Source organism: Lissotriton vulgaris, chromosome 6 (assembly GCF_964263255.1).
Source record: "Lissotriton vulgaris chromosome 6, aLisVul1.2, whole genome shotgun sequence".
NCBI classification, from domain to species: domain Eukaryota; kingdom Metazoa; phylum Chordata; class Amphibia; order Caudata; family Salamandridae; genus Lissotriton; species Lissotriton vulgaris.
In genome coordinates, this window is record NC_141694.1 from 310,584,960 (window position 1) to 310,657,048 (window position 72,089).

A 72,089-nucleotide genomic window follows, 5' to 3' on the forward strand; every position below is an offset into this window, starting at 1 on the left:
GGCCAAGGTAGCAGCTATAGCTTTACAGTCCCACACTTCTCTGAAAGTAATCCCAAAGGCTTCAGCAAGGTCCATTCACAATGTGCAAGTGCTGCCAAGAGATTACTTTTAGGCGTCCCCAAAAATACTCCAGTACTTTTAGATGAAAGGTCATCTCATCAGTTAAAAGGTATGGCCGGCTGGACTAGGACTACAGGTCTAGCTGGGTTTTGTATTGTATACTTTAGGCCGTTAGGAACCACAGCATCATTGTATACCAATAATGGCAGCTCTAGAATAAACCATTATTGATCAAATAATACATTGGTATCCATTACATAAAATCAGAATTTGATATAAAATGTCAGACAGCATTTAGTCTATCCACTTTCGGACCTTCTCGGAACATCTCAGATGATGCTGCGTCTTTGCTCTACGCTCAAATTTGGTACAATTCTCACTGTTTGCAATTTCTTTATTCATTTATTTCAAACTGGACACGGGTCCAAATTTACTAAGAGCTCGCTTTGCCGTTGCAGCGCACAAGGTGACACAAGCCCTTAAATCAGAATTACTGTGCCACACAGAGCCACCTTGCACGGCTCTACATGGCATGGTTAAACTGGAGTAACACAAGGCAGCGACTTGCGCTAACTAGCATTACTCTGTGCTGGGAAGGCATTCTATGGGTGTTATCAGCGATCCACTCAAAGTTCTTAGCACATTCCCAGATTTACAAACACTAGTAATCCTGGGAATAAAATGCTACGCCTTCCCAGCTGAAGTGTAACAAGGAGAAATATGTTTCTTTTTCCTCTTTCTACGTGCGCTGCAATGTGCAGCACACATAGAAAGACAAAATAACCTCAGAGGATTGCTGTTGAACAGGAAGGTGCCCCTTCCTGAACAAAAACAATCCTGGCTGCAATGGCATCACCCTTGCATCACGACGCAAGGGTGCATGCGATGGTGTTACGCAGCACTCAGTGCGCCAGCACAGGGAGAGAGGAGGAATGCAACATACCGTAGTGGATATGGCACAATCCTGCTCTCTCCCTGTCACTCAACGCAGCAAGTCGTCTTGCTGCATTGCGTTGCGTGACTTGTTAGTAAATCTGCCCCTTAGTCACATGTACATGCAAACGGTCTACATGAAAAGATATTTTCTGTAGTTTCTCTTGCGGTCATGCCCTGTGTTGTCATGTGATGCAGTTCAAGCTGTTACCATCAGCTGATATATGATGGTTTAGTGCCGCACGTGACCTTCAGGAATGGCATTGTACTTCTTCACCCTCTGGTGCTCCACTGCTGTTAATACATTATTTATACACAATGGTTGAAAGGCTGGAAATGCTGGCTCATTGCACATGGACAAATGCCTATTTGGGATGACAGAATGCTCTCTTGCCATCAAGAACAGAACAAATACCATCACTTTTTGGTAAAAGTTGTGCTCGATTCATAGCACAACAAGATGATAAAATGCACCTGCTGCCCTGTCCTAATTACAACGCAGGGCCAATGGACAGACGTGGCATAATGACACAGATCAGGTGAGACAAAATGAATAATGTGATGAAGAATATCGGTTTGATAAGCATTTAATATTACCTTATATAACTCATCACCTAAAAGTACAGTCTGCACCTGCAGCACCTCAGTGTGTGCTGTGGTCATATGTCCCACCGGAAGTGAGCTGTCCTCGTGTACAAGGCAAAGAGGCGGGTTCATTTGACACGTGAATCAATGACAAAGTCTTGCATGTACCGGAAACATTGGAAGTCTAACCCCGCCTCTCTCATCAGCAGTTTATTCCTAGCAGGGCACGAGTTCGGTTCCCAGTTTCTTCTTTTGGTTTCCACTGAGGAGAATGTACTCCATGTTCATGAGCGCTTTACCAATGTCGGTATCCATTCTGCTGCCAATCATTTGGTTTGTCGTGTTGGGAACTTTGTCAGAAAACACTGGTATATACTCAGGTAGCTGCTCTTGTTCCTTTTCATTGCCCTGCAAGAAACACATGAAAAAATATCAAAGTTATTAGTTTTTCTAATAGATATAAGTTTAGTTCAAAAGAGAACATTTTGCATCTTTAATGCAATCTACAGAAAATATTCTTTAGTGGTGTTTTCCTTTAGGTGAAAGCAGTGGCAATGCCCCGGTTACTTACCGGTAATCTTCATTACTCCGAGTATAGTCTTCCTCGCCACATGATTTACATAGTGAGCATAAGCTCCACGACAGAACCCTCCAAAGCAAAAAAAGCCTCCCACCCCTCCCAACATGGCCGACCAGTCCCACCTGACCTCTATAAGAGGCGGGCCGGCCCAACCAACAGCCTGATCTACCAAGCAAACAATGAAGCCGATAGCCAGACAGGGAGGGGGGGAGGGAACTCATGTGGCGAGGAAGACTATACTCGGAGTAATGAAGATTACCGGTAAGTAACCGGGGCATTACCTCCTCGTTAGTCTTCCTCGCCACATGATTTACATAGTGAGCAAATACCCAAGCCAACAAGGCTTCATTGACCACCATAAGAACAACACCACACGGTGATGCAGAGAAACCAACCCAAGGTTGAAGTAGAATAAATGAAAAGAAAACAGGGATCACAGGAAACCTGAAATCAAGACACAAAGGAAAAGTAGGCCAACCAGGAGTCGCAGCTCCTGCACTTAGAACGGCCCCAGCGAAGACCCCCCCGGGACTGATAGTGACCCATGTACAAGGTGGGGGACGACCACGTCGATGCCTGACACAACTCCACAGAGGAGACACCCATGAATGGGGCCCAGGGCACAGAGCCACACCCCGTGGACCGACCCTGGACCCCCGCCGGATCCACCGAACCCAGCGGAGCGTAGGAAAGGATGATAGCCTGTGTAAGCCAGCGAACCAAGGCGGAAAGAGAGGGCCAGTGGCCCGAACGAACCGGACCCAAAAGACACAACAGGCCATCCCACCGGGAAAGGGAAGACGTGCGGTCAAGAGAAACCAAAACCGCACACCGGACAACCAGCACGGACCAGAGAGGAACCATGTCGGCCGGGAAAGGCGGTAAAGACGCCACCCGAGCCCGGGACACAAGGGAAGGAACCCCGGGAAGGAAACGGGGGACAAGCCGGAGGAACAACCTGTCCGGCAAAACCCGCAAGAAGGGAGGGGAGCGGAGGCACGACCCCCGCACGCCCATCCGCCCAGCAGACACCACCGCCACCAGGAATAAAACCACCTAAAAGGTGAGGAACCGCAAAGCCACCGAGGCCAGGGGCACCATGGGCGGACCCTGAAGAGCTCGTAGAACGAGAGAGAGAACCCACGGGGGAGACAGGCAGAGCGTCCGAGGGCGACGGAGAAAACAAACTCCGGAGCCAAGCGAGCCACCAGGGAAACCAGCCCGTCGAACACCGGACTGTGGAAGGCCCGCAAGGCAGCCCATCAGGCCCACCGGGAAGATGAGGCCACGCCCAAGGACAATCCCTCAGCCAGGAATCCAAGACCCGCAAGGGGAAATATGGAACGCCTCACGAATTTGCGTGTCATCCGTGCGCAGGGGCCATGCTAATCTTCTCTGTATCGTTCCAATTATAGGATATGTGCTGCCGAAGCTAGCACTCCACGGAGGCGCGGACAGCACCAAGCCAACCGCACCAAAGCCAGAGGGAAGCCCCTCGCCAGGCACCGTAAGAGAAAGTGGAAGACCAGTGGCAGCCCAGCAGCCAAACCACCGCCCCAGCAGATCAACCCCGAGCAAGCAGCGACAACCGCACAAGAATCAGGCCTGCAGATGGAGGCAGGCCAGCAGAAAAGGACGGCACAACCCCGACTCCGGGTGCGGGGGACCCAACCCTGGAACGAGAAGAACCCTGTTCGGCCAGTAGGCTCGAACCGCCAGCTCGCAAAGGGAGCGGGTACCAGGGGCGGCGGCCCCGCCGGGAACCACAAACTGGAACGCCCCCCGAAGTTGCGAGTCAATGCGCAGGGGCCAAGCCACTCAGCTCTGTATCGTTCCAACAGAAGTCCATGCGCTGCCGAAGCGAGCGCCCAGGAGCACCCCGGCCCTGCCCACGAGAATCCCGTAGAGGAACCGTGAGATCAGAGGGCACGGGTGAAACGTGAACAGCAGACCGAAAGGTCAAGCGACCGACCGGGAACCACAAGGACCCGGGAGGAGAGAGTGGAATCTGGGCAGGAGGGCCGAGTCCCCCACTGCGAACAGGGCCACCGGAGGCAGACCGAGTCGAGGCCCCAGGCGCCGCAACACCACCGGGGTCCGGGCGAGACCAGGCAACGAAGGCTAGATCCGACCCAGTCGAACCGCCCCCACCCAGTCGGACCCCGGGGGAAAGACAGCCCGAAGGGACATGACCGGTGACACCTACACCCTCAGGTCGACCGACCCGACCAAGACCTGGGGACCCTGAAGCACCGGTGCAAAAGATGGCAGGCCAGGAGGACCGCCAGCCACCTCCGAAGCACGAGGAGCCGTGCGACAGCAGGAGATCCCAACGACCCCCAAACGCCCCCTACCCCCCTGGACAAACCAGAGGGAAGTACCGGGACCAGGCATACGACCCCCGAAGGCGTACAAGCCCGAGACGGGATCCGAAGGGACCACCGCACCTAGAGCATGGGGCCGACGGAGGAGAGACACCGCCTGACGTGAAGCCCATGAAAAAAAAACGAGGCCGAGAGGAATCACCCGTCCCGACAGGGAGCAACAAGACCCACACCCGGCGAAGAACATCCACCAGGCGGGCCAGGAGCACAGCTCCCACCCCCGGGCCGGAAGGCAAGGCCAACGGAAGTACCCGCAACTGAGAGAGGGAACCCCCACTCGCCGGCCGGCCCCACAGGCCGACCCCAGGTGTCCGAAAAAACCAACAGGCGAGACCAAGGAAGGAGCCGGCCCCCCTCAACCCGTCGAGAAGGCAAACGCCCCGGGGACAGTTATATTCCAAATTTAGTATCTGTGCTGCCGAAGCGAGCACCCGCGTCCCAAGACGGGACGCAACGGAGGCCACAGCCCCCCCCCCCCCCAGGGAACCCCCAGTAGAGAGAGGGCCGAAAGCCAGGACCTAGGGGTGAAAAAAAGAAGGGAGCGGCAGTACCTGCACCAGACCGGGGAGAGCCGAAACTCGGGCCCGGATCCACAGGCGGACGGGGAGTCCGAAGGACGGCCGCGTCCGGGGGAGCGGGCTCCAAATGAAAAGACCGGAGACAGCCCGAGTAGGACATTTGCCGAAAACGCCGTCACCGCCGACAAGGACGCAGCCAGACCAGACGGCCGAGCCAGCCTTGCGGCCATCTGAGTGGCAAAGGTGACAAAGCCCACCTCCCCAACGCCCATCACAACGGACGCAGGCAGAGGCAGGGAGTCCGGAGACATGCGCAGAGAACGCACCCCGAGAAACCCCGGGAATCACCCCCGCCGCCGGCAGAGGGAATTTCACGCCATAACGCGGGACGAATCACGCACTTGCGTGACCCCCCTGTGTAGGAGCCATGCCGAACTGCACAGAAGCGCAACACGCCGCAAACCCAGCACACAACACCCCCGCAAGGGCCTAAGGCGCTCGCACGAAAGCTGTTGTGGACCCCCTCCTGGTTAACTACCTGAGGCGTCCATCCCCGGACACCCCCAAGGTGGAGGCCAGGCCCCTGAAGCATGGAGGGGGCCGATGAGGAGAAAAAGCAAGCTATTGCCCAGAGCCGCAGAACGTGACTCCAGGAGTGGAATAGGCACCGAGGCGAGAAATACCAGGACCGGGGACGCAACCGCCCCCCAAGACCCGCCGAGGCGGGGAACCGACTACTGGGCCCGGGGCCGCCCGGGTTTGCTGCACCAACCATCGGGCCACACTCCCACTGGTCGAGAGGCAGACGAGGCGAGGAGGGGCTCAAGGGCCCCCGCCGCGCAAGGCCAGAAGGGCTAGCGTCGCCAAACAGGGAGACCCCGTAGACGGAGACAGAAGGGATCCTTCTCCCCCCCAAGGAGACCAGAAGGCACAGCCACCCAGCCACTCAAACTCACTCGAGTCCGGAGCAACCTGACGGCCCAGGGCGAGCCAGGGCGTCAGAATGGGAAAACAAACACAAGGGATCCGACCCCACGTCGTACCGCGCACCCAGAGGTCGCGCCAGTGTAGCACAGAGAATCTTGTCATGACACAATAGCATATGGCAAACATCCACCTCCAACAACACGAACACTACACTCTGTGTTGCTTGACACAGCCAGACAATACTGGGCCGGACACAAAAAACATTAGCGAAACTGCCATTACAACGCGCCAGTGTTGCACCCCAAGAAATGAAAAAATGCCCTCACCGAGGAATGAACCCCGGACCCTCCGAGAAGGAGACAGACGCGCCGTGCATGCTGCGTCCAAATCTGCCGGAGAATGCCGCGGAAGACCGATGAAAGACCTCATCGGACGCACCTGGTGGCAACTAAAACCCCGCCCCCGAGGGGCGGGGGGCGTCCTGAGCCAACACCAGCTCGGCAAACCGCCGCGGCCCGTAGGGCCAAATGTTACGAAGGGAGGCGGTGGCGCCCTGCGCCGCGACCACGAGAAGCATGAGGAGAGCATCCGGACCCGGACAGCGGAGCCCCCGAGGACCCGCCGACAGGCAAGGTAGGACCGTCCCTATGTTGTGAGACGGAAGGAACCTCTCAACAGTGCCGATACCCGGGATCGAAACCGGGACGTTTAGATTACATAGTCAAACGCCCTAACACATAGCCATGAACCCCTGTGAGGGTCACCGCCTCGAGGCCGGGTATCACACGCTGTGTGCCCTTCAAGCAAGATTCGAACCTACGCGGGCCAACTGATTTCACCCGCCTTGCCGAAGCGCTGCTGCCCCAGGCAAGGCCAGCACGTCGCGCTCTACAACAGAGCTATTACAACGAAAGCCCAGAGCCGGCAAAAGCAGCCAGCGCATGGAAAGAAGGCAGAGCGCATCTTCAGTTGCACAAAACACAGCAGGGAGGGGCGGAAACCGTCATGACTAGCCAGCCCTCCATTTGTAGACCTTCAAATGCAACTGCATTACCCTACAGAGTCTCACATCATCTACATACCGCAGTAAGAATACATGACGAGATTTACAAACTGCAGGCAGACAGGGGAGCAGCTCGAGCCCAGGGGTACAAGATACACATTCACACGATGGGCGTCTGCTGCGATGGACCCAAAAGCCCACATCGTGGCCAGGGCCCATCAGTAACGACCTGGGGATACAAGGGAATGACCAAACACCCCACATCCCCGGCCGCCCCCCCCCCCCCCCCCCCCCTGTACACCCCTGGCACGCTAGAGCAGCACCTAACCGGCCCCATAGGACCGGGGGAAGGAAGAGGGGGGGGATTTTTAGGCATAAGGCACCAGAGACCGCTAGAGCAGGTCCTCAACCCTAAAACCCAAGGGCCAGCTCACGCCAGCCCATCTTACCTGAACAGCGCCTCTGGAGAGAATCGCGCAGAACAAAAAAAACAGGCTGTTGGTTGGGCCGGCCCGCCTCTTATAGAGGTCAGGTGGGACTGGTCGGCCATGTTGGGAGGGGTGGGAGGCTTTTTTTGCTTTGGAGGGTTCTGTCGTGGAGCTTATGCTCACTATGTAAATCATGTGGCGAGGAAGACTAACGAGGAGGTAATGTTATTTCAATACTCTAGGCTCATGATAAGTCTTTCCTTTGTTTTTACTCCATATCAACAATGCAAATTCCAGCACTTCATGGTTACCAGTGAATTAATCAATCAACTAACAATAGTGGAACTATCTCCTTTATCCGCAAGCTCTGACTGATTATGTGATCGTTTCTATCGTTCAAGCAAAATTATAGGTAGTTATAATAATGCAAAATCCAAAATTCTAGGGGCCTCATTTATGAAAAGTGACGCATCGCTGCGTGAAAACAGCGATGCGTCACTTTTCACTGCGCACTCCTTGCGACACCAATGATGCGTCATATTTAATGTATGACGCATCATGTCGCAAGGACTTACAGATGCGTCAGTATTTCTGACGCATCTGTAAGCGCAAAAGTGACGCATTGCTGGAGTGTGTCACAAAAGTAACGCAACTCCAGCAATGCATCCTTTCACATGGGGAAAGCCCCATGTGAAAGGGCTTGCGTCAGTCTTACGCCTGCTGTGAGGCAGGCGCAAGATTTTGACGCAACAGCATCCTAAAAGTGACGCAGTGAAATCTCATAGATTTCACTGCGTCACTATTATGAGGCTTTTTGCGGGGGAACGCCCCCTCTGCATGCATTATACCTAACGCAGGTATAATGTGGCGCAGGGGTTTAAAAAGTGACGCATCTACCTAGATGCATCACTTTTTAAATATGGCGCAACAAGGCGCATTTTGTACGCCGCTGGTGCGTCACAAAAAGTGACGCACCGGTGACGCAAAACTGACGTAAGGCCTCATAAATAAGGGCCTTGCATTGCAGACTGATGCCCTCTTTAAATTCGATCCTGAAAAGAGGGTTGCACGCTACCTGTGATTACAAATAACGTGAAATTACCACTTGTTTCCTAACACAACTTTTATTAGGTCAAATGAGAAAACCCAGGGGCAGATTTACAAGAAACTGATGCATCTGTACAGATGTCATTTTCCCTGCACCTCCATTCGAAACCCTTGCACCACCATGGATGTGACGTATTTTCAATACAGCGCACCGTGCCGGAAGGATTGACAGATGCGTCAGAAATTCTGACGCATCTGTTGGTGCAAAAGTCACGCATTGCTGGAGTTGTGTCGCAAGCAGGACGCAACTCCAGCAATGCACGACTAGGCCTATTCCCAATACACTGCATCACTCCTTGCGCCTGCTCCAAGCAGGCATAGGGTATTGAGGTAGTGGCGTACTGGAAGTGGCAAAGTGAAATCTTGTAGATTTCACCGCATCACTTCTACGAGGCTTTCATGCGTGGGAACGTCCACCCTACATACATTAAAGTTGACACAGGAATAATGTGGCGGTGGGTTTTACAAGGTGACGCATCTCACTAGATGAGCTGCAGAGGCCTGAATGGGAAGATGATACTACCCCTGGTAAATACCACTTCCTCTAATATCAGTATTTACCAGGTGCAGTCTTATGACCCAAAGTACAGGGCACTAGTAATGAGTGCCTCGCTTTTTAAGGGGTTTCAGGGGGTTGGGGTAAGTATTGGGAAGGACACTCTACAATTTCCTGTAAATGGCCACACAATAATCTATGCTTATTTAGCATTTATAGAATGCAAGAAGTATTTCTGTACACATACTTTCTAGATAAGGAGAATGTAAAAAGATTTCTTTACACATTTTGTCTAGATAAGAATAATAGATTCTTTATTAATGCTAGTGTTATGGTTTAGAAGCACATTAATGCTACCTGATAGTTCTGAATCTGTGACTTGTTTTTGGTAATTTTTAAATTGGGGGCCATTGCACAGTGGGAATAATAAAGAAAATGATAAACAAAACAAGGTTGCCTTGACAACAATGCTGTCAGTGGCCACAGGGAACCATGGGGCATATTACCAAGGCGGCGATATGAAATTATCGCCGCTTTTGCGGCCGTTTTCGGGCTAAAAGTGGCGATAATTTCATTGCCTTATCAGTTAAGACATGCTATTGCGTGTTTTGCTGATTTAGCGCCCCTTTCAACAACGTCCAGTTTTGCATCTCTAATGAGATGCAAAGTGGGCGTTCTATGCCAAAATAACTGGAGAAATGTCGCTAACTGACATTTCTCCATTTATCAAGCTACACACTAACAAGCAGAGCGTTAAGAAAAGTAGCGCTAACCACAGTTAATGCTACTTTCCTAACGCCTGCTTGTGACCGGACTTAGCCATGTAATCCAAAGGGAGGTGGATTACATTGCTAAGATCACCCTGCCCTATCAGCAAGGTTTTGCTGGTAGCAGTGTGATTATCACTGGATTTCCAGCGATAATCACACTGTTTTCCAGCTAACGCATGGATTTCTATCGCTTGGGAGATAAGCATTGCTGATAGCACACTATCTCCGCTTTAGAATCCAGCGTTATCCTGCGATAATTATCCTTGCGCTAAAAGCGCTGAGCGATTATTATCGCAGGGCCTTGCTAATATTTCCCCATGTTTTGTGCAATACCATGAACACCTCCAGCAACGGGAGATTATTTTACGCAAAATAAATATCCACTGGCGCGTCAAACATGCATTCGATTACTACCTGAACTCAGACCAGTTTAAAACCCAGTTACAAAATGGCTGCTCTTTCCTGCCATGAATGGAATCTAATGAGTAAGAAATTGTGGGTTCAATCTGTCCTTCCCAAAGAGAACTAGAGGTTGTTATGAGACGCCAAGCTTATGATGGCCAGTAACTGGGATGAGAAGTTGATGATGGCAGTGTCAGGGCACATGGTCTGGCAGCTTCCTCGTTGTACACAGCATTATCCTCATTCTCTTCCAAGACATTGGTGTCCAACGGGTAGCTTTTAAGTGAACTGAACTGTTCTTATAGTCAAGAGCACAGTTCACTCATACTTTGAATATTGTCACACAGTATGTGCCTCTGCCCTTTAATCATTCACATTTACTTTGTTCCATTGACCAAGGTAATTCAGAGTGTCTGCAAACTATTTTATAATTATGACACCACCTTTATTACCAGTACAGACCTTCCAACAAACCTTCTAGATCATTATTCACTGAAAGCTTGCATCAGATTTATAACCGGATGAGAATGCACAATCTGAGGATAACCTAACCAAAGGCAGAGGATTGGCTAATTAGCACCTCTGCTAAGGCTTGGCTTGACACATCTGAAGGTGCTTTTTCAAGCTAAACATTGCATAGAAACTCTGCCTGCTGTAGTTAATATTTTTGCTTTAATTTATGGTAGCTGAAACAGGTCTTCCCAGTGCTGTCATTTCTCCACAATGACAATGAAATAATAGACTTAGGGGCATATTTACAAGGAGCTAGTGCCGCTGCAGTGTAATTGTTTTTTGACGCAGCAGCAGCAGCGCATCAGTGTTCCACACTGCTCAATATTTATAAGCTTATCCATAGTTAATTCTGTCTTTTCTTTTGTTGTGTTATGTCTCTGCAAATCTTCCAATAGCGCCATGAAGCCTACGGGCGTACGTGCGCTCAATACATTTTATTTAACATAACATTTACAAACTGATGCATTGGGCCCAATGCATCAGTTTGGATAGGCCTGCGCCACATAATACCTGTGCCAGGTATAATGTATGCAGGGTAGGCGCTCCCACTTTACAAACCACGTAGAACTGATGCAGTGAAATGCAAAACTTTTCACTGTGTCACTGCGTCAAAATCCCTACGCCTTCTCAAATCAGGAATAAGAATTGACGAGGGGCTTTTAACATGGGACGCACCTCTGTTATCTGACGCATTGCTGCAATTGCATCAGTCTTACAACAAATTTCAGCAATGCGCCACTTCGGTGCTAAAAAATTAGTCAGAATTTCTGACGGATCCATTAAATCCTTGCACCATGGAGCACTGTATCTTTAATACAGCACATTGGTGATGTTGTTAGGGCCTTTGCGGCAGTTGCAAGAAATCTGATGCATCGATGCCGCAGTGGCATTTCTTGTAAATATGCCCCTTGGTTTCACGCTTGAATTCTGTAAATGGGGCATATCCTGACCTTCCAAACGGCTGCATCATGACATTCACAAGCTTAAAATTGTGGGAAAACTCCTAGTTGGACTAGTGTGTTACAATATTGCAATCCCGACTCTTAGAACATTGCAAGGCTGCCTTTTGTGAATGAGGCAGAACTCCAGGTGCTCTATTTTAAATCAGGACAACTACTTGATGTGTCCAGATGATATACATGAGATGATTCAGCGCTACTCTGCTCTATGCTCATCAGAATTCTTCACAGCCTGTAACTTGTGTTCCTTAAAACCAAAAGGAGCATGATGTACAACTGTGCCTTTTCAGCCTATGCAGTTACATAACAACTGGGCCCTTATGCTGAAAGACATCGAGGACTGCCTGATGTTACAGAAAAGCTTAACTATCCTTATTCCATAGTCATCTGCAACTTGTTTATTGTATTGTCTTTACAGGAAGGTCATACCAAGGTACTACAGAAGTGATGAAAGTGCATATTTAAAAGAATGGAATAACATAATGTATAACGATGAAGTAAGATTAGAAATTGGAAAATAAGGATTCTCTAAAAAATACACTGGGGTTCAGCAGCACTATGTAATCTAAGGTAAAACTGGAGACCTACCATGGTTCTTTTCTCTATAGCTACTGGCTGCCTAGAGATGTACAGCCCCATATTTTTCAGACTCAAGTTTCTAGGGACACCCTCCGTCCTGATATTTCAGCCAAAAGTACTTTGCATACAATGATTTTTAGGCTCAAATTAACAATGCTAAAATTGAAGTAAGGAGATAAAGAATGTTACATGCTCTGAACTAAAAATCCAGGACAGTGACAATGTGTCTCAATTCACACGGGGGCTGAATGTGAGTATAGTAAATATTCACTCAGGAGAACAATGTCATAGATTGTGTAAATATTTGTACAATGTAGTTGGATTAAGTATCTTTGTCTTGTAAATTGAGATTACGCAGGGGCATATCAACAAGAGACATAACGCCGCTTTTCCAGCACATAGCGCTAGAAAAGCGGCAATTATTTTAACTCATTCTTACCAAAGCGCTGCTAACATGCATTAGCGCATGTTAGCAGTCGTTGCATTACCGCCTCAGCCCTCATCGCTAATGAGATGCGAAGTAGGCGTTGCTTCCCAGAAACAACAGGGGAAAACTTGCTAACCAGACATTGCAGTATTTGCAAGCTGGCCCCTGACAAGCGAAGCAATAATAAAAGCCATGTTAACCGTGGTTATCGCTGGTATCAAACGTCTGCTTTATTTCCGACTTAGCTATCTGTTTAATGGGAGTTGGATCGCAAGGTTAAGTCCACATCTCCCTATTATCTACATTTTCATTAGCGCAGTTCCCTTATCATAGGATTTTGCTCGCTAATGCTCATTCTCACGTCCATCACTGGATTTCACATCGCCTGTTAGCAAAGCGTTGCAAATACACCACTAATACGGCAATGTGATACGGCGATAGACGGCGATAATGACAAGCGCGCTAAACGCATTTAGCGATAATTATCGCGTGTTGTTGTTGATATGCCCCTAATATTGGTTTTTATTTGCTATAATACGGACTAAAAGGAGAGCACTGAAAAAAACACTCTTGGCCTGCCTTTCTAACCAACACTACTTTTCATTAAGGAACTCGCAATATTCAAGCTGTAATTAGAACATGGACATAAAGGTCCTAGCATACAAACTGTGGTTGACTAAAAGCTCAGACAAGCTGAAAGAGTTCCACAACATGGGGCTACTGTGAACTGAACTGCATTGACCATAATCGATTTTGCACCGGGTTTTGCAGCAGGCAGGCAGATGTGGCTGTTACACAGTGTAAAGAATAGTAGGAGTGTCTGATTTTTGGTCTTGACAGAGAGGCCCTATTGGTGGCCCACTGTGGAGCACCCACCAGACTGTGCAGATGCTACAGTACCGAAGTGTCTCGAAAAGTGGAGCATGATCTTGAGGAGACCGTAGACAAGACTTCCATGTTGAACTGAACCCCACTTACTTTGACCCTTCTACTCCTCACTTTGACCCTTCTACTCCCCCCTTACAATAGAGCACTTGTGGCTGTTCGCTTCTGAAGGCAGTCCGGAGCCGCAGTGGAGTACAAGCCAGTGTGCAAGCCTGGTGGGCTTTGGCTTTCTCCCTGATCTCTTGGTCTTGTGATGGAAGAGCTTGCTCAGACTTGAGTTTCCAGAAACACTGGACTCACAGAATCAGGGGTTATAAAATACAAACTGATCTAACAGTTTTTCAAACATGTACTTTCTAATGTGAGTGGGATGGTATTGGGTATTGGTGGTAGTGAGATCGAAAGGTGAGGTTGGATTGACTATAACAGGGCATAGGGAAAACGGCACGCTGGTCTAAGGGGACTACCTCTTGTTCTCCTCCTCCTAGCCATACCCTGCCTTGTTCAATACTTCTTTATGGCTCTACAGCTTCAAGCAGAGTCCTGGTATATAGAAGAGGGATCAAGAAGATCCTGTGGAGACCCAGTTGAAAAATCACAGAAAGACAAAAGGTGGAGGCTACACAATGTTCCCTGTTAATCTCTTATATAATCATTTATTTGGGACTCCACTGTAGTGTTTGTGTCTCCTGGTTATCAACCATTCACCGACTTAGCCCAAGTAGTGTCCACTTGCTTTTTTGTTCCCACGGTTGACTTACTAATGAGTTTTATATTCTATTACACAAACTGGCCCTCATTACGATGTTGGGTGGCACGTCCACCCGACACTGCATCAGTCATGGGACCGACTAACACTGGGTCTGCAGTCCCGACCGCCTCATTAGGATGCAACCAAACACTGTGCAGTCGAATCCTACATTTTACTATGGCAGCATGCATTCTGGTCGTAATGCATGCTCCCATAGTAAAATGGGAGGTGCAGTTCATCCCTGCACCCCGTGGCAGGCACCTTGCAGGGATCATGTTGCCCCCTTGGACTCCAACTGGAGAACATGCACCCTAGAGGTGAGACACTTTCCGACATGGTTTCCATGTCGGACAGACCGGCATGGAAGCCATGTCGGAAACCGCCATCGTAACCTCAAGGGCGGAAAGACCCGCCTTTGAGATTACTTGCCATATTCCTACTGGCGGACGGTCTCTACGTGCCCGTTGGAAGCCAGCCGGAATGACCAGTCAGATTCCTTTATGACCGCCTCCATCAAAATGAGGGGGGTGGAAAGTAATCCAACCAGCCCATTACGATACAGCTCGGAAGGCACCAGCCATCTGTCGGAGCCTTCCGAGCCGCATGGTAATTGGGCCCATTGTGCTTTATGATCACTTCTGGGTTTTTTATTTTACGAAATATTGTTGGCTATAAAGTTTGTGCACATCTATGATTACACCATTATGTTGACTTTATACTATTTCCATCTTGTGTATGCAGTGCAGAACAAAAATGGCTTGATACACTTTCTCTGTGAATATTGAAGAGAATGGAAGACAGTAAAGAACATTGACACAACACATTCAAAGAATATTCTTTCAGAGGGATAAAATCATCTATAAACCAACTTTACGCTTCATAATCTTTTCCCCCTAGGTTTGCCTCCCCAACGCATAGGGAGGCATATCATTATACAATGCCATTTTTATCATCCACCCTTTGAGCAGGGCCAATGACACCATACTTAATCCTATTTACATCTGGGTTTGTACCTATATGTAATCGTTCATTAATTTGACATCTTCCTGTAAAGGCACAAAGCTGTGCAATGCAAGTATCATCCTTGAGCTAATTTCTTTAAGGTTCATAGCCTTGTGCTCAAGGGGTTTACTCCAAATTGCCTCTGTTTTATAATACCACAAAGAAATTCTCTAGCATTGACCAAGAGTCCGTACATTACATGCTCTTCTTAGAAGCTTCCCTCACTTCCATAGTCTGGGGAGAGCTGCTGCATCATAATGCATGGATCAAAGTCCCAACTACTACTAGGTGGTGTTGCATCTGAGTCTCTGGAGAAGGGTAATGACTGCTTGGAAGTGGGGATGGGGGAGCGTTGACAATCTGCCACTTAGTGTGGAGTCAGAGAAGCCATAAGGTATTGAAATGGTACAATAATGTGTCTAAAATGAAAAGGAAGGCTGGCTGACTTCAGACTATATGAGATTCCATACAGCTTTTGAGTTCATATAGTAGAACAAAACAGAACATCTTGGGCCACTACTAATTTAAAATTTATTTATTTTGAAGTTGTATATTGTACTTTGTGTTACTTCAAAGATTCTTCTGTACATTTCGAATAAAAGTCCAGAAAGGTGGAACTGCTGGAGTTTATTCGTCTAAAGGACATGACCTATATCAAATATTTCTAACTGGCTAACCTCAGTTCTGTTGTCTACTCAAGTCAAACCCTATTCTGAATAGCTTAGGAGTTTCCTGAAAAATCGATTTTTGGGGCTACTCTGAGGAGAGGACCAGAGAGTTGGGCCTTGATCTCTGATGGATCGTTCTCCGTGTTTCTTTCTCTTTAATGTTTATTGATTGAGCTCTTACTTCATAGCGGACTGGAGATTCCTGGGGCCTTATTTATGAAGGCCTTGCGTCAGTTTTGCGCCGCCGCAATGCATCACTTTTGCACTTACAGATACGTCAGAAATACTGACGTATCTGTAACTCCTTGCAACATGATGCATCATACATTAAATATGACGCATCAGGAATGTCGCAAGGAGTGCGCAGTGAAAAGTGACGCATCGCTGTTTTCACGCAGCGATGCGTCACTTTTCATAAATGAGGCCCCTGGTTCAGATGGTGCCCAGGGGGAGGAGGGACTATATGTGCCATCAAGTGCACTTTAAAGTTAATTTTCTCCTCTCCTAGGAGCCAGTGAAGCATATTCCATGCTTAATGTGGTAATACAGAGGTTTATACAAAATCTTGTCTTGTTTTTTCAAAATTCCTCCTGAAAATCCCTCATATAACATATTGCAGTAGTCCATCTTGCCATTTATACAAGATGGAGTAAGGGTAGAATATTCTGGTGCATGCATAGCTACAGATGTACACCTTTATTCACAGATTTGATTTGGGTGGCTAAAAATATTTTGATTTAAAATACAATGACTAGGGGGCATATTACCAACAACTAGGGATAATTATCGCTATGTTGGCTTAGCGGCAATATTTTTATCGCCGAGCTGCGGCGATTTTTATCGCTTAGGAACCTTGCTATTATCAAGGTTTATCTCCTAAGTGATAAAAATCGGCCGAAATGCATGAATATCGCTGAAAAGTCAGTGATATTCATGCATTACCGAGCTAATGCTCTTAGCCATGTTATCCACCAACCATTGGATAACATGGCTAAGGACTGCTCAGGGGCAGGTGCTAGCTATGTTAGCGACTGTTTCCAGTCGCTAACATCTTGGCACGCCCACTTTGCATGTCATTAGTGATAAATTTCACTGACATGCAAAGCGGGGCCCAAGATGGTCACTATCTCCAACTAGCTGTCGCTAACTGGTGTTAGCGACAGCTAGGTAATAGGGAGATAATTTTATCTCCGCTTTCTTGGCTTTTAAAGCCATAAAAGCGGAGACAACCCCCCTTGATAATATGCCCCTAGGTTTTTTAACGTTCGTCATTGTACAGGGAGGACTTCCCAGGGTTAGAGGTCATTTGAAAGAGATGGAGATCTGGTCTTTTCTGCCAAACTCAATGATTTTAGTCTTTGCTCTATTCAAATATGGAAATTGTTTCTTGAAACCAGTCGTATATGTATATACAACAGGTTAAGACTTTATTCCAGCCTTTCTCCGTTGTGTATCTACGTGGGGTTGACATACATTTGAAAGTCTACAGCAAACCGTCTTAGGGTGTGTGCTCGGGACACAAGAATAATTTTAACAGTAATACTGAGTCTTGAGGGTCCTTATGTGACACTTTCTGAGCAAGTGGTGTTGCAGACTCGATGCATACTTTTTGGCAGCAATCACTGAGGAAAATATAGGACCTTTTTTAGGGCCCTCCTGATGATCCATACCCATTGCTTAGGCCCCCTTGTTACTGTTATATGGTATATTGCATCACATTCAGCAGAGACAAAGAATGATCCAACACAAATGCTATAAGAATTTCCTCTCTAAGGGTTAGAATCCGGACTGGTGATTCTGTTTGTGGTAGCTCAGGGGGACTAGCAGCCTGATTCATGAAAGACCCGTTTTGCGAGTCTTTAATAGCGATTCATAAGGAATCGCTATTACAGGCTCGCAAAACGGGATTCAGGTAGGAATCGCCAAAAAAAATGCGATTCCTACATATCCCTTATTTGCGATTAGCAAATTGCTAATCGCAAATAAGGAATAACTCCCCATTCATTCCTATGGGCCAAAAGGCCCATAGGAATGAATGGGGAGTATTCCTTATTTGCGATTAGCAATTAGCTAATCGCAAATAAGATCGCGATTTAAAGGGTGCCAGGGGTGTCCAAAGGACACCCTGTAGCACCCCTTAAATGAAAATTTGAACAGGTGTTGCGCACACACATGTCCAAAGGACATGTGTGTGTGCAACATGCAACTTAGAAAAATGCTTTTAAAAGCATTTTTCTAAGTTTTCGCTATTTACCACGAGGTTTGACCTCGCGGTAAATAGGTGGCCGAAATTGCGAATTCGCAATTTTAAAATGGATGATGAATTGCATTTAAGGAATCTCAAATAGAGATTCCTTAAATTTAATTCCTCGCAAAATTGCGAAATCGCTATTAGCGATTTTTGCATTTGGGATGATGAATCCCAAATGCAAAAATCGCACTCGCAAAGGGCCAGATTCTCAGATTCTGGCCCTTTGTGAGCGCAAATCAGCTTGATGAATCAGGCTGCTAATCCAGAAGTATGAATTGCATGATGACTAGAAGGAACAGGACCTGAAAGAGGACCAAAACTGGGAAGTACAGGGGCTTGCAGATCTAGAGGATCAGGAACGAGGGGAGTAGGGAACCGGACCAGGAGGGATAGTTCAGGGTTGTTGGACTTTGCCCTTCTGACAGGTTCACCCCTGAACTTTTTGCCTTTTAATGTTACCTAAGTATAGTGATTTCTGGTCTTTGCGCACTTTGAAACTGTGTCCTAGTGTAAAGCGTGTGCGCTCTCTGAGTGCGTGTGTGAGATTGGCCTGCCCTCCCATAGGAATGCATGGGGGATATGTGTGTGTAGATGGTAGTTCCTGATGTGTGGGGAGTGCAGGGTCGAGTTTGGTATGTGCGGACTCGTGAGATTGAATGCTGCGCGATGATGTGTGCAGATTTAATGTGTCCAGTGTGGAAGTGCCACTTCTAGAAGTTGGCATTTCTGTGCAGTTAATGTGAATTGACTGTCTGGCTTGTGATTGGCTGGAGCTGGCTGGTGTGCCTGGCTCCAGGAGTCAGGATGGGTCTGCCCCGGTGGTGAATGGAGAGATCTGCATGTTGATGGGAGGGAGGAGTGCACCTGGGACCTGAATAGGGCTGGGCCTTCCCTCCACAATGCTGGCTCCACCCCCTGTGGTGTGTCTGATGTCCCTGACCCATCCTGTGAATAGGGAGATGGGTTGAGCAAAACAAAGTGCTCAAGAACCAGTTGCATCTGTTTCGCCTCTTGCCTGCACCTTTGACAACAAAGGAAATATGTGTATAAAAAGAGGCTGTGACCTCAGGTAAAATGTTCTTGTTTCCTGACTTGAATCTACCAGGGGCGTGCTGCTGCTGGGGCCCAGGGGAAAGCTTGCCTCCCTGGGCCCTGCCCAGCCCCTGGATGCCCTGGAGACTGGAGGACTTCTTTTTTCTGGGACCCCCTTTGCTTTACTTGCCATTCCCAGGACCTTGGACAGACTTCATGCAGCCCTCCTGCGCCTGGGAGTGCTTTTCTTTTTATACCAGGTCCTCTGGTTACATCTAGAGCCTGGGGAGTGCTATGTTAGCTTGGCAGCGCTGAGCTGCTCTCTGTACTGAGGGAATCCCCGGTGTAGGGATTCCCCCAAATTTGCCCGCTGATTTGATTGTGCCATGTGCGCAGGTGCCCACCCTGCATCTTCGATTTATTTTTATATAATTATTTACGGGTGCCACCCCGTTTTATATGCACCTTAACGGGTGCCCACCCCGTTTCTACTTTTATTTTGTACTTCGAGGGTGCCTACCCCTCGTTATTGTCCCCGAAAAGAGATTGCAGCCGCGGCAAAGCCGGAAGTCAGGCACTGTAGTGCCTGATGGTGGGCGGGACTTCTGGTTTTGAGAGGAAGTCCCGCCCGCCGCCGCGAGAAGAAGCAAAGCCGGCCGAGCCATGGCCTCCCGCGGCCCAGGGCTCCCGTGAGTTAGGCAGAGCCCCGGGCCGCCGGCAGAACCCAGCACCAGTGTTGCGGGGCTCCAATGCGGTGGAGGGAGCCCCGGCGACAGAGAGCCCTGCAGGCCTGCACCGAGCACAAGGAGGAGCCCCGCCAGAGACGAGCGACCCGGTGAGTGTCCTGGGAGCTCCGGGCGTGTGTTGGTGCCTGTGTAAGGCACAGCGTCAGGGGTGCATTCAGGGCGGCCCCGGATGGCAGTGGGCCACCCCAACACTTTAATAATGATTTCCCCGAGCCTCAGATGGCTCCAACAATTGGGGAATTTCTTTTCCTGAGTGGGGCCAGGGGCAGTGTCAAGCCCCCAGTTATTCTCCGAGCCCGTGGGCTCCAACGATGGTCATACCTATTTGAGGGCCCCAGTGCTAGGGGGCACACTTAATTTCTAGAGCCTGTGACTCCAACATTTAGCCCCTTTTGGCCTGAGGGCCATGAAGGCACATGCCTGGTTGTTGAGGGGGCACAATTAGTTGTTTCATGAGCCAGATGGCTCCTGGGGACACCTTACTGTTAGAGCCAGATAGCTCAGTTTGGCGCAGTCTTTGTTCAGAGGGCCCATGTCGCAGTTTGCTTCACAGCTGCCCAGCAAGTAGTGGGCAGCTGCACAGTTTAGGTTTTCCTTCCTAGGGACATGAGTTTGGACTCATGAGTGGGACGCACTCCTTCGCCCCTACTTTGGCCTTCCACAGCTGCACAGCACTTAGTGCCAGCTGCAGCGTTTAGGCCCTGTTCTTGCCCTCAGCTGCCCAGCAAGTAGTGGGCAGCTGCAACGTTTAGGTTTTGGCGCAGTGGCGCAAACTGGACCTTAATGTGATTTATGTACTACTTTTTGGGTGTTAGGAAATGTACCGTGTGTAGTATGTTTTGCACACCCTGTCTTGATATCCCTAGATTTGATAGGAGGTTGTTTTTACTTTTTAGGTATGTTAGGGAGATTGTACTTCCCTGAGTGATTTCCGCCCCTAGTGTAAGGTTTTACTTAGGTGGTGAGGGTCTAATGTAGCTAGACTGATGGGATACTGTGTATGATGGATTTCATGGCACAGACTGTTGCAAGTGCAGTGATTACCAGTGTTTACTAACTGTACGTTCTATGACCTATTTTACTTGTGTGTTTTAGTTCCCCTTTACTAAGTTCACTTTGTGATGATCCTGACAGTGGTCCATGTGGCCCTGTCAGGTGTACATAATCCCTTGTAAATATTGTCCGTGCCAGTTGGCACAATGTATATGGTGTGATTACTATCTGATGTGTTTTGATGATACAATGGCTATTTTTGATAAAATCTTGTGTGGAGTTCCTTTTGTGGGGGGCCTGGGATGTTGTTGCTGGTGGGTGCGTGCGCAAATGCTTAACTTACAATGCCTCCGGGATCAGCCTTACTGCTCGTGTCACGTTGCCAAGGGGGTGAGCAGGGGTTATCTTTGGAGTGTAACTTCCTTGCCCTAACTAGAGTGGTGGTCTCTGCCTGGCTTTGGCGCATGCCTCAGCCAACCAGAAATCCCATTTCTAACACTGGAAGGCAGCGGAAGGATGAGGACTTGTGTTTGCGCAGTACCACTGTGACAACTGGCTCCACTACAAAACTCTGCATTTTAGATAGTCACATGGAAAGGGATTATTATTTTTAAGTTGGTTCTTAATGTCATTTCCTTGGAAATGTGTTTATTGTGCACTGTGAGTTAGGTGTCACTAGCTCGGGAGGATAGATTATCCCCTAAGTGCAGTGTGAGTTTTCTGGATTCACCAGTAAGGGTGGGATCCAGTGGAGGCAGCGAAAATGTGTCCAGTGCATGTGTTCCCCGTCCCATTCCCAGAGTGTGGTACCTGGTGCTCAGTAAGAGGGGTGCAGGTTGAGATTCAGGGACAGTAGATACTGTCTCACCGGTCTGGGGGGGTGTGTGTGGATGAGTCGATGGACCAGGATGATGATGATGATGAGTTGGAGAAGGAGGAAGGTCTGGAGGGGGGAGAATGACATGGAGGAGGATGGGGAGGAGAGGAGGAAACAGAGATGGATGAGGATACCAAACAGGACAACGAGGTAGTTGTGATTCAAGTCCGCTTTTTTATGGATAGGCACTTAATTACAGAGACTGTATGAAATGAAATGATTATTACTGTATAGAGAACATTATTTTTTCAGCATGTGTAAATCAGTGCGCAACCCCCCTAACTATCATAAAATGAAGTCAGTGTGTGACCAATTAAGTAAACCAGGACAGCCCAAACATCAAATTTGTTTGCAATCTAGTTTCTGGAGAGCAACTTGTCAAAAACCTGACATAGGCTGACTGTCAATAGCTCAATTGCTCATGACCCCACTTCTCATGACTCTGCCCCTCATCACTACATTCACTTCCTGCTACAACCAGTTTATTGGATTGCGGGGTAAACATTTTTTTTTCATTTTCAGCTCTGCTTTGAAGAGATATGTAGGTAAGCTGTATGGACAGCATAGCGGTCCACCTTTGGTGTAGGGGATAAAACATTAAATGGTAAAGAATCCCTACCTCCCTCATTTGGATATTTGCATGTTATGTTATGCGATTTTATATAGTGCACAGCTGCTCAGGCAAAGGGGCGTCCCAGTGCTGAAGCAGAAAACTGCAGAACAATAGACAACAGAAGCAGCCTACAGGGGAAGAAAGGGGTGAGTTTTGATAGCCTTATGGAAAGCCAGGTAGTGTTTCATACTGCGAATGGCGATGGAGAGCATATTCCAAAGTTTGGCTGCCAATACACAGAAGGAGTGTCCACCAGCACGAGCCCTCCTCGCAGGCGGAACAACCGCCAGATGCAAGCCCATAGACCGGAGTTGGCGAGAGGGCGTGTATAGTGTAAGCAGATTGGTCAAGATGTCTGGAGAGGAGAGATTTAACATTTTGAAATACATACAGAGGATCTTGAACTCTAAGCGTTTAGCCACAAGCAACCAATGTAGCCGATGGATAGCACTGGATTTGGGGCAGGTCCTGGGCAGACCCAACAGGGTTCTAGCCGCAGCATTCTGGACCCTTTGCAGTCTTGTAATTTCCGCCTTATTGGCTTCCAAGTAGAGTTATTGGCATTGACCTGTATGAGTCTAGGAACAAACATAATGCATCAGTACAAAACAAAATCCCTTGTCCGATCTCAACCAAACATGAATGTGATAATGTGAAAAGATCTCTGCAGTTCAGTTGTTCTAAACCATCACCACAATGCTCTGCACTACTTGAACTGCAAGTAGGCTCAAGCTTTGTCTTCATTTTATTAGAGTTTCTGCTGTTTGTCTTACCAATGCGTCATAGGCCTTCAGAAAACCCCAGTGCTCCTCCCTGTGAAAAGAGAATTCAATGAATAGTTAATCCTTTTTAGGTAATTTAGAAGAAAGGTGCTTTACAATCGACAAATGCATGTTATAACTTGAAAAATATTACATTTTGCAAATTTTGATCAGATATTATACTTCATCATAGGAATCCCATTTTAAGCAGGAACGATGATTTGAATCACAGACCAGGTTTAACGTGTCTTTTTAATGGTACATAAGAGAGGTGAGAAGGAAGAGGAGGAATTATTCAGGGGCCTTAATGGTATCTGTGTGGGGGGTGGGGTGGAAAACACTTTTGTTACAGGGGGCTGATATTGCAGCACTGTTGAGAAACCAGACCCCAGAAGCAAAAACAGCCCCAACCGGTACAAAACTGGCCCCACCCTTCCGGCCCACTGGGTTATTGGTGGGGGCAAATGTAGGTTTGCCACTGGCAATATGGCCACTAACACATGGTAGGACTCAGCATAGGTCTTAGAAAATTATTCCTATGCTCAACTCTTGTTAACGTGGCTGTGAGCAGACAGGCTTAACTTCAAAGACAGGTATGTAAAGCTTTAAAAAACACAATTTCAGTAAATAATCAAGACACAACACATAATAAAAATCCAACACCAATTTATAAAAATAGGAACTATTTTATCTTTAAAATGACACCAAAATGAAAAAAAATCCAAAGTAGGGAACCGGAGATCTGAATTTTATAGCACTTAGAAGATTATCGAGCCATATTGTGATACCTGCTCGCGATAGACCGGGCCAAAGTCAAAGTTTCAGGCTGGGCGCGATGGAGCCCTGAGCGGCTACAGCTCGCGGCAGGTCCCAGTCTCAATTTCTACCTTCACACTTAGAAACTTTTCTGGAGCTTTTCTTCTTGAGGTCCCTCGAAGCTCCCAGCCAGTCCGGATTCAGTAAGGGTTCTCCGGCTTGAATTGTGACGAGGTTCTGGTCAACTTCCCTGGAGCGGACTTAGAAAATTTCTCAAGATCGCTTCAGTGGGGCAACTCAGAAATCAAGGCCAGCACGCGATGGAAGGCCTGGCTCTTGCGGTTGCTCCCGGTCACCTTTTCTACAAGCGGACTTAGAAACTTTTCTGGAGCTTTTTCTCGTGGGGTCTCTCGATGTTCCTCATGTAGCCGGATCCGGTGAGGGTTCACCAGCTTCAGTTTTCTTCTAGTCCCGGTCAATCTCTGGAAGTTGGAGTGATGGAGCTTTTAGAGGGACATACCTGGTTGGCTTGGCCGCTCGCGGTTGAAGGCAGGCGGCCTTGCTGGCCAGGTTGAGTCGGTCCCTCTATAGAGCTTTTTTCACAGTTGGTACAAAGTTCTCCAAACTTCTTGAACTTCTTCCTGAAATTCCTCAAGGGGTCCCAAAGTGTCTCATACTCACTCCAAAGGTCTGGAAGCTCCAAGATGGTCCATGAAAGTTGAGGACTTCAGTTCCCACAATCCACTGGTACAAACCCTTACAAATCCACTGATGGTTCTCCTGTAGCTTTCAGGGAGTCCACTCTTTAGTTCTTTTCCAGCAAGATAATCAACAGGGCTGTAGTTTCAGATGGTGCAGTCTTCAGAGGTCAGGCCTTAGAAATCTTTGCACAGCAACACTTCTCAACAGGGCACTTCTTGCTTCAGTAAGTTTAAAGTAGCAGATCTGGAGGGCACTGCCCCTCTCAGACCCTTATTCCAAGTTCTCTGGGTCAGGCAGGAAGTCACTTCTGAACAATGTGAGCAGGGTAACTCCTCAAAAGTATGACCAAATCCTGTAGAGTGTGGCATTATTTTGTCCCAAATCCATAATGGCTGATTTTCCAGCAAGGAGGTAAGAGCTGGCTAAACACACCCCTAGGATGGCTAATTTACTTGGACTCTCCCCTGCATCTGCTCATACCTTCCCTAATCCTATCATCTGCTTAAGGTGGGAAGTTCAGAGCTGTAAATGCCAATGGTCTCTACTCTCCCCGTTGAAGAGCAAATGGCTTTCTTCAGGACCAGTGTATTATGAGGATCCCTAACTGTGTTACGTCTGGAACTGAACATTACTTGTGCAATCAAATCCTGTGTACGTGCATGTTAATCATGTTTTTTATTGTGCATGCCTTAAGATTTAATTCAATGATAAGGAACTTCCTCAATAGCGTATCTGCAAAATTAAGAGAGACTCAATTAATAATTGCTATTTAATACATTGTGTATTCGTGGTCACTCATGATAAGCACTAGAGTCATTTCTGTAAGTGAAAACCACATAGTTATCCATACAGTGGCTTGTTTGCTAGTACGATAAGCTTTAACCTGAAAAAAGGACCCCCAACGTGCTTTTGTATTCGGGTGAGAACAACAAACAGCAGTGAAGAAAAAGGGCCTCCAAAGGGCTTTTGTATTCGGGTGAGAACAACAAACAGCAGTGAACATAACGTGTTTGCATGCAACCGTCCAACTGTACTTTTATGTTGGGTCTCTAGTTCCTCATAGAGGATTAGAGGTGGGCGGACACTATTGTCACCATCTGAAAGAGAGAACGCATAAATAATAGAAGCTGTAGGGTTACCAAAATCAATTATGTAGCAGTAAGAGCCTCCTTCTCCCTCCAGACTTACTTCGTCAAGAAACCTTTGCCAGCTGAGAACCTTAATTGTGTACTTGCGGAAGAAACTACTTAACTGTCTTCCGGGTCTCATTGCATGACTGTCAGTCTTAGGAACTAATGTCCAGAGTCGTTCTTGCCGTTCTGTGTGACAATAGAGCTGAATGTTGGAAATTGTACATCAAGAGTCCTACCGCCCGATTCATCAATGTTAATAGCGCTCGCAAAGGGCCAGATTCTGAGAATCTGGCCCTTTGCGAGTGCGATTTTTGCATTTGGGATTCAACATCCCAAATGCAAAAATCACTATTTGCTAATTCGCATATTTGCGAGGATTTACATTTAAGGAATCTCTATTTGAGATTCCTTAAATGTAATTCATCATCCATTTTACAATTGCGAAATCGCAATTTCGGGCCGCAATTTACCGCGAGGTCAAACCTCGTGGTAAATTGCGAAAACTCAGAAAAATGCATTTAAATGCATTTTTCTGAGTTGCACGTTACACACAGACATGTCCTTTGGACATGTGTGTGTGCAACACCTGTGTTAATTTCCATTGCAGGGGTGCTACAGGGTGTCCTTTGGACGCCCCTGGCACCCTTGTACTCGCAATCTCATTTGCGATTAGCTAATTGCTAATCGCAAATGAGGAATGACTCCCCATGCATTCCTATGGGCCTTTTGGCCCATAGGAATGCATGGGGAGTTATTCCTTATTTGCGATTAGCAATTAGCTAATCGCAAATAAGGAATCAGTGAGAATCGCAATTAATATTGCGATTCCTACATGAATACCGTTTTGCGAGTCTCAAATAGCGATTCCTTATGATTCGCTATTTGAGCCTCGCAAAACGGCCCGTTCATGAATCAGGCTGCTAATCTCATAGTAATGTGAATGTTAGGAACCCATTTCCTTACTGCTTGTTAAGTGTCGGTTTTTAAACCATCCAAAACAGCATAATGTTCAATTATTTCTGGGCAAATAATCTTATTGAGGGGCGTTCGTCCCTGTTGCACTATGACGGGCCAAGATGATATAACATGTAGAAGCACTAGGGTATAACAAGGAGCCCACAGAGTTTACTGGTTGCTATAAATGTTGCTCCAGGGGTTATGATCATTCAAGCCTTCTTTATGAGTTGATAACATGTAAATCCATTGTTGTTCCTTTCCTGAATAGCACTCTGAAGGGATTTTTTATATTGATATCCAGTTTTTCATTAACTACCCATTTCAATGCATTTATGGAGAGCCTCTTTCCTATTAAATAATCTGGATTCTTTGGGGTTGTCCTTTTACACTTTATATTGCTACAATATTCATGTATCCAGGTCTTTACCATTCTTCCAGTCATTCCAATGTAATGAACGAAAGTTCACTGTATCCAGCATTCAGAAAGCCACTGGCATCTCCTTAGTAGACATACTAGTGTGGTGAGGCGTTGCACCTACCTAACCTAGTGGGAACTAAACTCTCTGAGGTTGGAGAAAGGGTGTGTTATACCCTTAACTACCCAACCCTAAATTCAGTAGAACTTACTTATTCTAAGATATATTATACATGCCTGGTGTCAGTGATACTTTTTCAATTATTCAACATAAGGATTTATCTGGTAAAACATTGTAGGCTTGAATCCCAACCACTGCACACCAAAGTGAGAAGCTGGGATGGTTTATGTAACTGGCCACCTTGCACCAGTCCAGACAACCCTCATGGTGATTTAAGAGGTCTTACACAACCTTAGAAAGCTCCCTAAGTGGTAGCTTTGGAGAGCAGCCTTCAGGCTTAGTCAAGAAGGTGTGTAAAGCAGCTTGTTTTACCAGAATGCAATCTTATAGTACAGATTAAGTGAAAAATAACCACACAAGGTATTTATATAAATATGTATTTATTATAAAATACTCTCTAAGACATACACATATCTCCTACCCGGAGATATGCACAATGCACACAATACTTTGCAAAGAAATACAATAAATAGTACGTACTACACAGTGGACCCCATGGGGGGACCAAATCTTATACCAAGAAAGTGGTATAAGAACCAAGACCCGAGTCAAGACAATGTCAAGAGGATGCAGAAGTGCAGGGGACCCAAGGAACCACCCAAAGTGAGTGACTAGGAACAGCACATAGAGCATGCATAGTGTGAGAACACAATCGCCTGCTTCGTACAACTCTACGTGTAAGTGTCGGTTGGATTTGTAAAGTTTAAGGACCCTTTGATTTTTAAAGATTAAGGACCCTTCCCAGGGGACCCTGAAGAAACCCAGTGGAAGACAGAAGGTTGGAGAGCCACCCCTTCCATGGAAAAACTAGCACCCACGTTACCTATACCAGGAAAGCCGGGTGCATAAGTGTGAAGTGGTGTCGGAAACCAAAGTCGAACGAAATGAAGGACTTCAGGTAAGTGCCGCTGCTGAAAAGGGAGAAAGTGTCCGGTGGAATCTGAAGGGGGATTCTAGATGAGAAGTACCTGCAAGCAGAGGGGACAGAGTCTATGTCACTCAGGAGTAACCAGGAGACTTGGAAGTCCAATGTCCTCCGTTGTGGGGTGTTGCAGGAGAGTTGACAAGGGCCTTGACTCTGCAGCTGTGAGGACCAGGCGATGCTGAGGAAGAGCAGGAGCTGTGCATGAGATGTCCCAAGAAGGATGTTGAGTGGTGAGGGGTTGGTGTCCGGCGGGCGCACCAAAAAGCCTTGGCAAATGCAAACAATGCAGGAGAAGAAGAAGCAATGTCCAGGGGTCTCACCACAAGCAGGGGAGTCAGGGCAGGCCCCGAGCAATCAGGGGAGCCCAAGGTAAGCAAAGGTGGCACTCAAATGGACACACAGGCCGGAGGCACTGGAGTCGCGAGAGGACCTCAAGCAGCTCACCAAAAGATGCAGGCCATGATGCACACGATGTGGTGTGGCAGAAGATTCTGGTCACAAGAGGTGCTCGAGGTTGGGGCTACGTGGAGCCCAAAGATCTCCTTGGAAGGAAGTCAACAAGCCTTTGCAACTGCAAGTTGACGTGGTGCACAGGGGTTTGGTTATTGCAACCCCCATGAGGGATACTGGCCTCAAACTACGTGAGAGGGCAGGGAAGGCCTCAGAAGCTGTGAAAAACCACCACCTGTGTTGCAAACCCTTTTGGAAACCGGAGGAGCTCAAGATCAGCAGACCAGTCAACTTAGTTGCAGTGCCTGCGAATGCAGGGGAGTGACTCCATCACTCCAAGGGAGATGCCTTCAGGTTTGTTTGATGCCCACAGGCCTTGGAAGGGTCCTGTATGGTGCACAGGCACAGACGATGCAGCAGACTGGAAGGGAGATGAAGTCGAGTCCAAACGAAGTCCAGCGAAGTCCAGAGTGCCCAGACGGTAGAGGAAGAAGTGGTGTCTGATCTGAATCTTATCCCACGACGAATCTAGGGACCTACCCGCAGGTAAGCCTTTAAATACCCTAGGGAAAGGGTTGGGATGATTTAGGGGACCATCCCAGGGAAGGGTCTGGACCGGGTGGAGGTTACTTCCGTGTCCTTTGTCCAATTTTGTGCCAGACCGGAAGCCAACGGCTCCCAGGACTGATTTGAACTGGACTAAGCTTGGGGACGCCACAAGTGTCCCACATGCAGACTGAGTGGCGCTGGCAAGCGTACCCACCCTGCCCCAATACCCTAAAATCATGTCTGGGAGGTGGTCACACCTCCCTGTGACAGGATGCCTATTGTTCTGCCTTCCCATGCTCGAGCTTGGCTCAGCAGCAGGAGAGCAGAATCGTGTCTCAGGTTGGCAGCAACCATTTTGTGCTGTCCTTGTCTGGAAGACTGGCACCAGGGACATGGAGAGCCTAACGGAGGGCTCTTCCACTGCTTGGAATCATACACCACACTGTTTACTGTGTGGGGGTATGATTCCAACATGTTTGATATCAAATATGATAGGATTAGTCGCATCCAGTTTCGGGATGGTCATCGCGTAATTACGCGGTGCCCATCTATATGATATATGGTTGCTTCGCTGACAATTCGGGAGAATTGACTCCGTAGGCTGCAGGGGTGTCCTGGTCATGCAGGGGCTCCCTCTCACTTAGAACCAAGAGCCCTGCCTTCAGGATTGTAAAGGCTTGCTATAGGGGTGATTTATAGGTTTAATTGCAGTGACCATGGCTAGAGGATTCCTATATCTTCAGTAAGTAGGGATAGAACCAGCTTACACAGACTACAATGGCAGGCCTGTAAATTAATTTTGAATGGTCTCCCATGGGTGGCATAATGCAGGCTTCAGCCCTTAGGGGACCTCTGGGGTACCTTTGCCCTGGGTACCTTAGTATCATATACTAGGGAATTATAAGGGTACCCCAGTATCCAATCCGGGATGTACCTAAGTACTGAACATTACAATTCAGGAAGAAAGTAGATAGACTGGGGCCCTGATTGACCAGTTAGACTAGTCAATAACAGCTTAGCACCAGGTCAAAAAGTGGGAGTAACCGTGCAGAAGGATCCTACCTTCCGACACTCAGGTCCTCAAGATGCCTTGGGGCATATTTACAAAACAATGTCGGAGTGCTGTGATATGCCAAATTTGGGCAAGCCGCGCTCCGACATTTTTAAAATGCAGGGGTGCGCCTTATTGAGAAAAATACGCCGCACCCCTGTGTTTCCCCTAGTACTGGCGCAAAAAAAATACATATTGCCAGCACAGGTACCCTGCTGCCATGTTGGAAGGGTGCCTTTGCTGCAGGGGTGATTCCTGCACATAAACATTCAATAATGGAGATTTGCTCTTACTATGTGTGCTGCAGAATGCAACACACATCAAAAGATCAAAAAACATGGAGAAATAATTATTTCTTCTTGTTACGCCACCCTAAGACCAGGTATTCGATGGCCTTAATTTTTGGCACTTCCCCAGCCTTGTAAATCTGGGGCAGCTTAAAAAAGCAGTGAGTGTTGCGGTGGAACGCCCACTGCAACACCCAATGCACAGTACTGTGCCGCAGACGACTTTGGCCGAAAGGGGCATTTTTACAAGGTTAAGTTTGCCACGTTGAGTGGCTTAGTGTCATCTTGTAAATATGGGAACTGCCGCTATGCCACTGAAACATCACAAAATGTGATGCTCTGATGGCGATAGGGGCTTGTAAATATGCCCCTCTGTGTATCTGAGTGGGATCTACGCCATAAAATAGCAGAGCTGTTTGTTCGTATTGTTGAGCGACCCGTCTAAAAGTGCCTGCAGGTATCCCTTGTTTTAAGAATTTGTACTGGGGGAACCTTTGGCAATACTAAAAACATAAACGTTGATGTAAATGGAGTTGCAATGGACTTAGACATCAGAAAAGTCTACGGGGCATATTAGCAAGGAACCTTGTTAAAATTATCGCCGTTTTATCAACAGGAAACTGCAGATAAAACGGCGATAATGGGCTTTCTAATATGCATTATAAAATTCCTATAGAATCCCAGGTTAGATGTGCAGGACATCTAACCTGGGATTCTATAGCAATTCTATAATGCATATTAGCATGCCCATTATAGCCATTTTATCGGCAGTTTCTTGCTGATAAAACGGCGATAATTTTAACGAGGTTCCTTGCTAATATGCCCTCACATGTTTCAGACATAAATGGTCTCCAGTAAGGTCAAATTACTTTCTTCAGGACCAGTGTATTATGAGGATCCCTAACTGTTACGTCTGGGACTGAACATTACTTGTGCAATCAAATCCTGTGTACGTGCATGTTAATCATGTTTTTTATTGTCCATGCCTTAAGATTAAAATCAATGATAAGGAACTTCCTCAATGGTGTATCTGCAAAAATAAGAGAGATTCAATAAATAAATTCTATGTAATAGATTGTGTATTTGTGGCCACTGGCGATAAGCACTACAGTCATTTTTTGTAAGTGAAAACCACAGTTATCCATGCAGTGGCTTGTTTGCTAGTACCTTTAGCTTTAACATGAAAAAAAGGACCCCCAAAGTGCTTTTGTATTCGGGTGAGAACAAAAAACAGCAGTGAACAAATAGGGCCTCCAAAGGGCTTTTGTATCCAGGTGAGAACTACAAACAGCATTGAACAAAATGTGTTTGCATGCAAGTGTCCAACTGTACTTTTATGTTGGGTCTCTAGTTCCTCATAGAGGATTAGAGGTGGGCGGACCCTATTGTCACCCTCTGAAAGAGAGAACGCATAAATAATAGAAGCTGTAGGGTTACCAAAATCAATTATGTACCAGTAAGAGCCTCCAGACTTACTTCTTCAAGAAACCTCGCCAGCTGAGACCTTAATTGTGTACTCTCTGAACTACTTAAGTGTCTTCCGGGTCTCATTGCATGACTGTTAGTCTTAGGAACTAATGTTCAGAGTTGTTATCGCAATTATGTGTGACAATAGAGCTGAATGTTGGAAATTGTACTTCAAGAGCCCTAATCTCATAGTAATGTGAATATCATGAACCCATATCCTTACTGCTTGTTAAGTGTAACTTTTTAAACCATTCAAAACAGCATAATGTTCAATTATTTCTGGGCGAAAATAATCTTATTGAGGGGGTGTTCGTCCCTGTTGCGCTACTCACTGATATGACGGGCCAATATGATATTACGTGTAGATGCACTAAGGTATAACAAGGAGCCCACATAGAGTTCACTGGTTGCTATAAATGTTGCTCCAAGGGATATGATCATTCAAGCCTTCTTTATGAGGTGATAACCTGTAAATCCATCGTTGTCCGTTTTCTGAATAGCACTCTGAAGAGATTTTTTATATTGCCGTCCAGTTTTTCATTAACTACCCATTTCAATGCATTTATGGTGAGCCTCTTTGCTATTAAATATTATCTGGAATGTTTGTGGTTGTCCTTTTACACTTTAAATTGCTACAATATTCATGTATCCAGGGCTTTACCATTCTTCCAGTCATTCCAATGTAATGAAGGCCACACGGGCAGGTGATCATGCATACAACCTGCATGAAACTACAATTATTATGTTTCCTGATAGTCCACGTAGTAGTGAGCTCTAAATCTAGGCCCATATTTATCAAGCTTTCATTCAATGCAACGCAATGCAACGCAGCAAGCCACCTTGCTGTGCTGCGCTGCGTGAAAGAGAAAGGCCAGGAATGCACCGTTTTTACTATTAAACTGTGCATTCCTGTCCTTTCCTAGCGATGGCGAAGTTTTGGCTGCCCAGCGGCTAAGGAGGCACCCTTGCAGCAAGTTTCAAGGGTCCTTGCAATGTAAGCAGGATTGTTTTTGTGCAGGAAGGGACACCTGCCTGCAGAAATACAATCCTGAGAGGCATCTTCCTCTTCCTATGTGTGCTGCAGAATGCAGCATACGTAGAAAGAGGAAAAACCAAGGAGAAATAAAGATATTCCAAAGCATTAAACCTCACCTGGGGAGGTTAGCTTTTTGACACATTCCCCAGTCTACCACTGAACTAAATCTGTGACTGAGCCAAAATACATGGATGGATGCGCGGGAATACCCACGCTCCACCACTAAGGTATTACTCAGATCAAATAACAAGAGTGATCCCATGACTACTGCACTTGGGGCTGAGAAACAATACTTCATACTCTCTAGTCTAGCACCAGTAGAAGGAGCAGGAGTTATGAGAATCCTTGAGTATCTAGGTGCTCTAGGGGGCTAGAGGTGGCAGTAAAATCATGTTATGATGGTGGTAAGGTACAGTATATCAAGGTACCGTCTCTACAGGGGACAGAAGGAGCACAAAACCATGTATTTGGTGTTTTCTAAGGAAGGGGATAATAAACTGAATCAAGTGGGAATACAGTGAGGTAAGCACTCAGATGCTGCTGCCTGTTTGATTTGTGGGGTAGAAGCAGATCTATGGCTTCATTAAGGATTCCTTTGCCCCCTACAAAAGTAAAAGCACATTCTTAAAAACAGTGCAAATATATGAATTCTTACTATGTGCTGCATCACTGAGAACGGATGCTGCAGAAAGTGCAAGTATCTGTTGTACTGTCCAAGTAGAGATTCTGAAATTACTGCACTGCACCCATTACACTTGGAAGTTATTTCTACCTACTGTAGAGCAGCTATTTTGTCTCCAGGGCTGCATCAGAACAAACTTCCTATTCTAGATTTGAAGTTCTTAGGGGGAAATTAAAGCAGGTACTCAGTTATAGGGTGGAGAAGAGTAAGAACAACCAGGTTACATTCGCCAATGGAAACAACAAACCAGGCTACTTCTGCCTGGTAGACAGAAGAAACCAATGGTTAAACTGCTTAGCACATCCTTTAATGATTACTTCACCGTCATAATTAGAGGTTCATATTATTGATTATGGAAACAGAAATAAGTTTGTATCTAGCTCTTTAAACATTAGAAGATTAAACATGGGCACGGATGTCACAGCACATGCAGCATTGATGACCCATATTTTTTTAAAAACAAAGTTCAGGAAATATTTTAAAGCAAATATGCCACTTAACTTTTTCATCAAGATCCCCAGTAACTGTTGGAAATTAACATCTTTTGTGTGGTGTACCCCCAGATTTTTGCCTTGACTGTTTTTCTGGCTGTAGAACCGTGTGCACTTTAGCCCTGCTAACCAGAGGTATAGTGCCTGTGCACCCACTTTCAACATGATGAAATTGGCATATCTGTAATTGGTATCCTATACAACCATCTTATGGGAAAGCTATTTATACCAAAGTGTACTCAGGGCCTGTAAGTTAAACATAACCTTCCAACATGTCAACAGATCAAGAGAGATTTGCTTTATTAATCTGAATTGTGTTTGATATAGGAAGCTTTGTGATGGGGTCTCTTGTCTTTTTCTACCCACAGTAACTCTCCTTCTACGGATTCTACGAACTATGTGAAATTAAGTCCATTGGAGGTTTTTTCTAAGTGACACTTTTGTTCTAATTTTCTTGTTACATAAAACAATAAAGATATTGAAATGAAATAAATGTCACCAGTAGACCTCAGCACCGTTTGTGCCATCCTCCACAGTGACAGTGTAAACATGACTGCAGGCCTGCCATGTGCAGTCTGGCTGTACAGGTTCAAACTGCAAATGTTACCTGATAACATAACCCCTTTTGACAGCCCTAAATCATCTTTTTAAATATTAATAAATCACCCCTAAGTGGGCCTTATTGCCCATAAGGCAGGGTGCATAGTATTTAATAGTAGAATAAGTAGATGTTTAATGTTAAACATATCTTTATGGTGAAAAGGCCCTAAAAGCTGTTTTCACTGTAAACGAGTTGGCTGTTCTATAGGAATTCATTGGGATGCAATAATACATTTATTATTGTTTCCTTTGGGTAGGCAACAGCTGCAATGTTCATTTTTGTACTTTTTGAAATATTTATTACAAACCCAATTCACTGTTAAAGTTTGAATAGTAAAAACTATTTTAGAAAGTGTACTTTTAGAAAGTTACTTTTTCTCAGCCTAAAGCCTCTAGAGGCTTATTTGCATAAACTTCAACTATCATCCAGAAAATTAATAGCTCCTTTGATGAGGTGTGAACTTGCTCCCAGAGCTGAGACAATGCCCTTTTGTGTGGGAAGGTGTTCTGTTCCACTGGCAGGATAACTATCTTTTCTGTGCACAGGAACTTAATAAACTTCAAAGAAGCTTACCCTGTCGCAGGCAGATATAGCTAACACCTGGAACTGCTCTCTGCGTTGTTCCTCTAATCAGCCAGGCACCAATTCCAGTGGGACAGAAGCTGCCCCCAGAACCATTTGCGAGTTACCATAGAGGAGGAGTTGTTCATTTCCCTGGTCACATCTCTAGGGTGGGCAGTGGAGCTCTGCACAAGGGAAGAAAGGTTCTGTCATTTTGGTTTTAGGTAGAGCAAGGTACTGTGGTATTGTTTACACTAGAGCGCCTAGGAAATCCTGAAAACATGGGTACAGTTACCCCTGTGAACTTCTTCCCTGTTGGTTAGGGAGTGGCTAGGAGTTTCCCCCACGCACAGGCTGGTGCCACGGATAAATGCGGCACCCACAGTACTCTCCTCATAGCACTTTCTGGACCTGTGAAAGAACAGAAGAAGTCTGGACCTGCTGTCTGTGACATGAGAAGAGCCCTCAAGACTGGATGTGGACACCAAGGGTCATAAGGCTGACCTCACGTTTAAGCTACAGGAATTTAAAAAGCTATAAAGCTATAAATGGACTTTTCTGCAACTGCCCAGCTGCCCAGTTTCTACTTGACCTGCCCTGAATGTTGCAGCTGGTCTCTGATGGAGTGAGCCTTGACTCTTGACTCTAAATGTTGTCCCCAAGGACCTGAACCCTTGACTGGTGTCAAAGTATACTCCTCCTAACTTTTGCTGAAACCTGGGACTTAGAAACGTTTTTGCTACAAAATAAGGTGCGTTGCGAATAGGCCAAAGATTCAGGTTGCTCCTGCTCTGAGCTTTTTTTTCACAGTAGCAAATCTAACTCAGCTAGATATGGCGAAGAAGGTATTTAGCTTCGTGGAGCCCTCTTCGGCTACAGCCGAGACCTGCAAGAAGAACCAGAGTTCCAAAAAAGAAAGTATGTCCACAGGTAGAAATCTTTACTGGGCAAAGGCCAAAACAGTATCCGGCAGTACCCAATCAAAGCTTTCCCGCGAAAAGTCACACCTTCGCCGAGACCTCGTCCAGTGGCTATCCAACAATGGTGAGCCCTCTTCAGCCTCAGATTGCTGACTTGCCCCTCTGAGTATTTATGACTTCCATTTCAGAGACTGTCTGGCACATGCATCAGGGTAGGCTTTTGCGATTCCTTAATTGCGATTTTTATGGAATCGCAATTAAGGAATTGCAAAAGCCTACGCATGTATAAAAATAGCGATTCCTAAATATTCCTTAATTGCGACTTTCAAATTGAGAGTCACAATTAAGGAATAACCTCCCATTCATTCCTATGGGCCTATAGTACCAGTAGGTACACGCAAATTGCTTATGCAATTTCAAAGGTGCACGGGTGTCAAAATGACACCCTGTTGCACCCCGGAAATTGTGATATGCCCCCATGTTGCGCACACACACATGCCCCAAGGGCATGTGTGTGTGTATCCTAAAACTTTGAAAAATGCATTTTAGTGTATTTTTAAAAAAGTTTTTGCAAATTCCAGACATTTGTCTGTAATTTGCGGTCCCAAATAGCGAAATCGCTATTTGAAAGTGCTTCTAGCATTGCATTTAGGGAATCGCAAATTGTGATTCCTTAAATGCAATCGCAATTTAGGAATTTGCAAATAATTGCGAATTCTTAAATTGCGCATAGGAAACACTTTAATGCATCTCTAAAGGCCAATTTGTGATCGCAAACGGACGATGTTTGCGAATCGCATCATTTGCGATCGCAAACACCTTTGATGCATGTGCCCCCAAGTCCAAACATAAAACTTCTGACCGGGTCAAACTGGTTTTCTAAACCCAACAAGTACTGCATTGTAGAAGACCTTAACTACATTTTCCAAGAGCAAAACAAAAATGTGCCTAGTAGGGAAAACAGAGGGGTAAATTCACAAAACCATTTAGGAGAATGCAAAGTAGTGCTACAGGAGTAACGTTACACACTGCTGCCTGCCTTTGTGAATCAGCCCTGAAACAGCCAACTTCCTATTGGTAGAATTGCAAAGAAGGGACATTCCTTTCTATTTGTGCAAGAATATGACCCTAATAATCCCATATTAAATATTTGGGCCCAAATAACAAAAGCAAGTTAGAGTACTTAAAAGAGTACTGCAGGAGAACTATTATGTACTCCTACATGAATATTTAAATTAGCCCCAAACGTGGGCATCTACTCTTGAAAGCTCTAATAGTTCTTGACTACCTTTCACATTTTCAACGGAAAGTCTTCCTTGCAAGTTAATACCATGCATGAAGATCTGTCAGAGTGTTGTGTCGTACTTTCAGCCCATAAAAAAGAGGGTGCTGAGCATGAACAAAATCCAAAAGTTGAGAGCAGCGTGTGCCGATTGGATTGTATGAATAATTGTGTTTTATATAACTACTTAGGGATCTATTACGATTCGTCTGGAATTCAGGGACAGATTCTGAAGGGGGAAGCAAAATGGTGAGCATGGGGAAGGAAGCAAAAGGAGAGAGAAAAGTGAAGCGGGGCAAAGCAAACAGATGTGTGAAAGCGAACGGGGATCTGGGGGAAAGGCACACAGGTGAGTAAGCAAGGAGGGGGGAGAAGCACACAAAGGGGAGTCCATCACAGAGGGAGGCAGAGACGCAACACAAGCACAGCGGGAGGGAGCAGTGCACAAGGGAGACAGCTGGAAAACACATGCACTCATGGAGTGCTTAAAAAGAAAGAAAAAAAGTGGTGTCTGTAACATGAGCAGTGGCAGGACGCAAATAATGTGTCAGTGGTCCAGGGGAGGGACAAATGCATAAAGTAGGACGTAAAGTCCACTCATGCCAATAAATAAGCAGGCAAATGAGAGTGAAAATGAAGCCAACCAATGGTGAGCAACCTGGGGGCTTTGAGCCCACTGTAAGGTGACAATACCTCTTGTAACAGACAGCACTGTCTAGTTAGTGAAACCTAAAAATGATAGACAAGGGGATGGATTGAGCAGATGTGCATTTCCCCTCACCTTATACCTGTCAATATGCATACTTAGGGTTGGTGATTTTAATGGTTCATTATGTCAGCATAGTATGCATAAAATATGTGGGATTGTAGATACCGCACATTAAACTTTGCCTCACCTTAAGCATACCCCACAGTGTGAAGCATTAAATACTATTATTGTAGTAAATGATTTATGCAATTGATACTTTGTTCAGTACTTCTTCTGCCCAGTTTTCAACCTATCAGGGTGGTGGTAGAGCTAGAACAATTGATTTTATGCTCATTTCTAATAAGTATGCATGCCTCGTAGATAGCTTTGCGGTAGAACCAAACACTGCTAGCGATCATAATCCCCTTACTGCTTCCATGCATGTCATTGCACAGAAGGGCAGAGGTGATGCTTAACAGTTAAAACACAATCACAATCAGGGGGTTAGGTTAAAGTGGAGTACAACAAATCCCACTAAATTTGAGGAGATCATTATAAAAACAAATGTAAGTAAAATCATGGCATGCTTAGCGTATGACTCCCATCCAGATGCTATAATCCAATGTTTTGAATATATTTGTGAAGATGGGGCTAAAACAATGAGGAGGCGGGATTTACCAGAAACAAGATGGTTCAATGCTGAATGCTCAAAAGCATGTTAAGACCTAAAGAAAGCTTTGCACGCAGTCCCCCGTGATAGGGCTCTGATCAAGACTGTTAGACAGACCTATAGAAGCACTATTAGGGGTAGAAAGGATGAGCTGAGAAGACAGGCCTGGGAAGACCTAGAGAGAGCTAACGCTCTCAAGGACTCCAAAAGCTTCTGGGAGGTCAAAAATCGCCCTCTCTTCTACAACAACACCAGAAGTATGGATTCTACTATAACGGGGGAAGCCTGGGAGTCTCACTTTCTGAGTATAATTAACCCAAAAGGTGTCTCTTCACAAAAGCAAAGGGATGAAATAGCCATTAATTTATAAATGGCCTGTCAACTAATTTCATCCCTGTCCCTAAATGAGGTTGAGGATGCCCTAGCAAAGGGCATCTCCACGAAAGCCCCAGGACCAGATGGGGTTCCCTTGGACTTATTCAAAAGTCATCCTCAACTGTGGGGCCCCCTGGTGCTAAATGTTATTAAAGCGGTCATAGTGGGCCATATCCCATTATCACGTAGAAGTGCAGTGGTAGTCCCGATTTTTAAAAAAGGTAACAGGAATGAACCCACATGCTATAGGCCGATCTCTTTAATTGACGCCATGTGCACAGTAATGGGGTGGGTAATCCTTGCACGTTTGGCGTCATGGGCCAATGCCTCTGGACTTATATTGAATACCCAATATGGCTTCAGACACGGGATGGGAACAAATGAACAGTGCCTCAACTTGTCCATGATCATGGGAAAGTACATGAAGGAGAGGGTCGATCTACCTGTCCTTCATGGACTTGTCCAGTGCTTTTGACACAGTGAGCCATGGGAAGCTGTGGACACTGATGGAAAATATGGGTTTTGAAGAACCCCTCATTACCCTGTTGCGTCGGCTACATGTGTCTACTACCGTAGCCATTCGCTTTGGCCCTGGAGAAGAGAAGACTAGGCCAATTGCTTCTCCCGAGGGGGTAGACCAGGGATGCATTCTGGCCCCTTTTTTATTCCTAATACATACCAATGGATCGGAATCAGTCCTGTTAGAACAGCAACTGGACTTCCCAAGCATAGTAGGTAAACAGGTTCCATTGCTGTCTTATCCAGACTGTACAGTGTTGATGACCTTAACGGCCAATAGCCTCCAAAAGTGTTTAAACGCATTTACTGAATTTATGATGGAATTGGATTTAAATGTAAATTTTAGAAAATCATTTATTATGGTATGCGGTCCCAATTCGACAAAATCAGGGACATTTACTGTAAAGGAAAAAACTATTGATAAGGTGCCAAATTTTACCTACTTGGGGAATGTTTTTAATAATAAATTAAATTGGGAAAATCTAATTGTGGCTAGGAGTCAATATACTAGCAGAATAATAGAGGGGTTTTTTCGCTTTGCTGGTAAACTCGGACATAAGCCTGTAGCAGAAATGTTAACATTATATAAATCGAAATGTCTGTCAGTAGCCACCTTTGGCGCAGGAGTATGGGGCTACCATAAAAGTTCCCAAATCCAGATTCTAGAGAACACATTTTTAAAAAGGTTACTGATGACTCCTAGCGGTTCTTCAACTTTTTTGTTTCCATCTTAAGTGGGTCTGGATTATCTAAAAGATAGGATAAACATTGCCCCATTGATTCTATGGAGGAAAATCTGGATCTCAGAGGACTTATTGTTTTCAAGAAGTATTCTAAGAGATTGTACAAATCTTGATAACGCAATGTCAATCCCTTGGCTGCGTTATATCAAAGATACCTTTTATAAAATTGGCTTGGAAAATTACTATGATAATCCTGAGGGAATCCAAAAAAACATGAAACAGATTATAAAAAAAACTTTTCGTTCTGAAATATGTATATGTAACCCGAATCATGGATTACTAGATTGTATGTTTCCAAGCCAACCGCAATTGTACTTGTCTTTTACTGTACATGTCCAATCATGTTTCCTAATGACCAGATTCCGTCTCTGGACATTACACTTTCTTGTGGCTGTCCCCAATCGGGCAGGTTGGTGTGAGAGACTAACCCCTGTCCTTGTAATAATTTAGCCCGACAGAGCACAATGCACCCTATGTTGTTTTGCACACTTTATAAAGACCCAAGGGCAAGTTTTACCAAGCCCATTTTGAAGGAAATCTGTCCCTGCACCTATCAGGAGGGTTTTAATTGGTTGCGGTCATTATCTACTGCAGTCATCTATTGTGCTGTGCTCAACTTCATTAGAACTGTACTTTTAATCAGGAAACATTATGAATCGTAAAATGAACTTACATTTTTAGTGATTTTAGGGGTTTTTAATATCTTATATAAATATGTTGTAGAACGGTAGGAGGCTTCCTTCAAACTCTTAGAATCTGTCCTGGGATACGATGATCTGGGAGAAGAAAATAGGTGTACCGCATATTTAATATTTGCACAACATTTTTTTGAAGTGCATATTACATCATGTTTTTTAAAAATATTTTTAATGTATGAAAATAAACCAGTGATTTTAGGGGTTTTTAATATCTTGCATCAATATGTCGTAGAACGTTAGTAGATTTTTCTTGAAATGTCTAGATTCAGTCCTGGGATTATATGACCTAGGAATATGAAATAGATGTACTGTAGATTAAATGTTTGCCCAAAATTTCCCTATGTATATTTTGTCTTGCTTTTATTAATGTATGTATGCAAACTTTTATGTTTCAACTAAATCTAATAAAGTTATTTGAACCTGAACCGGACTATAGAAAGCAGAAAATGTGTACATTTATGACTTGGATTGATTTCGGATTGAAGTCCTGAGAGTATGTCAATCCCTGAAATGCATACATCTATAAAATCATGAGTGTAAGTCTAGACTTGAGCACTTATGTTTTTAAAGAATCTAACCCTGTGTGATTAGAAGAAAACCAATGTAAATTCTTCTACATTACAAAGTAACAAAACAACGTTTTTGTATTCTTAATACTTTTCCTGTTTAATTCATCCCAGAAATCATTTGAATGCAAATATGTACATCAATTATTTACGCATGCTGCTCGTTTAACCAGTGTAAGGCCTGCAGAATGGCTCAAGGAAAGGAACGCTTACTGCTGAAACATGCTATGATTTGCATTTCACAAGCTGAACTCTTGGCATGCTAGTGCAGTCCTTCATGCTTCCGAGGTCTGTAATTGCTGTACCATTACAATAATAACACATGTTGATTATAGTGATTTGAAATGTGTTATGAAGCACTAGCAAAAAGTATCCGGTAACAAAAGCACCTGTAATTTATATTACGTTTAAACGTGTGTTATGAAGCACTATAGAAAAAATAATTTAACACGAACAGTCAAGCCAGGGCACAAGTCAGGGTGAATGTAGGTTCACGGCGTCCATCATCTCCTCTGTTTTTCGAAGGTGAACACCGCCACGCTTAGCTGATGTCGAGGCAGGTCCAGGGATGATTGTGGTGTCACCGTTTGGCCCGCCACCACGTCAGCTCGCCTTTTAAACAGTGTACAGTGTCCCAAGCACTTGAAATGTGATCACAGGGTGTTTTCAACTCTCCGTCCTACATGGCAGTGTCCTTTGTCTTAGGGAATGGTCCAGCAGGATGTTATTTTTAGATCTCCTAACAGTGCAGGTAACCGTGCTAAAGCTTAATACGGCGTGAATGCAGAATTAAAAGCAGGCGGTTAACTGAAAAATAAATACATATATAAGGGAGGACACCAAACACGTTTTATTTACTCTGACAGCCAGTACAAAAACCGAACTCCCACGTTCCACATTGTTGTCATTTTCAGCCATTTATAGGGTAATTAACATTGATAGAGGGGAATCATGCATGCCACTCACAAAAAGTAATACTTAAAAAAATTGATTTTCACAGTTTTGTACAAGTGCATGGATTTGTTGTTTTCGTAAAGTGCACATGCAGTCAGGTGTTCACTTCACAATAGTATTAATAATTTATTACGTTAGAATAATGAAAAAAACGTACATAAAAGGATGTAAACAGTGTTTCTGTTTTTGGCAGGCTACTTTTGATAAGGGATGCATTTGCTATGATTTATTTTTGAATTTCAGCCTCTGATTGCTTTTTATTTGGTGTCAATTGTATCACTTTTATTTGTATTATGTATCTTTTTTTTGCTTCTTTATAAAATAAAATTCTTTGAAATGAAAAAAAAGGATGTAAACAGTTATCACTGCCAACAGGGCATGTTGATTAAGATTTCACTCAACCTAAATTAAGCAAGCCAATAAAATCCATGATTCTGTACTACAATCTAAAATTAACATATTACAATTATTATTTGCAAACCAGTCATCCTAAAATAAAACAATCAGAAAACAAGCCCCGTGCACCATGTCACATTTTAAATGTATCACAAATAATTGACATTAACTTCATATATCACCCTCGATATCGACGTCATTATTTTGAAATGTTCATGACATCACTGAGGAACAATACCCTCACACTTATGGCGGTGGTTGGTGGCTGACCTTCTCATGCACACATTCAAAAAGCCCTACACAACACAGGACCAGAACACCTGAACAGCTGCACACACTTTCACCAACGCACCAGACACTTACGCTTTGCCCCACTCTCACTCCCAGGTATTCCCTGCACCTGGAAAAGCAAACCCTCATTCTACTATGGCACCCAGGACATTGAATGACATCCCACAACAGATCAGAGCCTCCACCTCCCTTCTTGAGTCACACAAGAAGCTGAAGCCATGGGTCTTGTATAAGCACCTTGGGTACCTCACACCTACACACCTGCCCAAGCGCCTGGATACCATCTTGGGTGGTTAGTGCGCTATACAAATCAATAAATCAATATAACATAACAAGCTGTTGACTGCGCAGACACGTGACTTACATTCCAGTTCTGGGTTCCCGTTGTGTGACCCTGGACAAATTCATGTTTGCACCTCATTTCCTTTATCCCATCCATGGCATGGAATAAACTATAAGTGACTAGGGTCCATAAGAGTCTGAGCAATGACTGGTTTTCAAGGTGTCCTCGTGGTGTAAATTTACACACAGTGCACTTAAACAAAAAATTAATAGCGCCTGCGGCTATAGCAAAAATCTGGCGTGGTTCGGTTGTTGCATGGGAAATTTCAAGTCTAAGTGCTGGTATTAAGGACTAGATGAAAAGGGTACATTCAGAGGATCTCTGTGCAAAATGAATTTAATTTATTAAACTTATAAAGGGCTTCCAGCAGGAGTTTAGCAATAATTAAAGTATACAGTACGGAAGTCAAAAATACATCCAAACAGTGGTCTATTTATGAGGAGGAAAAGAGCTATGAATACAAAGCAAATACATGAGTCTTCAAATGTGCCCTGAAAGAAGCCAAATAGTTTTTTTTGTATAGTGCTCATATTACACTTCGGCCATTTCTAAGTTCTCCGAATAACAGATACTACTATCACCCACTTTATATTAATCAAACTACCCATCTTGGAAGGGTAAGTCTAAACCTGCCTTGTCCTGATTCTAATTCAACCTCCAGAACACTGCATTTGTCAGCAGCGAGTGGGAGTCCAAAGTTTAGAAGCAAGAAAACTCTTAATCAATATCTGAAATCATTAATTTTGTATGGATTTGTACATCACGTTGGTACATTCGGTCATTATTTGAGACTTTTCAAATAATTATATATGTGTACATACATGGTTTATGCTTTAAATGTCGACTCGCTTATTGTCTGAAATATTCACTGCTTTTCATCAGATAAGCTAAAGTACGTATATGTTTGATTTAAATGTGAATATGCACAGGGTATACATACTTTAAAATATTTTATATATGAAGCACAGACTGTACCTCAGCTTTGACAATAAAACGTGCTTGTTCGGGTGCAACATCCCTCCCCTCAGATGTCTCTAAGTCTACGTGATGTGATCTATGCTAATTGGTGTTCCTAATGATTTCTTTAGGACTTATGGGGCATATGTCCTAAATAAATGAGTAGGGACACTAATTATCATAGCGCACGTCACATGTGAAACTGAGAGATGTTCATACTTCCAATGCCTATGTGGCTCGCGCCAGTGAAGAGATGAGGCAATACCGCTCGCTTTATGCCCATGTTAACTGCACAGTTGCATCATCACACAGAGTAGGACTTTGTTAACATAACATAAAAGTAGCGTACAGGACAGGTGCATAGAAGATGGAGGCGGTACTCACCAGCGCCGGCCGGCCCTCCTCTCGGCCTTCACGAACTCCTTCCAGGTGTGGTCCTGCCGCACCTGGTCCTCCCGGCGCGCGGTCTCGTCCTTCTGCAGCTGGGCCCGGGGCCCTCTCTGCTGGCTCTGGGACGCCCCCTCGCGGCCGCGGGTCAGCGAGCTGAAAGAAGCATAAGAGGCTGAGTCCAGCTTGGGCTTCGGGGTCTGGTCGGGCAGGCGGTACCCGGCCGAGGTGGCCCTCCGCATGCCGTCCGGTCTGCTCATCATGCTGACGGGGGCTCCTATGCGCGCTCTGCCCCCTCCCCAGCCCTTGTACTCCCGGACGCGCCAAACGTCCGGGACCTGTTTGCTTTTTCTCAAAGATTTTTAAATGACACTTTGCTCAAACTCTCTCAGTGTAAACCATGCTTGCTGCCAAGGACCCCTTGCCCCTCCTTGTTGACTGCGCTCTCCCCGCCGCCCCCCAGCTGCCAGGCATGGCCGGGCCCTCCGAGGAGGGTGCAGAGCTCGCCCGCCAGCGATGAGTTCATGCTCAGATTTGTTTCCACTCCCTGCAGCTGGCCGCGGCAGCACAATGGAGGCAGGGCCCGGGGCTCCCCTCGGAGTATGTTTACAGTCTCCATTGGAGACCGGGCCTGCTGTCGCCGCGCGGCCTCATGAATATTGAGAAGAGAGAAACCGGAAGAGAGGCAGAGGGATGCTATTTACGGATCCCAGGCGGGGGCAGGCCTGCGCTCCAAGCCAGTTTGCCTTCCAGGAACTAAGGTCAGAGTTGCAACCTCTCGTTTAGAGAACAGTCGAATAGCCCTTTTAGGCACACATTCGTTTTGCATTTCTTCCAAACTCAATGAAAAATAATCATACTGGCCCTTCTTAACATCGAAAGTCTGTATGAGACCCTCCCACGAGACATTAATGTTTGTGCCAAGCTCGACAGAAGCACTGCTGTGTCTGTGCTAGAGGCTAGAGCTGCTGCTGGGGTTGCGCCATTCATGTCCATTTGGGATAAAAGGAGGAGCAGGAGGGACTGCGAGGAGAGGAGGCAAATGTATATCTTTAGCTCTGAGGGGCAAATGTAGACTATTATTATCTGTATGGAAAGTCCATCTACAGGCAGAAATAAATTATGATGCATCGCTGTCAAGTTTTCCAGGCCAGGTTTTCTATTTGCATTATTGTAAAATCCCCATATGCACGACTTAAAAGATACCCAAAGCCATAAGAACTATTCATACAATGGTGGAAGCCCAAGGCATAGGGCTAAACAGCAGCCCAACAACCTCTTCCCTTTACCGACTGTGGCTTAAAACCTTGCTCAACACACCACCCCTATGTTGTCCTAAAACCTTGGTCAGCCCACCAGCCCATGTTGTGCTGCTCTAAACTCCTGATTTGGAATGACCACAAGACTCAAAAGAACAAACCACAAAGCCAAGATATGAGGGGGGCACTGGGGACAGGCATCTATGAGAATCAGGGACATGGGATAGGATTTTACCAAAGGGGGTCGGGGGAGTTCACGAGGCGCTCAGCATATCAACTATTAGCCTAGATATAGCTACTGAACAAACATATGGTCCTCAGAACTCCAGTCAATTTGACCCTAAGGCATTGCCAGGATTTAGCACCAGCACGTTAAAGACACTTGCTATGGAACACATAATCCTTAGAAGAATGCAAAACCTGCCATCCAGGGGTCTGTAAGAATCAAACTTTTGTCAGGTGGGTGACCGCTGATATGGTTACGGCTGAGAGGTGCAAGACCTGAACCTGTGCTAGGAACCATCAGGCACAGACATCCTGCTTCACGCTTGCGCAGATTGGGCAGGCAGGTTCAGAAGGACTCACCCCTGCTTATGAAACACTTTTCTGAGATAAACATCACCCACCAAACTTCTCACACCAAAAGAGGAGGAAGGAAATCTTCCAAAGAATCAGGAGGCTAAGTGATTGTAAGTAAGTAAAACATTTATGTCTTTTGATTAATTCAAGCCATTATAGAAGATTCACTCAGATAAAAGTTATTGATTAGTTAAACCTTTTAAAAAAGCACTGTTGTGTGTGAAAAAAATACAAATATGTTTCTAAAAACTGAAGAGGAGGCTAAGTGATTGGCAGAGTATGTCCTATCCAAATGCCCAGTGAGGCAAGATAATTTGTAGCCTTGAATGTTTACTGAGATTACTGAACACCAGGCACCAGAATACAAGGAAAATGAACTTTAGCAAAGCAAATAATGCAGCTTACATTTTCCTAATTCACCAGGCATGTTAAATTTGTATTTCAACAGCAGTCTGGTGGCAGGAGTGGGCGAACCACCTGGGACACTGAGTCTCATCAGCAGCTAACAGCTGAACATGGATAGCTGTGGATGTTTGCTATGCCAAAATGCCATTACTTATGGAAACCATTAGACCCTTTGGCATCATTAACAATTCTTTTGTTTTGGTGTAAACTGAACCAAAGTGTCTTGCAGTGGGAAAAATACAGACAAAGGGTTGTGTCTTGTTTGTATATGATGCATGTGTGACAAACATTTTATAACTGAGTGTACGTTCAGAGGTAAAGTAGTCCTTCATGCAAGATTCCCAGGAGGTGAAATGATACACCCAAAAGTCAGTAGCATGAGGAGAGATGTACATTCATTTCGGCTGATTCAAGATGTGATTGAAACTGTGTCAAACAATGGCTGATTAGGGCTAAGTCAAACAAGCCAATGATTGAACAAGGGAGACCCAAATTCCACAGTATGCAAACAATAGGCCAATCAGAGTCAAGCCAGACTAAAAACCAGACCTGGGTGTGCTGCACATGAAACTAAAAAATGTGAGAACTCTGAAAATCGCTTAAAAAGTTTAAGAGCAGCCTCTAAAAAAGTACGACAGGTAGCACATCTAGCAACAGAAGAAGACTAACATTTGTGTTTTAAAAATAGCAATGTTAAAAAACACAAGTCTTTGTTTTTTCACAACCCAAATTATAACAAGAATTGGCAATGCAAGTAGGCCTGATTCATAACTTAAAGTTTCTCATCAGTCAGTGATGATTTTACACATTTACTAAGTCATCATGCATGCCCCTGTCAATTGTTTCATGTACTCATCCACCCACTGACTCATTCTAACATTTACCCACTTACCTATCCTTCATAAAATAGACACTCCAACTCCCACAAACATGTGGAAGATACATTAAAAAATAGCACTATAAAAAAGAAAAACATACATCCACCTAAACGTGGTGGGAGTATGTCCATTTATCCACCAACTGATGCATTCTAGCATTTACCTACTTACCCAGCCTCAATAAAATAGGCACGCAACCTCCCACAAGAATATAGAAGATAAATAAAAAGAATAAAACTAGAAAAACCTTGTTTTACAGTTCCATTGTAGCTGCAATATTTAGGAGCAATGTGTTGGCCATCTTGGAGTGATAAAAACAATGATACTTTATGCACAATACCATATCAAGGTAGCCGCTCTGTAGACATCATACTCGGAAGCCCTCTTCGAAGGCTAATGCGAATAGCGCATCACTGTTCTATTAAACCAAGGTGGCCAATATAATGCTTTGGAACATGGGGGCAATCGTAAAAAGGCAAAACAATGATATACTATGTACAATACAATCCTAAGATGCTTTCCATTTTAGAAATGGTACTTTATTGATACGAATAAAATGTGCCTATTCTTATTGCCTAAAACAGATGGATTTTAATTGACAAGTGTTGTCACATAGAAATTTTAACTCTCTGAAATTACGACTAAAGCAGATTGATTTACAACCTAGTTTACGATTTAAAAGACTGAAGCCAAATTGTCTTTTCACAAGATGCGGTGTAATGCGTTTTTGTCTGAAAGCTAATATTTGCCCATCTGTTTGTAGGTTTTTCATGAAATTTAAAGTCGGACAGATCCCTTCTTTATTCAATTTGTGGATTATAAGAGATAGAATTCAATACCATCCCAGATGTCAATACTGCAGAGCTATGATACAGGGCTTGAATCATGTTTTGTGTTTTTTTCTCCTAGTTTGAGGTACTTGCAGATTCAATTCATTAGACCTATCTTTTTAAATAACCAGAAGAAACAAGCAATGAAGCACTTTGTCTACTGTTAAATCTTCCTACTGTGAATATGTTACCCTTGATATACACTTTTGACTCGTTTCTTAAGTTGTAAGTCTGTATTTGATGATGTAGTTCTTACCATTTTGTAAGTTTTTTTTGTAATATTGTGGTTATTGACTACTATTTGATGAACTGTATTTTAATGTAAAATATTTTATTGTATTAATATATGTACTTTTCTTTTTATCTTGTTGAATTGTGGTTTTGTAATGTTTCAGTGTAACCGCTACTGATATAAATAATAATGAATAGATACATAAAAAGTGACCACTAAGGATGCAGCATATTGCAGATGAAATGATGGGCAAGCAACCAGTCCCATAAGATTGTCTAGGGAGCTGCAGGCCAATTAAAAACGAAGAAATGACAAAATCCAATAGTTAACTACTTTAGGATCTTTTGGCTTTTATAATTGCTTTTGGCAGAGCTTTATAGGATTGTGATTCTGTGCTGCCGTGTCAAAATTTAAAAAATGAATTAAATAGACAATGGTGGTTGCATCATTCCACTGACGTGTGCATGAGTTAGAATATGTTTATTGACAGCGAAATTATGCTGGTGCCGTTTACTTTAATGTTTTAAAGATCCAAGATGGTTGATGCCATTTGGATCAGTAAATACAATCATAAAGTTGGGTTTTTTAACATTTAGCAAATAAAAAAAGCACCACAGGTGCTGGGTGCGCGGCGGGAGGTAACAGAGGACCGGGTGGGTGGATGAAGAGAAAAAGCAGAACACAGAGAGTGGAGGGGAAGCTCTCCTGAGAGAGGACACCACAAGCAAAGGGTGGGGGAAGAGAAACACATGTGAGGGAGAGCAGTGCAGGGGGAGAGAAGCACACAGACGAAAGAGAGCAACACAGAATGGGAGAGGGGAGAGGAGCACACAAAGGATACATCAGGAAATTATGCACACTCCTGATGGGATGCTTACGCAAAACAACTAAAAGACAGCAGCATGGGATGGAGACAAAAGGTACATGGATAAATGAGGGAGACAGCTGGAAAGCACAAACGCTCTTGTAGAGTACTTAAGTAAAAAGCAGGACACAAGTAACGGGGCTAGGCTCCAAGAGAGGAATAAACACAACATGGACAAGACAAGACATCAAATAAGAATCAACCAAATGAGAGTGACAATAATGGCAACCAACGGTAAGCAACGGAAGGGCTTTAAACCTATGTAAGATCAGATAAGCTGACAATAGGTCTTTTGCACCCTGAGAGCTTATAATGTCTAGCAGGCTCGACTTTAAAATGAAAACAAAATAAATAAAAAGGGACCAATAAATGAGAACAAAATAAATAAAACGGTACCAATAAAAGTAAAAAAAAATGGAAAACTAAAGGACTGACCACCAGCCTAGACAACGAAGCTCACTTATTTTCAGGTGGGTGTGCACATAACATATGGGCAAATGCCAGCACTCACAGGGCAATTGTGCCAACGGCTGAAATAGGCCAAACAATTTCCCCGTGAATGGAAGCATAATGAGAATGACATTTGAACAGGCAGAAGGAAGCTGTCCCAAAGATGCTATATATATGTATGTAGAGTTTTTATTTTCAAGGTTCCTGACAGACACTACCCCTTGTAAGAAGGTCTAGCAATGATCACCATAGCACTAACCTTCTACCCCCCAAAGGACTTATCTGACAGGGTAACCAACACCAAAACCTTTACTCGCTGAGGTTATCTGTGAAATTCCATGAAGCAAAATACCAGCCTACAGCCTTCAACACAATGTAATAACAATCTACCCTTAAAGGCCTGTTGGATTTAATAAATCACTGAGGCCCACTCTGTTCAATGCATACATCATTTCATACGCTGGCAACATTCAGCCCATACTCTCTCTCTCCACTGACCCGGCTAACACCCGGCTAACACCAAAAATAATTTCCACAAATGCATGACCAGCGTCGGAATCTGGATGCAGAACACTGCTTCAAGCTAAACACTGACAAAACGGAGGTACTCATTTTTGGGAAGAAAGCCAACTCCTGGATCGACACCTGGTGGTCAGCAGACTTGGGCCCCACCCCCTTACCAGCAGACCACACCAGGAACCTCAGCATTATACTTGACAGCAGGCTCACAATGAAAAACCAAATCAAAGCAGTCTCCTCGGTATGTTTCCTCATGCTCTGCATGCTCCGGAAAATCTTTAAGTGGATCTCCATCAGTACCAGATAATCCATTATCCAGTCCCTCATTACCAGTTGCCTAGGCAACAGCAATGCTCTCTACATGGGAGTCACCACCCAGTTACTAAACAGACTACAGACCATCCAGAACTAATCTGCTAGGCTACTCTACGACCTACCTAAGTGAGCCCACAACACCTCCCACCTCAAACAACATCAATGGTTCCCCAAACATAAAAAGTGTCAGTTCAAAATGCTGACCCATGCCTACAAAGCCTTACACAATCAAGGACCAGCCTACCTAAACCAATGAGTGAACCTGCCACACAACCATCATACATCTGTGCTCCACCTCCCTCTCCCTCACCCACACCCCGTTCTTCCGAAGAAGCAGAAGCGGTGGTCGCTCTTTCTCTTAGTTGGCCTGGAACAACCTCCCGGTCCACCTCCGGACCTCAGCCACCCTGCAGGAATTGAGACATGGACTAAAGACCTGGCTGTTTGACTAATAGCAACCAGCAGCAACAACCTCCCCAGTGCCTAGATACCCTCGTGGGTGATAAGCAGCTCTTTACAAATCCTGATTGATTGATAAATGTATTTCACAATAAGTAAGTCAGTTTAATTACCTTCATCATAAACAGATCAGAACTGTTGCATCTGACATAACTTTTCACAATGAACTAAGTCAAGCCAATAGCATTCTTCATTGGTTTGTCACCATAATCCCTTCACTGCTTCTGTCGGCCAACGGCCGTCGCGAGCACTACCTCCGTAGTGCTGTGCACATCCATTGGCCGACGCGGCCCGCCCACCTAATTAAACCGCCGCACTGCGGTGGTATTCGTGCTGCGGTTAAGACACAGAGGCTTCATGCACTGCACATAAGAAAGGGAACTTATGCAGGAAAGATCATTTACAATGCATGTGATACATCACATGCCATTAAAACGCAAGTCGGTACAACGGCGCGTGGTTACATTGCATGCCATTACGACGCAAGTCATTAAAACAACTTGCTGTAGGGGGCAAAAGGTGTTGGATTTGGTGGATTTTCAATCCAACATCTTTCCTACTGTTGCACACACTGGATTTTGAATAGTAAATTATACTATTCCTAAATCCAGCACGTCCCCTACAGTAAGTCATTCTAACAACTTGCTTATGCATACATACAAAGCCTTGCACAACATCTGCCCCTTCTACCTCAACAATCCCATTATCTTCAACATCCCTACCCGACAACTCAGCTCATCCAGACTCCTACTCACACACATTCCCTGCATACACAGAACCAGATCCTGTGGGTGTGTCTTCTCCTTCATCGGTCCCATGATGCTTGTTTCCAGTTCAGGGAAGACCTGGCTTGGCAGTTCGGGCTGGACTGTTCCCATGAGGCACAGGGTCAAGACTGATTTGCATATGGCTGGATCTGAACTGAGGTGGCAAAGTGAGCTAATGAACGATGATGGATTCAACCCAGATCTGTGACCGAGGATGAGTGTCTGAAAAGTTTCAGCGCTCCGTCCATCATCTCCTTGTGTTTGCTTTGTTCGCCCTAAGTTGGCAGGGTAGGCCCAGACGTGGGTCCCTTTCTCACTTTGCCACTGGATTTAAGCTAGCCTGGCTGATGAGGGCTGTTAGCCTGGAACCAGTCCCAGGATACTTGTTTCTGGTTCAGGGAAGACCTGGCTTGGCAGTTCGGCTTGACTGTTACCATGAGGCACAGGGTCAAGACTGATTTGCATATAGCTGGGTCTGAATTGATGTGGTGAAGTGAGGTAAAGAATAATGATGGATTCAACCCAGATCTGTGACAATTAAAGGTTAGTTATTATGCTCAAATGATTCAGAGGCATTCTAAGAATTGTTTTCGGTGGTGATATTCATAACTTGGACATTTCTTTCCTGTGCCCAAATCATTTTAACAAACTTGGATACTTTTGTTTGAAGTACATTTTGTGGGTACTATTGCTGGAGTTAGATGTGTTTTTGTAAGATGTTATTGCATCTCTCCCTTATATACGGTTCAGTGAGTACACATTTATTGTTTTATGGAATTTATCGTAAGTGACGCAATAGGAGAGCCATTACAGTGCTTAAATGGTTCCAATTTTGAAGATTATAGCAGAGTTTTGTGAATAAAAGGCATATATATTTATATATATATATATATATATTTGCCACTCCATTTGCACCTCCTCACAGCGCACTTCAAGAACGGGTGCCTCAATCGCGGCGGTGCGGCCGCGAACATATCCCGCTCGTTTGTCGCCGTCTGGAAACAAAAAGGCACTCGCAGGGCTTACTGCAAAATGGGTTTTATTATTCAAAGTTCATGGACGCGAAACAAGAAAGACGCGTTTCGCCTATGGCTTAGTCTGATTTCATGAAAACCGCCATTACAACTTACACATTTAAACCATTGGTGCTTGCAATGTCACATGATGCGAGTAAGTTAACACAATAAAGGAGGGACTATGGCGTGTATTATTAGCCGCCATCTTTACACTGTAAAAACCTCATGAACAACTTATAGTTCAACAGGAAAACATTAATCAGTGCAACTTTGACAATTACTAGATTTCATAGTCAAGTGAAAATTATACAGCCGTGTATCGGCGTTATAGTTGAAAACTGATGGTTAAAAACTGACATTAAGCCGTGTATCGGCATTGCCCTCCTAGTTGTGACAATATCGTTTTTACTCTGTTGTGACCTCAATAGTTCAAAAAACCTGCAGCTAAGGTTTATGTTTTTTAATTGCCCAAATGGATCAGCATCTCCTCACACATGTTGAGACCATTCGGAGTTTTTGTTTCCATGTCAATTATGTATCTAGATTCCAGTCTTCTGAGCTTTCTGACTCTATCTCCACCTCTGACAAGTGCTGGCACGCAATCAAGAGCAAAGTAACGCAACAGGTCCCTGTTGCTGTTATGCTTTTCAGAAAAATGCCTTGCTACTGGGTAATTGACATCACCCTTAGCAATTGCTCGCATATGCTCCAATATTCTCAATTTGACAGCATTAATTGTGCTGCCTATATAATACAGGCCACACGGGCATTCTAGGCAGTATACAACATAGTTCGTCTGACATGTGAGATATTTGGAGATAAGTCTTGTTCTAGATAGGCCAGCTACCTTGTAAGTAAGTGTTCTTCTGCTGTTTGTACATGCTTTGCATTTACTGCAAGGATAAAAACCCTTAAGCTCCCTTAGGGTTCCAGATTTCTTTTTTTCTGCATGTAAATGACTCTGTACCAATTGATCTTTTATCGAACGTGCCCTTCTAAAAGTGATAAGAGGAGCAGATGGAATATCACCTCCAATTACACTGTCAGTTTTAAGGATATGCCAGTTGCGTTTCAGTATGCTTCTTAGGTCTTTGGCATTATCAGAATAAGTAGTTATCATCCTGAAATTATTCTCACTCTTATTGGACTTTTTTTTTTTTTTTTTTAATTTTTGAAAACCTTTATTCGTGCATATTAAAAGAACAAATACGGGCCTACAACCATCAGGCCGGCCACGATACAGTTAAGCACTGATACAAACATTACGGCCCCTTAGCATCAACGGTCAAAATTAGCAACGATTTATGAATAGTACACTGGAGAGACCCATGACACCAGGGGGAGGAGAAATGAAGGTTAATTTTAAGGTTTTTTTATATAATTTTATCAGGGAAAAAGTCAGTGAAGAATAAGAACCAAGGAGATTCGAGTCCGCACGATATCTTCACAACACGGGAGAGCGGCAACATCATTAAAACAACAATGGAAGTAAAATCTCAGACAGTGAGTCAATGCAATTCTACAACAGGATAGTCACAGCAACAATTACGCACCCCTCCAGTACCGCTCCCACTCAGTCAACCCCACACCCGGACCCAGAATCGAAGCAAGTATAGCGCAGAAACATAAAAGGAAAAAAAGGCCCGTAGAACTAATTAGGAATAGTAAGTTACCCCCCCACCCTACACCAATGCGGAGGCTACGGCCTGCCCCCCCCCCCCAGCATAGTGCCTGTCGCCCTGTAAACCCGAAATATAGACAAGAAGAGAGTAAGAATAGAATAAAAGGAAGATAAGAAAACGTTACACCTATGATAAAGGGGGTGAGAAAAGAATAGGACTATTCTAATCTGAACTCCCAAAAAGAAGAAAGAGGGGAGGAGCCTACGTATCATCAGAGCGCCCGAAACCCCCGGCCACCTATAGCTTCCACACACTGAAAACCCACTGCACCAAAAGCAGTCGTGTTAAAATGAATTGTCACAGCATTATAGATGGAGGAAGACAGATCGCGACGAGTGCGGACAACATATACATAACAGTGCCATTCCCAGTCCAGCCCATCCGTGAAACCATGGCGATATAAATCAGTCTAGCCCTGGCCCGATCGCGGGCTTGAGATTAAGCCAGCCCCTACATGAAGGCCCCGCATCCCGTGCAAAGAAAGACAATATGGCCGCGTAGAAGAAGATAGTGAAGTAGGATCATAAAATGGCCGCCGACCATCTGTAGAGGTCCCTTTGTCCACCACACAAAGTCCCAACATGGCACTTAAAGCGCAGGAGTTCCACAGGAAAGAAGACGAAGGCCACAGTAAACGAGTCCTCGAGGATGTTAGGTGCTGTCCAGCCGGATACTCCTGCAGACGCGGTGAGGCAGGCAACAATGAAACAGGCAGCAATGGACGGGGAAACAAAGTATCAGCAGCTGAGCGGGAGAGCGATTGATCCTGGGTGCCGGGAAAGCCAGTTGTAGGCACCAGTGTAGCACGATCACATGCAGCCATTGTGTCCCCGCATGAGGACAGAGGGACAGGCAGACCCACGCCATGTTGGTGACAAACGGAGCGCTCACGACCCGCAGCCGACAGCATGGAGTCAAACTGCTCACTCAGCGCCTGCAAACCAGCACACATTTGCAAACGAAAGTCCCGTAGGACGGCCAGAACGGAGCCGCATGTCAGTGGAAGCTGCATCCCCACATCGGCATCAATCCGGGACGGCACCGTAGAGCTGGTGCCTGATGGAGGGAGGGCGAAGCAGGCAGCGGGCAGGACCGGGGTATCACCTCCCAGCCGCGGGCAGGCAAATAAAGCCATGTTTACCGCAGGACGGTACAGTGGCCAGGGGGGGAGGTCGCAGCAAAAAGTCAGTTCCCCTCAGGTCTGCGCCGCCACAGGGAACGCCAACAGTCGCCACCCTTCCCTCGGGTTCTCTTTGCAGCCGGCCAGACAATAGGAGAAGGGGGTCGGCAGCCTCCCACAGCGCGGTCCACAGATCGGGGCAGGAGACCCGTTTCTCCGGGGCTTACCTTACAGCCCCAGTCCTTCAGGCGCAGGGTGCAGTAGTTGTCTGGCCGTCACCTCCCAGACACAGCTGGCGGCAGTCCGTGATGTGAAGTGAGGTCAGGACCGCGCGGCTCGGGTTGGCTCTAGCGGGTCCGGTGACTGCGGAGCCTCCAGGGGCCGGCAAGGGCAACAATGGAGCAAGGGTCCAGGGCGGAGAGCAAAATCACACACAACTCCGGCATCCGGGCAGGCTGGGACTTCGGGGAAGCAGCGGCGTGGTCAGCGCATCGTCGCACACGTTTCACCTCGAGAAACGGTGAGGATAGGAATCAGGATGTTATTACAGGGCCAAGGGCCGACGGAGCCGGGCGCTCAAGCGTCTGCTCCGGTCGCCATCTTGGCTCCTCCCTCTTATTGGACTTTTGTTGTCTTTTTTGATTTGTAAGAATGTTCTTCCTCTATTTTTCTCACTCTGTTCAAAGTATCTAACAGAAATTTCTCACTATATCCTTTTTTTAGGAATCTGTTGATACTCTCATTTGCTGCCCTTTCAAAATCCTCTACAGTGGTACTGTTGCGTTTCATTCTGAGCAATTCCCCATAGGGGATGCTTCTCACCAGGCCTGGTGGATGATTGCTAGAGGCGTGAAGGGTTGAGTTGCCTGCAGTAGGTTTGCGGTAAAGTGACACATTTATAGAATTGTTAGCTATAGTAATTTGCAGATCCAAATAATTAACCGTATCTTTGCTTATATCTCCACTAAATTCCAGATTGATAACATTCATGTTCATGCATCTAATGAAGTTGGATGCCTCCTCAGTCGAGCCATCCCAAACAATGCATAAATCGTCGATATACCTATACCAGGCAATGATTTTGTCCATTTGCATATCACCTGGCGACCTGGACACCTGCTTCTCCCACCAGCCTGCGAATAAATTCCCTCCTTTATTGTGTTAACTTACTCGCATCATGTGACATTGCAAGCACCAATGGTTTAAATGTGTAAGTTGTAATGGCGGTTTTCATGAAATCAGACTAAGCCATAGGCGAAACGTGTCTTTCTTGTTTCGCGTCCATGAACTTTGAATAATAAAACCCATTTTGCAGTAAGCCCTGTGAGTGCCTTTTTGTTTCCAGACGGCGACAAACGAGCGGGATATATATATATATATATATATATATATATATATATATATTATTGCTCCCTCTTTTTGCCAGGTCGCGCACTCAAGCACGGGTGCCTTGTTGCGAGGGGCGAACCTCGCTCATATCTCAGCTCCTTTTTCTCCGTATTCCCCAAAGAAAACAAGCACTATATGGAAAACTAGCACTATATGGAATACGGAGAAGAAGGAGCTGAGATATATATATATATATATATATATATATATATATCCCTTACTTCACCATGGGAAAATGTGTTTACTAACTCATAGAAAATAACTTCACCAGCAGTTCACCGCTCAGGGTGCAAACATATAAAAAGGAAATAAATATATAAAACGATCTTCGATGAGTAGCAGGAAACTGTTATACAGTTTTTGCTCTAATAACTTAAAATTTGAAATTCATTTGCACACTGCTTTGTATAACTGCACCCATCTAATTTAGTCACTGTTAGAAATGGGATTTCTGGTTGGCTAAGGCACCGGCAATGTGCCTCGAGCCCCCTCCACCTTCCGTCTCCACTGGTTGGCGCCTGCGGGGCTCTCCCTCGGCAATGTGAGCCCCGCACAGGCGGGCGCCATAACCTTCATGCTGGGCGGCTTCTCAGGCGGCGGCGTGCAGGGGACTTCCCTCGCAAAACCAGAAGTCCCGCCCGCCACCAGGCACAGTGCTGCCCTGTCTGCAACTCGGGCCGCAGCGGTGCTTTTAACAGTGGAAAAACGCGGGGTAGACACCCACAATTTTAATGAAATAAGCACAGCGGCCATGCGGGGTGGGCATATAAAACACATAAAAATAAGCGGGGTGGGCACCCGCATTCGTGACCAACGCAAAAACGGCAGTGATGGGTAGGCTGCCTCCTCATTGTCATGCAGCCGTGGGGCAGCGAAGCTCCAGCAGCCCAGGGAATTCGAGCAGAGTGCTCCAGTGCACAGAGAGAGACCCAGGTACATTTCAAAAACAAAGTCAGCACTCACAAGGTGCTGGGTCAGCCCCAAAGTCCCAGGGCTACAAGCATTCCAGCAAAAAGGTTCCAGGGCATAGTTGGGCCCAGGGAGGCACCCTCCTGGCAAGTCCTCCTGTGCCCCAGCAGCAGCATGCCCTGCAAGATCAGCACCCACAAGCAGAGCAAATTCATGGGGGTCACATCCCCTTCTTTTATACACCATTTCCTTTGTCTACAACTGTAGGGCAAGGGGAGAACCAGATACAACTGGTTCAGGAGCACTTTGTTTTGCTCAGCTCCTCTCTCCTATTCACAAGACAGGCCAGGGACATCAGACGCACCACAGGGGGTGGAGCCAGCATTGTGGAGTGAAGGCACAACCCTATTCAGGTCCCAAGTGCAACTCCTCCCTCCCATCTACATGCAGATCTCCCTATTCACCACCAGGCAGACGCATCCTGGCTCCTGGAGCCAACCACACCAGCCATCCCCTGTCAATCACAAGTTAGACATGCAATTCACATCAGGCAGGCAGACACACTGCACACTGAAATGCCAACATCTAAAAGTTCCTGATTCTAAAAAAAGGTAACCCAACTTCTAAAAGTGGCACTTCTCCACTAGTCACAATAAATCTACGCACACCAGCACACCATTGCGCAGCATTTATTCTCACAAGTTCGCACATACCAAACACGCCCCTGCACTCCTCTCATATCAGGAATTACCAGGGACAAACATCTCCCCCATGCATTCCTATGGGAGGACAGGCCAGTCTCACCACACATACACAGAGAGTGCACGCACTGTACACAGAACCACAGTGCCAAAAGTGTGCAGAGGCCTAAAATCACCAACACCAGGTTACAGAAAAAGGCTTGGAGAAAGCAAAATGTTTTGGGCTGAACCTGTCAAAAGGGCCAAGTCCAACAGTCACGTACATGAAGGTCTTAGATATCATATCTCAGACTTAGGTCCATGATCCCAATGCTGTAATCTGTGGCACTACTAACAGTACACAGTTATCTCTTAAGCACGCTAAACACCTACGAATATTGAACAATAATAGAAAGCCAATTCATGTTATGTTTGACAGCCTGAATGTGTGAGTAATGTTCTCTCAGTACTTGGAAAGAATTATTGGTATACACAGCTCTGTGCAGCATATTAATAGCTGTTTTTAAAGCACAAGAGTGTAATCTTGTGTGCGATTTTGTACATTTGAAATATTGTTATTGATTAATTTTCTTACAGTTGTATGTACCTAAGTGTGTCAAAATGAACAGGCATTGGTGGATTCCATGGGTGGCCGGTATGGCTCGCAGGTGGGGGGTAAGGCGGGGTGGCTCGCGGGATGCTTAAAAAAAATAAAATTATTAAAATAAAACATACCTTGCCGCTGCTGCCGGATCCTGTGTCTTCTCTCCTGCTGCCTGTGTCCGACTCCAGATCGGAACAGGAAGCAGGCAGCTAGGCTCCCACTCCTAAGCCAATCACAACACTCCAATGAAGCATTGTGATTAGTCTGATCGCCGTGACACAGCGCTTAGCCAGGGAGTGTGGGGGTGGGCATGTTCTCCATGCAGGCTGTAATGCAGCCTGAACGGAGATCAGGGCAGGGGTGGCCTTAGGCATGTGCAAGCTGTGCACTTGCACAGGGCCACCAAACCACAGGGGCCACCATGCCAATATATATCCTTAATATAATAATCCTCTGAGGATGGATACATATTTGCATGGCGGCCACTGGCAGAAATTTGGTGGCCTCCGGCTCTGTTCCACTTCCAAACACCCTGACCCCCTCACCCCCTCTTCAATGGCCTCCGCACTTTGCTCCGCGTGGACCCCCTCTTCCAGGGCCCCTACCTACGCTCCCTGCTCAGGGCCGCCATGAGCCTAGAGCCGCCCCTGATCAGGGGAGTGCACATGACTGTTTTGGGCAATCCTGAGAGTGCAGACCAAACAGTCATTGCACACAGGAGTGTCTACCACTCCTCCCATGCAGCTCTGCCCCACCCCCTCATACACTACCGCAGCAGCAGGAAAAAATAAAATGATAATAACATTCCGTTATTATCATTTTATTTTTTCCTTTTTTTGCTGCTTCTGGCAGTGCGGCTACGCAGCTCCTCCTTAGCGGAGGAACCGCCACTTCCGGATTCTACAGGATTGCCTTTTGTACAGTGCATGCACACAGACGCAGAACATACAGAATTGTGGGCACACAAACTTACAAACAGTCGAACAGAGCAGACCAAGAGGTAGGGACAACAAACACACACACGCGCGAATACATGCACACAAACACAAAAGGAAGGGATCTCTGTCATGACAGACTAAGGTGATTTGTCATAAAATGTAGGTTGTCAGACTCCCCAACTTGTGGCACAGTTTGAAAGGCTTGTACCTTGCAGTTATTAATTGGCTGCACCAGCCATTAGTTGTGGCCTGAATATTGAAACAGTTTTCATCAGTGTTAAAAAATGGGCCAGGGGTGATCTCTATTTCCAGGGAAGTCAAGTACCCTGTTGATGAGAAACCTGGTGATGAAGATTATATACCTCTGGAGATTGAATCAGCGAAAACTGAGGGACATATTTATGAATCCCTTGCGCCACAGGAGCATCACTTTTTTGGGTTTCCAGTGGCGCACAGTGCAGTCCCATATCTACAAGGCCAAGCAAAGCCACCCTGGGTGGCTTTTCATGGCCAGTAGATAAAGTGTCAGGCCATGAAGCGCAAGTCACTGCGTTGCCTTACATTGCAATAAGGAGGCATGCCATTGGTGTTGCTGAGGGTGTTCCCATGCAACACATATGGATTTGAACATTGCCCCAGATTTACAACGTAGCGTCAATCTGGGGCAGCGTCAAAAACGTACGCCTCCCCGGAGTTGGTGTAACGAGGAAGAATGTTTACTCTTTGCTCTTTCCAAGTGTGCTGCATTCTGCAGCTCACACAGAATGAGGAAAACAACCCTTGTGATAGTTTTTGTGCAGGAAGAGGCCCCTTTCTGCACAAAAACAGGGCTGCAAAAAGTGCAGCGGTGCTGGCTGAAAGAACAGGAATGCACCGCATCTTGTAAATACGGTGTATTTCTGTCCTTTCGAATTGTGGTAGGGCAGCGCCGCCCTACGCCAATTCTTTGTAAATATGCCCCTTAATATTTAACGTTTCTGAAACAAATGGCGATTGAAAATGTATCAACATTTTACTGCTGAGTAATGATTAAACATGGAACTGGAAGCAGTGAGGAGTGCAAGTACTACAATGTTATTAGACACAGTTGACAACTTCTGTTCTGCTTTGTTTGAGTGCTGCTACAATCTATGTTTATGTGTTGGAATATTGCAGCTTCCCAGAGCAGTAGCCTGCACCAAGGGTTGCTGCCTTACTATAATGGCACTTAAGTATTTTACCTATAAAGTGTTCTGAAACATTCAAAGTGAGCCTCACCTAAGAAGGATACGTTCCTCTGAACACCTTTAATGAAGTTGAAATGCCACAAGGTCAGGAGTTTACCTCAGTGAATAATAAACCGAACAAACTATGTAAATGAAGGAGGTTAACTCATTGAATAATGATCAATATTTTACTGCAAAAGATTTGAAAATGAAATGCTAGACACAAGGTCTACCTTTACATCAATGCTGTGCGGCGTTACTGTATTGCACACACTTGTGAAAAGTTCTGTACTGCTTTGTTTGAGTTCTCCCACAATCTGTCTTTTTGTGACAGAAGCAGTACCTAATTTGTGCCTGTAGTGGGTACTGGCACCAATTTTTGAGGACCGAGAATTATTTTTCATCATCAGTCTTTGACTCAGGTTTAGTGAGAGAAAGGTAGAGGAGGAGGAGAGAAGACAAAGGAATATAAGAAAACAGTTAGAACCACTTAAGAGAGAAATAGTGACATTTAGCAACAAGTAGCATGGAGTGGTGGAAGAAAGAAGCAAGCGTTAGAATCTAGACTATGCAGTCTTAGTAACTGGCAATCAGCAAATTTTAGTGCCTAAAATGGGCCTAAATCTTTGGGCAACTGCATTTATTTATCCTGTGGTACATCCCAGTGCAGTGCATACCGCTAGTTGCCCTTACATACATATGTAAGGGCACTGAGGGATACGCGCTGCACTGTAGTACAGTGCATAACCCTCCCTGCCCTTATATTAGTATGTAAGGGCACTGAGGGAGATGCACGGCACTGGGGTGCAATGCATAATACTCAGTGCCCTTACATAGTTATGTAATGGCACCAAGGGTTATGCCCTGGAGTGGATACCCTTCGGCGCCCTTGCATACTTATTTAAGGGCACTGAGAGGTATGCACTGAACATTGAGGGGCATATGTACAAGCTCCTATCGCCACCACAATGTCACTTTTACCGACGTTGTGTTGTTGACAGGGACTGCACCTCATGTAGAAGGCACACTTAATGTGGCTCAACGCTGCCTTGTACATAAGACCACCTTTCACGCTATGGTTAGCGTGAAAGGGGCGTGCAGTGGGTGTTGTGGTGGGCGTTCCACCGCAACACCCTTTTTATTTGATGCTGCCCCCTGATGTAGAACAGTGGCGTACATAGGAGGCAGCGCCAAAATGAAGACCAGGAAAACCTTGATCTTAAGTTGGCAAAACGAGGGGAAATGTATTATTTATCCTTGTTTTTGCTTTCTCCATGTGTGCTGCCTTGTGCAGCACAGATGGAAAAAGGAAAATGCCATGGTTTGTTTATGTACAGGAAGGTGTCCCTTCCTGTACATAAACAAACCTTTAAAAAAATTCCATTTTGTCACTTTCATGAAGCAGCACACATGAATGTGACAGAATGGCATTTTAGGAATGTTTATGTACAGGAAGGGACACCTTCCTACACATAAACATCCTCCCCTGCAAGAAGACACCCTTACACTTTGGTGCAGGGGGGCCTGCATTGGCGCTAAGTTGCTACACTTAGCGCCATCACAGGGGGAAACGCAAGGCTGCACCACATTCTTGTAAATATGGTGCAGCCTTGCGTTTCACAAGTGGTGGATCGTGTCGTTAAGCCAAGGAGGATAACGACACGCTTCGCCACTTCCTTGTACATATCCCCCTGAGATTCCCACTCTGCCCCTTCACAAAATTCAGTGGAATTTTAATGTAATTCTGCAAAATGAAATTCTGCCAATTACACCCACCCCTAAAATGCCTTGTTAGATATTATTATTGATAAACACAAAAGACCCCTTCACAAAAACAGACCTAATGAGATCAAGGTATCAAGAGTCAAAGGTCACAAAAGGAGAGGGCCAAATTGTGCGGCATGAAAAGGCAAATTATGTGCCATAATGCAGCACATTTTGTAGTAGTCGTACTTCATTATTTCGAAATGTTTTAACTTGGCAACACTGTCTGGGCATTGGTTGCACCTCATTAGTACCAGTTTAATACCCAAATATAGAAATATGGGACAGAAAAATGACCAGTACATCTTTGGAAAGGGCCTTACACTGCGTGGAAACATGTGTTGCTGCATTTTTAGTTACTTTTGAACCATTTGAGCTGGAATTATTTCTTCTTATAATCTGCAAATTATGCAGCAGATGATGTATTGAGTGGCAAATGCAGCAAATCTATAATTATGCAAAAATTGCAGCGGCCACACAATCGCATAATTCAAGTGGCCTCGGCCATATTTAGCAAGTCTGCCATTCTTTTATGAAGCAGTATTGGCATGGATTTGATTCCGTGTAATGCCAACTTCAAAACTTCATTATGGAAAAATATAGCACATTTGCTTTCTTTTAGACCCATCCATGTTCACTAAACACACAAAATGATTAATTTTAAATTCTCACAAACTCGTCATACCAATATTTCAAGAAAATCTCAGCTTGAGCTGCAGTGGAGAAGTGTGGCTTAATGGTTAGAGCGGCAGACCCTGGTGCAGAGGTCTGGCCCCGGACCAGGGTTCAATTCCTGCCTCGGTGGGTCTCAGGCTCAATTTCCTCGGACCTGATAAATCTGGCTTCGGTGCCTATTCTAATCATGGGTCCAACTCTGGGCAATAGCTTGCTTAATCGCCCCAACAGCGCTGGGATGCCTGGCTTCACAGTGGGGGTGCCCAGGAGTGGACATTTCACAGGGAAAAGCCAGGAAGGGTTCACAGTGGTATGTGTTTCAGCGCCAGGACGCCCAAGTTGGGGTATTAGTGTGCTGTACAAATTACATTACATAAAAGAGGCTGAAATGCTCTGTGAATGTTTATATAACCCAAACCATGATTCTATATGTTCTTTAGTATAGTCCCCATATGAAACATTTGGATTTGGTCTGATGGATTGTCTGGCACAGATCATGACTATGTGCCTGATTTTTAAAAAAAAGGAAATGTGCAAACTTAGTATATTTGGATCTGCACTAGAGAGAGTGCAGCAGTGATGAACACAGTGGTGTTTTAAAACCTGGGGTCGACCATGCCTCCTCTCAAAGGGTGCTCTTCAAAGGAAACACTAGATATGCACTGCTTGGTAGATGGTGCACAGTTGGTGCACCTCACAAGAGCAGCTTTGTTCATGCGTTCACATTCATTTATTTATTGGTGTGCATAGGAAAAGTCTTTTTTTCTCAATTGCATAAGACAACACCTACGTGTAAATGAGGGAAAGTCTGTAATAAGACTGGTGATCTATGTGAGAGAGGTATGATGCTTGCATTTCAAATGGTGACCTCCATTACATTAAGGGGCATACTTACGAGAAACTGATCGAGTGCAGAGCTGCAGCAAATTTTGCAGTGCCAAGCTCTGCCATTTCCAAAACGCAGGGATGAGACATATTTACAACAATACGGCACACCCCTGTTTTTTCTTTAGTACTAAAATAGCTTCCAAGCGCCCATGCAGACACCCTTGCGCCATAGTGCAAGGGTGGCTGAGCTGCAGGGAATGATGTTTTTTATGCAGGAAGGTGTCCTGCCCATAAGCAGTTGATAACAGCGATTTGTTACTTCTTTGTGTTCTGCATTCTGCAGCACACATAGAAGTAGCAAATCACCATTATTTAATGATTGTTTATGTGCAGGAAGATGTGCTTTCCTGCACATAAACAATCATTAACCTCTTCGCTGCGGATGACGAGCTCAGCTCGTCATCCGCCATGGTGGTCGTGTGCGGATGACGAGCTGAGCTCGTCATGTGACGCAGCTTTTTAAAAATTGCTGCACACAGCGGGAAAAGCCGCCGCAGCGATGCGGTTAATGACATTTTGCTCTTTTTCATAGAAAATGCAAAAGTGAGGAAACAAAAATATTTCTCCTCGTTGCGTCATTCTAACGCCTTCTATTGCATGGTGTTAATTTTTGGCACTGCCTCAGACCTACACCACCATGTAAATTATGGGCAGTGTCATAAAGCGATGGGTGTTGCGGTGGAATGCCCAAAGCAATGCCCATTGCATGCCCCTTTCACGCAGATATGCTACTTTGTAAATATTGTGCAGGGACTTGCGCCATCAGCATGTCAAAAAAGTGGCATTCTGGTGGAGCAATCCCCCTGAAAATATGCCCCTTAGTCTTCTCTTCCTCGTTACATTCGATCTGACTTATGTACTTCTCCCACTACTATCTGACTTGCCCTCTTTTTACGATCCCGCCACTGAAAAGTCAGCGATATTCATGCATTACCGAGCTAATGCTCTTAGCCATGTTATCCACCTCCCATTAGATAACATGGCTAAGAACTGCTCAGGAGCAGGTGTTAGCTTTTGGAGAAATTCGCGCTTAGCGCGAATATCTCCAAAAGTTGGTAATAGGAGATAGCGATGTTAGCGACTGTTTCCAGTCGCTAACATCTCGGCACGCCTACTTTGCATGTCATTAGTGATAAATATCACTGACATGCAAAGCGGGGCCCAAGATGGTCGCTATCTCCTACTAGCTGTCGCTAACTGGTGTTAGCGACAGCTAGGTAATAAGGAGATAATTTTATCTCCGCTTTCTTGGCTTTTAAAGCCAAAAAAGCGGAGATAAACCCCCTTGATAATATGCCCCTCTATGATTTTACTGTGTGTCTGCCCTGCTCACTTACTGTAACTATTTCTTGTGATAACTCCTGCACACACCGACCGTTGTTAACGTACGAGATTGATTACTAGTGTTGTAACCCACTGTAATCCTGGCATTCTGCTTGTTGTAAAGCGATGTGATGCCTTTGAACCATGTCTGCACGATAAAAAATTGCAAAAATAAAAATAAGTAGATACATTCCATATCTCATGAGGCATGCTGCTTCACCAACAGACCAATGAAGCCCCATGCTTCATGTGGAGAAAGTGTTTTCCCTTTTATCTTTCCTCCCCAGCCTACTCTTCCTTGCCCTAGTTCCACCCTCTTTTAACCCTTATGTTCCAGAAAGAGGAGTCACACTTCCTGTGCAATACCTTAGAGCACATGGCACAACCGCATGTGCTATGCAGGAATCTAACACGCATGACAATAGTTGTAATGAATGCTTAACATGTGCAATCGAGGCATAAGTGCATGCCTCTCCATCTTTGCTCTCGTTCTTTCCATAGGAGGATATCCTATGGCATCAGCAACATGGTTGAGGCATTTCCCAAAATAAAAAAACAACACAAAAACATAAGCTGCAACACCTGTGATCTTTATTAATAAGGACGCACAATTATGCCTCAGCAGCTGCCAAAACCCCAGAGCAACAGCTGCTTTATATTGACCTGAAGCTGTAAGTGCTGAATAAAAGTAGATATTGATGCCAATGACAAACAGACATACCAGCAAATAAAAAACAGATACTGAACTCAAGAGGCGACCTAAACACAGAAGGCTGGACGGAGCCGCTCAGACAGCACTGAGGTAAATGGGGGTCCTGACCCATCTGCTCGCAGGAAAGTGTGGTTGGCTCCCACCATTTCTTCACTGGCCCAAACTTGACAAATAAAGCTTCAATTGCCAGAAGGGAGTAACCATATGAGGTAAACCAGTGCAGCATGCTGAACACCTCCACTGTCCTATATCAAAGACAAATAATAAGCAAGAATACAGCCAAAACCACCACCTTATCCAAATGGAACTCGCACAAAACCTTTGGGCCGAAGGAAAAACCGAACTGCATGACTAGCACTTGTGGTAGGGATGTAAATAGGGCTCTAAGCAATCCAGGGGCTCCAGATCCCCAATTGATTCAGAACATCCTAACCCACTTCCCGTCCCTGGACAAGTAGAATGCCTTGATCGCAACCCACTGAACCATCATGGTAGCCAGAGCTGGTTACCTCATGTAAACCTTCCAATAAAAATTTGAGGATCTCATAAGGTGGACAGAGCAGATGATTGACTCACTGAGATAGACAGCAAGACTGAAACAAAACCCAGTGATGAGAGTAAGCTAGCTCAGTAGATAGGCAGCATTTACTGACCTGCCAATGCAGCTTTGCCATAAAGTCCCAAGTGTTGAAGCTCTAATCTCTTTGCATAGAGACTAAGGGGCATATCATCAAGGCCATGCAATAATTATCGCTCAGTGCTCTTAGCCAGAGGATAATTATTGCCGGCCAACTTTAAATTTTATCGCGGAGATAGCGTGCTATCAGCAATGCTTATCTCCAAAGCGATAAAATTCAGAGCTCAAGCTGTCAATTGGGCGATTATCGCTGGAAAAACAGGGATAATCGCACAAGGTTTGGTGAAACCTTGCTGATAGGGCAAGACATACTTAGCCATGGGATGTATGTCGTTACTACGCATGCTTTTACAACGCATGCCTTTACCACGCAGGTTTTACAACGCAAGTCGTTACAACGACTTTCGTTGGGGGGCGCTGGATAGGGAATAGTTTAATTTACTATTCCAACTCCAGTCCCCGTGGATAGTAGGGAAGGTTTTGGATAGTAAATTAAACTATTCCCTATCCTACCGCGCCCCCCAGCGCAAGTCGTTGTAACGACTTGCGTTGTAAAAGTTGCGTGGTAAAGGTACTGCGTGGTAAAAGTTGCATTGTAAACGCTGTTCCCCTTAGCCATGACATCCACCTTACATAGGGTATCATGGCTAAGTCAGTTTTGAAATCTAAACTGTTGTGCACCGAGCACTCCTATTTTTCTCAGTTAGTTTAACAAAACCTAAACCGGTTTGTTTTGATCTGTGTGCTGCAACTAATAGAGTATACCCTAATACTCTGCTAATATCATGAAAAATATGGCTGGTCAACAATCTGTTAACACAGACTTAGCTGCGCACAACACTAATGAAATTTATTGATCAAACTTCACTTTTTACATTGTACTCATATTTTTAATTCATATGTATCTTGACATTCAGTCAAATCTTTTCAAAGGCATTCTATACCCATTAATCAACACAACATTTACAAAACAATATACAACATTATGTACAATAAAGAACATTAGATTCTCTTGTGTGTATCGTAGTTCGCCCAATGCATTTCGGGACAAAAGTAGGGTCCCTTCGTCAGGGGCAATGATATACACGAGTAAATAAATCTTCTCTTCTCTTTCTTCTGAGCTTCCTCGGTCCAACACAACTCTGCAGTTATTCCAGGATAATGCAAAGCATGGACACACTCCCGCTTGAACGCGCAATCTATTTTCAATACCGCTTTTCAAAAAGACGTAGCTCATCAGTAATCCACCGGGTAAACTTCCAACATTCGAAGTAACCAGTTTACCGAAATGCATTGGGCGAACTACGATACACACAAGAGAATCTAATGTTCTTTATTGTACATAATGTTGTATATTGTTTTGTAAATGTTGTGTTGATTAATGGGTATAGAATGCCTTTGAAAAGATTTGACTGAATGTCAAGATACATATGAATTAAAAATATGAGTACAATGTAAAAAGTGAAGTTTGATCAATAAATTTCATTAGTGTTGTGCGCAGCTAAGTCTGTGTTAACAGATTGTTGACCAGCCATATTTTTCATAAGTCAGTTTTGAAGCAGACGTAAGGAAAGTAGCGATAACAGAGGTTATCGCTACTCTGCTTGTCGCTCTGCAGGTTAGCGTGCCCATTGATAATTGGAGAAATGTCACTTAGCGACATTTCCCCAGTTATGTCAGGGCAAGAACGCCCACTTTGCATCTCATTAGAGATGCAAAGATGGGCATTGGGGGAAAGGGCGATAATGCAAGGATTCACACAATAGCGTGACCTTACTGATTAGGCGATAACATTATCGCCGCTTTCCGTCCAAAAACGTACGCTAAAGCGGCGATAATTTTATCTCTGGGGCTTGATGATATGGCCATAACAATTTCAGGTGGGACAATTCAAGACTGATCAGAACCAAAACCTGAAGAAGATCTGATACACTTCCTGGGCACAGACTGCAAGTGCGTCTTCTCTACCTGGAAGTGGGTTGAGAGGGGTGGAGCCAAGCCCAAGAAGAGCAAACCAGGGAGTGAAGATGAAAAAAAAAGCACTTCTGTGTATGAACCATGAGTCTTTGTGGGTTTGTCAGTGAGGTAATGAAGTCATGATTGGAACAAATTTTAATTGAATGCCTTTGGTGGTGTAAATAGTTGGACAAGCTTATTACCTGAACCTAGATAGACGGCCAACCTTTGGTTTTATGTCAAATATCGAATACAGAAAAATTTACCTATGGTAATATAGACTGCAAGATATCGATGTGCACAATTTTGTTAGAGTACGCATGCATAGAGAAGTGTTGCTTTACTATTTGGCCTACAAGTGCGCTTACTTTGACGATACAGTTGCAATATCCAATAGCAGAGACTGTTGCAGTTCTCTATTTATCAGAGTATAAGTATTTATTGACAATAGTGTACATATGTTGGGCCTTGGAACCCCAAGAATCTGGTATAGGCAGAGTGTGCACAACAATCTGTGAAATGAGTTGGCACCTATGCCTGATCTGCAGGCATTTCAGGTAAACTTTGAGTACACAGTACACAGGATGTGAAAAGAAAACTACACCCTCTTAAGACTCTATTATTTTACTTGTTAGAACAAGCCTGACCCTCATGTAGTCCTCACCTAGTACTACCAATAGATGCACACAACCTCAAGCGACATACAACACACACAATTTCATTTTGTCTGTATTCATTCAACTGAAAACAACTACAATTCAGTAGCTTTGTGTGAACTAGTAAGTTTGAGGGCCTCTATTCCTTCAGTACCCCAGCTGGCCTGGCTGACCCTCTTTAGCAGCACAAAGTTCCTATAGACATAGTACACCTTTAGTAAGCATGTGCAGCGCGCTCTGCAGCATCTCATGATTATGCACAATTAGGGCCAGCGCTAGGCATGGGTAGTGTGGGCAGCTGCCCAGGGCCTCGCACTCTTCCTACCAGGATGGGGCCCTGCACAATGGCAACACCCCCAGTCCTCGTGTACTCCTTCCGATCAAGGTGAAAGAAATGCATCTCTTTACAATTGGGGTCATGGGAGGGGGCACCCTCCTGGGGCCTCTAAGGGATGGTGTGGGAAGGCCATTGTCAGCACTTTAGCCTACACAGGTTTAACTCAGCCCCCAAGCAATTCTCACACCTTCAGTCCGAAATGCAGCGTCGGATTAGTAACACGGGCACTCGAGCAATGCCCGAGGGGCCGGTGTCCAGTTCCAGCTGTGGGCTGCTTTTTTGACAGTTTCTGCGTTCTTCGGATGCCGCCAGCGGCCCAGTGGGTGCCTAAGTGGCCTTTCTGGAGGCAGTTGGGCCTCAATTACTTCCCTTTTATCAAAGGGCAGAGGTGTCACTACCTTTCTCTCACTGGGGAGGCCCATTAACATATGCTTATTGAGTGGGGGCACGGGGCCGGAGCAAAAGTGGGATCACTTGCCTACAGGCGTGTTTCACCACTGCGAGCTTATCTGTGCATTTTATTTACCCCCCACCATTTTTTTTTTGTAGCAGTGTTCTGCAAAGGCAATATGCAAATGTGGGCCACTTTGTTTTTATCGTGCCCGGGCCGATTTTTAATCTCAATCCAAGCCTGCCAAAATGGCTGTACAAGAGGTGCTTGGGGCGGATGAGAGGAGGAGCTGTGGCCCAGTCGGAGTCTGCACAAAGCAGCTTCCCAGAGATCAGAAGGTATCACATATGTAAATTTTAGGGGCCC

General features: G+C 45.2%; 1 protein-coding gene and 2 non-coding genes across 3 annotated transcripts; all 3 read right to left on the reverse strand.

Moving 5' to 3' along the window:
- Positions 1-1,564: 1,564 nt before the first annotated feature.
- On the reverse strand, positions 1,565-45,882 carry CIMIP5 (ciliary microtubule inner protein 5). Its single transcript, XM_086925192.1, has 3 exons — positions 45,281-45,882; positions 23,263-23,302; positions 1,565-1,986 (listed from the first exon to the last, which is right to left on the reverse strand). Exons 1-3 carry the CDS (start codon positions 45,544-45,546, stop codon positions 1,795-1,797), a joined length of 498 nt encoding a protein of 165 aa, XP_086781318.1. The 5' UTR covers positions 45,547-45,882; the 3' UTR covers positions 1,565-1,794.
- On the reverse strand, positions 3,491-3,597 carry LOC147707169 (U6 spliceosomal RNA). The gene has a single exon (XR_015296892.1). It is a non-coding gene; the product is annotated as a U6 spliceosomal RNA (small nuclear RNA).
- LOC147707170 (U6 spliceosomal RNA) lies at positions 3,923-4,026 on the reverse strand. Its single transcript, XR_015296942.1, has one exon. It is a non-coding gene; the product is annotated as a U6 spliceosomal RNA (small nuclear RNA).
- Positions 45,883-72,089: the final 26,207 nt, after the last annotated feature.

Bases quoted from the DNA above. Each gene is read 5' to 3' on its own strand.
- CIMIP5 (XM_086925192.1), bottom strand. From the start codon at position 45,546: ATGATGAGCAGACCGGACGGCATGCGGAGGGCCACCTCGGCCGGGTAC. The intron at 23,303-45,280 runs GTGAGTACCGCC...CTCTTTTCACAG, and splicing joins AGGAGGGCCGGCCGGCGCTG to GGAGGAGCACTGGGGTTTTC. The intron at 1,987-23,262 runs GTAAGACAAACA...TGTTTCTTGCAG, and splicing joins TGAAGGCCTATGACGCATTG to GGCAATGAAAAGGAACAAGA.